Here is a 59,532-nt window from a genome sequence, read left to right as displayed (position 1 = left end):
ATGTGATATATAAAGTAAAAACATATATGAAACATATTAGAAATTGGAACAATTCCATATATTGACATATAAATGTATCCCATATATTATATATGTTTATGAATGTATAATACATATTTTGACATATAGGTCTCATATATGAAATATCCTAATATGCTCATATAGAGTAAAAACATAAATGCACATATATGCACAGCATCAGAAATTCCATATATTGACATATATCTTTAGTCAACATATGATTAAATTATATATGTGACAAATCACTATCAATGTCAAATGTCGTAGGGTCTTAAAATATATACTATGTATAAAACAAATGACATTTAAAATATAAAATATTTATAATGTTACTTATTGTCAGGTGAGGCAAGAGATGAAGGACTCAAGGGTGCAGAGGTTAATGGGCTTTTTATTAGACTTCAAAAATAAACAATCGAAACAAACAAACCCTGTCATGCTTGTAACTGGCTCGTCTTAGTTTTTTATACAACAAGAAAGCCTAAAAAAACAGGAATTCACTTTTGCCAATAGTTTGTGTTCAAACTAACTGTAAGATTCTAAATGTGGGAGTGGAAATAAATTGTATCTATTTAACCACTGAATTAGATAACATAGTAACAATTAACATTTACATTTACATTTTACATTTAATCATTTAGCAGACGCTTTTATCCAAAGCGACTTACAAAAAAGGGTAGAGCAATAGAAGCACACGTAAACTCACGTACGCAAAATACAGAACACTGGATTTTGGTAGCTATGATAACTATGTAACATACCCGCCTGAAGGCACAAATCCGGATGAGAGACGTAGATATGATCAGTAAGTGCTATTCTGTATTGGTCAAGTGCAATAGGAAAAGTGCAATTGGAAAAGATGTGTCTTAAGATGTTTTTTAAAAATGGCTACAGACTCGGCAGCACGAATTGAGATCGGCAGGTCATTCCACCAGGTGGGAACGGTCCAGGAAAATGTCCGTGAGACATGCCTCTTTGGGAAGGAACCACGAGGCGCCGCTCATTAGCAGAACGCAAGCTTCTGGAGGGTGTGTAAGTCTGAACAATTGAGTTTAGGTATAATGGTGCAGAACCAGTGGTTGTTTTGTAGGCGAGAACTAGAGCCTTGAATTTGATGCGAGCAGCCATTGGCAACCAGTGCAGTTTGATGAAGAGAGGCGTAACATGCGCTCTCTTCGGCTCATTAAAGACCACTCTCGCCGCTGCATTCTGGATCAGCTGCAAGGGTTTGATAGTGCATGCTGGAAGCCCAGCCAGAAGAGCATTACAATAATCCAGTCTGGAGAGAACAAGAGCTTGAACCAGGAGTTGTGCAGCCTGTTCTGATAGGAAGGGTCTAATCTTTCTAATGTTGTATAAAGCAAATCTGCAGGACCGGGCTGTTGCAGTAATGTGGTCAGTGAAGTTTAACTGGTCATCAATCATAACTCCAAGGTTTCTGGCTGTCCTTGATGGAGTTATGGGCGATGAACCAAGCTGAATGGAGAAATTTTGATGAAGTGCTGGGTTGGTTGAGAAAACAAGTAATTCTGTCTTTGCAAGATTGAGTTTAAGATGATGCTCTTTCATCCAGTCAGAAAATGTCTGTCAGACAGGCAGCGATACGAACACTGACTGTAGGATCATCTGGTTGAAATGAGAAGTAGAGTTGAGTGTCATCAGCATAGCAGTGATAGGAAAAGCCATGTTTCTGAATGACGGAACCTAATGATGACATGTAGATGGAGAAGAGAAGTGGTCCAAGGACTGAGCCCTGGGGAACCCCAGTAGCTAGATGATGTGACTTAGACACTACACCTCTCCATGACACCCTGTAGGACCTACCAGAGAGGTAAGACTTGAACCACTGGAGGGCAGTTCCTGAGATACCCATCGTCTTAAGTGTTGACAGGAGGATCTGGTGGTTAACTGTGTCAAAAGCAGCAAACAGATCCAGTCGAATGAGCACTGAGGATTTGGAAGCTGCTTTTGCCAGTCTCAGTGCCTCAGTTACCGAGAGCAAGGCAGTCTCAGTCGAATGGCCGCTTTTGAAGCCGGATTGGTTGTTGTCTAGGAGGTTGTCCCTTTCAAGAAACATAGAGAGTTGATTGAACACAACTCGCTCAAGGGTCTTTGCAATGAAAGGCAGAAGCTAGCAGAGGACTCTGTTATGGGGCTTGAGTGCACTGATACCTACTTCTGACCTGTGTTGGATTGTGCCAGTGCCTAATCTAGGATTTAGTATTGTATATCTTCATTGCCTGCTTGGACTGGGCCTTCTACAACACTCATATAAGAGACTTGCAATTCTGTCCAATTAACACATGGACAGAAATCCAAGACAGCATTGTGAATATCGAAGCTTAACACTATAAGTAAAAAAAACAACAACAGTACATCAATTCCAAACTCAAAATACTAGTGATACACAAACAAAAAACAGTACCAAACAATTCAAAATGCCGTAGAGGGAAAAGGATATACAGTCTGCAATGCAAGTCTCTTATATGAGTGTTGTAGAAGGCCCAGTCCAAGCAGGCAATGAAGATATACAATACTAAATCCTAGATTAGGCACTGGCACAATCCAACACAGGTCAGAAGTAGGTATCAGTGCACTCAAGCCCCATAACAGAGTCCTCTGCGAGCTTCTCTGCAAACTTCCAAACACTATGAATTAACATTTTTATGGGTACATCAAAATGTGCATTTGAATAAGTTTGTAAAGCATTAGAATGTACAATTCACTTAACTCTCAAACGCAATGTGATTCCAGGCATTTTCACCCATGCTCCATTGCCATGCCTCTCCTCTATGCTACTCGTAACCTTAAAACCCCTTCCTCCCTTTTTTGCCCTCTAGAGGACAGGATGAAAAATGTCATGAGTGTACACGCCATGGCTAATGATGAGCACAAGCCGCATGCTAAACAAACAACCCTAAACACATGGACAAAAGAGTATATACTGTCCAAGCAAAACTAGATGCTCACGAGACCAAGTGAATGCTCAAACTGTACACTCACAACGGGGAGAAAAACACACATGGAGCTTTTAATGTCCGAAGCCTGAACCAAAACTAAATTAGAATGAAATGCCAGGATTCAAACACCACTACATAAATCCTTATAAAATCCTATACAAGCATACTGAATGTTTGCATACATTATGTTTAAATAAACATATATATATATATATATATATATATATATATATATATATATATATATATATATATATATATATATATATATATATATATATAAATTCAACATATATTGCTTGCATATATGGCGTTAACATACAGTACCATATAAAAAGTCAACATATAAATAATTTTAATATATGTATATATAATAATTCTTCTATGGGTATTTCATAAATGGTATAAACCTATATCTTCATATATCATGAGAATGGATATATGTGCTAATAATGTATTGCCTTATATGAAACATATATGACATCACTACTCGGATATAGGGACATATATGTACATATATTACATTTCCGTATGGGGTGGTTGTATTTAAATAATGCTCACAACAAAGAACTTCAACAAGGATTAGTTTTAATTCAAACTTACCCAAAAGGGGTACACAGGAGCTACCACCACTCAAACGAGATCATTTATGTTGCGGCCATAACAAAACTAAACCCTGTCACAGAGTCAGATTTATTATAGTCCGACTCCTTCACAATTGTTCCTTGTCAGGCTGTACAAACAGAATCAGTGCTGTAAGTCATGTCACACTGTAAGATCAAAATTGTCATAAATGTCAGACTGTACGATAGTCGAGGTATGTTAAAAACGGACGCACGCAAGAAAACTAGTCCAGAGTTTTAAATCATCAGTCAATGACTCGTTTGGTGACTGTGTGCTGCATTACACATGGGATTAAAATGGTAAATACACTCAACTGAGGCTAATTCGACACCCTCCTCAAACAAATAAATAATGCTGCACAAAATAACCTTTAAATGACTTTGAAATGCCAAAACCTCACTTACCTGAAGATATGCATGACCAAAAACTCATGAGAGCGGATAAATGGTGCCATAGTATCAGTCAGATTCATTGCACTAATGAGATGCAACCACCTGAGATGTGAAACCTCGGATGTGTTCCTGTGTTTTTTCATATATATAATCCAAAGGTTTACCACAAGTCAGCCTTTCTCACTTTTTGCCATAGCTCAAACACATATGGCCCTCATGTGTACATTGTTATCTTGGCCATATACCTCAAAATGGGTTGTAAAGCAAGACAACAGTTCCCGCTTTATTTTAAGTTATGGCAAAACAAATATGGTCACATTCTGGCCCATATCTGTTCAGCCATGCCATATCTGGGCCATATGTGCCAGATAATACCCACATGTGGCCCAAACATGCTTGCTACCTGGGATAGATCTGAAAGAACACAGAGCTTATAAACTAGAGGTAATCAAAAGAGAATCAGAACAGGTGTGAACTAATTAACCCTTGATCAAAAACACAGGAAAACTGAAAAAGAGCTGACAAAACCAGAAAAGAATAAAATCACTTGAAGCATTTAATTTTATTTCATTAGATTAAATTGTATCTATATTATTATCCTAGAATTGTTTCCTGTCATTCACAGACCTATGACCCATTTTTGGTTCACTACTCTCCAGTTAACTTTCTCAACACTTGCTCTCACCTGCTTATGTTCTCTCTCTCTTTGATTTGTTGTTTGTATGTCTCTGCACAGACTCATATTCCTTTGCTTAAAGGCATCTGGGAATGAAAGAGTGTCTGTGTTTATGTTTATGTTCATGTTTATGTGTGCTCACATGCAATTTCTAATTGTGTTGCCAGTGGTTGTCAACTGGTGTGGTCGCAGATCTAAAATGGGTGGCAGGTTTGTTCTGATATGGTTGCGGACAGCCGGAGAAAACAATGCTAATGCAAATAAAGCAAGGCAACTAGCCATATAATTATTATATATAATAAACTAGCATAGTAAAATAAATACAACCCAGACTACATTAAAATTGTTTTGCTTTTGGGATGAACATGATTGACAACATGTGTTTTTATACAATTAGTTTTTAATTTTTTTTTAATGCAGGTTGCATAAAGCATAAAAGAAACAACCAAAGTTTAATTGTGTACAGTATTAACAATTTTGGTGGGCCTGTTGTGTTGAGATGCCAGTTGATGTCCTGTGTAAAATCTGGGTTCTGATGCAAAAAAAAACATTGATAACCACTGTCATGGGCGGTCTGACATCCCTAATGCAGCTTCAGGGGGAATTCAGGTACACTGAGCTCTCATTGTCAAAGCGTACCAATATACCCTACAGCTGGATAGTTTAGGAAGAAGAAGGGATTTGACATATATTTGTTTGTGGATGCTTGTGTGTATCTCTGTGTCATGTGACTGACATTGTTTTAATTCATTGTTTTGATTAGTCAGAGTTTAATTTATATGTCTATTCTAATTGTTTATCTTGACTGTGGGAAAATGCTAGAAGAGCCTGTCCTGAAATTGTTTTTAAGTTGCATCCTCTCTAATCCATCCAATCATCTAAACATAAAGTACACTGAACTCTATGTTGATTACTACACTTTAGCTTGCTGTTACACATTATGAGGGAAACAGAATTGCTGATCTCTGATCTGTAGCAAACAGGAAAATCTTCCTGTGAGGTGCAAATGCAAGGTGTACTGACTGAAAGTTGATATTCTGATAGTCTTCTACAGATTGTAAGGAAACAATTCAGGCATATTTTGTTATTTTAGACCTTCAACAGTTTTTTTTAGTTTCTCTAACAGCAGCTGCTAAATGACTTAAATATATAGTAAGTGTTATTTTGATGTGCCGCACTACCTTCTGAATATTGTTGTGTGATGTCTTCAGGCCAGGACTATTGTCAGATGTGAAGTTTGGGACAGATTGGACATTGTATGCCTGAGTTACAACAACTTCCTGTTTTGTGGCGTTAATTGCATACATTAACGCTTAGCCAAGTGTTGCATAATTGAATCCCTGCGTCCCAATTCGCATACTATCCATCCTAAAAATAGAATTAGTATGTCCCAAATCGTAGTATGTTGAAAAGAGTATTCCAAAGATTCCCGGATGGTTTACTATTTCCGGTCCGAATTCGAAGTATGGATCGATGGGCACTCTAACGGCTGATATCTGCCCACAACCCATTGCGAGTTGGACGAGGATTCGATTAGAACTATAAACGCGGATAAAAAGCGTTATAAACTACAAACATGATGGATGTGCGAGTCCGACGGTTAAGTAGAGAAGTTTAGATAAAGGGGTTTGAGTGACCAACTATCAATATTTAACCTGACAAAAATATATTTATTCAGTGCTGTCCACATTATATTTCACCTGCAGCAGCATTGTGAACTCTTGTAATGACACGTTTGGCCATTAACTTTTAAATGCGTCATTATATTTAAACTGCAAACACATGAGGAGAGTCTCTGCATTAAAGACCCACACATGACAGATCAACGAGCGGCTACATTTCTCTCCGATACGGCAGGAGATTAAACTGAATGTGGAGGATTTGAACTGTGACGAATCTGACGATGATTGACAGGGCAGATAAACGGTGACGGGATGCACGTAACTAAGCGACAGAGTCCCTTAAAGATGGCGAAGTAGTATGTCCCAAAGCTTGCATACTTTTCTGCTACACACTCAAAGTATATACCTTTTCTTCACAAAAAGAGTACATACTTTTAGGACGTAGTATAAGTAGGCGAATTGGGATGCAGCAAATGTGTTTCTAGCATGTTTGGTACTTTTACGCATATTTAAATGAGTTTCTGGGAGTAAATTACAGTGTAAAGCATGCCATTTCCTGTTGCCAGCAGGTGGCGCTATGACTAACTGAATATTAGCATGTAGGTGTCTTCAGGCCAGGACTATAATAAAAAAAAACGTGTAATTTGGGGCATGTAGAACATTGTATGCCTGACTTACAACAGCTTCCTGTGATGTCAGGGCGAAACATCAGACTTTGTGAGGCCACCACGGACACACCCTTCAGTGAAAACTCAAGATCTTCACAATTTAACATCAGCAAGGCCTTAAGATTAGACTGACCAAACCTCATGTTGGTCTGGTTAAATCTCAATGAGGAGTTAATTACAGTGTAAAACATTGCATTTCCTTTTGCCTGCAGGTGGCGCTATGACTGTCACTGAATATTGGCATGTAGATGTCTTCAGGTCAGGACTCTTGGCAAACATGTGAAGTGTGGGGCAGATCGGATATTGTATGCACGAGTTATAACAACTTCCTCTTTTATGGCGAAACATCAAACTTTGTGAGTCCACCACAGACACGCCCTCAAGGGAAAACTCAAGATCTTCACAATCTAACATCAGCAAAGCCTTTTGATTAAGCTGTGCAAATATGATGATGATCTGATTAAATCTGTAGGATGAGTTTGTTAAAGTACGACGTCTGGAAATGGCAAAAACTGCAAAACATTTGCAGAGAAAATTCAAAATATCTTACTTTCTGTTGGGTTTTTTTAGATTTAGCACAAAGGGTCTTTTTTTTTTGTAGGTATTGAGATGTTACATGTGTGTGTGCCGAATTTCATACTCATATGTGAAACGTAGCTCGAATGGCACTTAATTTAAATTTTGTAGGTGGCGCTATCAAGCTATTTTGCCACGCCTAATTCTGAAATCCATATCAGACGTAAATTATCACCACTTCTAAAGTGCTTAAGAGTTTTTCGAGCATGTTTAGGCTCCCAAAAATGCGATTTATTTGGGAAAAGAATAATAATGGCTGAGCAATTACAATAGGGTCCTCACACCATCGGTGCTCTGGCCCTAATTATTAGACTCAGTTATTCAGTTTTTTTTATGAATCTCAGAATACTGGCATTTTCTGATAATTAGTATGTTTCTGATGAGTGTAGCACGTTGATAATTTGCTAGTCTAGAGTTTCCCAGCCATGCAGCAACAGAGATTCACATATGGGACTGATCAAGAGTTCAGCCTAATAAACAATGCAGCAGCTGCCAACTAGTACACACACGCACACACACACACACACACACATGTCTGGTGCGCTATCTTTCTGGGGACTCACCATAGACGTAATGGTTTTTATGCTGTACAAACCATATATTCTGTCCTCTTACACTGCTCCTACCCCTAAACCTACCCATCACAGGAAACTTTCTGCATTTTTACATTTTCAAAATAACTCATTATGTATGATTTATAAGCTTTTGTACCCATGGGGACCTCAGTTTAGGTCCCCCACAGTGACACAAGTCCCCATGAGTCTGTGTGCATTCAGTTTGAAGTCCCAACCAGGCTAGAAAAACATGCACACACACACACACACACACATAGAGAAAGACAGAGAACCCTGTCTGTCTGTCTGTCTGTCTGTCTGTCTGTCTGTCTGTCTGTCTGTCTGTCTGTCTGTCTGTCTGTCTGTCTATCTATCTATCTATCTATCTATCTATCTATCTATCTATCTATCTATCTATCTATCTATCTATCTATCTCTGTCCGGCTGTCTAGCAGTCTGGCTGTTTTAAAGAGCACTATAAATCTGGCATGAAGACATCATTTTAAATACTGTCATTATAAATATTATTTTACATCACTCTAAGGAACATTTCTCTGAATGTCACCAGTGCATCTATTTATTTCTGTCATAAAAATAAGAAGGCAAGATGCTTCCCACAAATTCCTAGTTTCTCAGTACACACCCCTTTTTTTGGGTGTCAGCCACAGACTTTAATCAGCATGATTTTGTTTGGTATTTTTACAAGCTTAAATAAAGTTAAAGTAACCCTGAAGAAAGCCAAGAAGTGAAGTGTCATGGGTTAAACAGCTTTAAGATTGTTGATAATATTCACACAGAGAGAGAGTCTCTGTATATACATAAATTGAGAATTAACATACCATTGATCATAATAACTGAGTTCAGGGATTCCAAATGTCAAGTATTAAAGGGTTATTTCACCCAAAAAGGAAAATTCTGTCATTAATTCCTCACCCTAATGTTGTTCGACACCCGAAAGACCTCCGTTCATCTTCAGACACAAATGAAGATATTAGTGTTGAATCCGATGGCTCAGAAAGGCCTTCAGTGACACCAATGTCATTTCCTCTCTCAAGACCCATAAAGGCACTAAAGACGTTGTTACAAAGCCAATCTCACTACAGCTCTCTACAATCATTTTATGAAGTCACGAGAATAGTTTTTGTGCGCAAAAAAAACAACGAAATAATGACTTATATAGTGATGGCCGATTTCAAAACAAAGTTTCGAACCGTTATGAATCAGCGTATTGATTCATGATTCGGATCGCGTGTCAAAACGCCCAACTGCTGAAATCACGTGACATTAGCCATCTGAATTCTGAATTGATTTGACATGTAATTTGTCCCGCACCATTTAGCTCAAAACCTTATTACACTCAGTCTGTAATTTTCTAGTAACTTTAAATACCTTCACTGAATCTGTAATCGAATATTCCCAACTGAATAGAGTGTCCTGAAGGGCCGCTGTCATGCAGAGTTTGGCTCCAACTTGCCTCAGTAACACCTGTCTGGAAGTTTATAGTATGAGTAAGACTTAGTTTAGTTGTGTTTAATTGGGGTTGGAGCTGAACTCGGCAGGACAGTGGCCCTCCAGGAACAGGATTGGCCACCCAATATCTGAAGTTCTATTTTAGACTTAATTTAAAGGTCCCGTTCTTCGCGATTCAATCTTTCAAACTTTAGTTAGTGTGAAATATTGCTGTTGGAGCATAAATAATACCTGTAAAATTATAAAGCTCAAAGTTCAATGCCAAGCGAGATATTTTATTTAACAGAAGTTCCCTTTCAAAGCCTACAGCGAACGGCTGGTTTGGACTACAGCAGGAAGTGCAGGGATGTAATGATGTCACTAGAACGGTTTGTTGACTAACCCTCCGTCCACAAGAACACACAAAATAGGGGGCGTGGTCTTGTTGCTCTCCCACGTGGAGAAGAGCGCGCATTCAGCGCTTCATCTCCCGTTATGGTAAGAGGCGGGACCTTTCCGGGCAAAGTGTGCTAAGCTGCTGTCCAATCACAGCACGGGAAGCGCTGGTCCAATCAGAACTCGTTACGTGTTTCTGAAGGAGGGACTTCATAAAACAAGGAAATCATCAGGCCGTTTTTAGGACAGAGGAAATAGCGCTGCACAGATAAGTCAATTGTGTGAAAAATACTGTTTTTTTACACGTGAAACATGAACTCATGTTATATTGCACACCGTAAACATAATCAAAGCTTCGAAAACAAGCATAGAACGGGACCTTTAATAAAAGCATGCAAACCAACTGCCTTTAAAAGACTTAGTGAAATAGGAATAGTCCTGACAAATGCTTAGTTAGTATAGTTACATAGTCACATAAAGTTCATATTCACTTACACAAGTCAGTAAAAAATAATGTTTTAATTGTTTCTATTGTTGTGTTTTGCATGCTGAATGTTGAAGTCTGTGTGAGACATGATCCATTGCATGATATTGCCTCAAGTATAGAGGGATTATATCAACCCAATTTAACGTTTCACAAGGTGTTTATCATTATTAACCATTTCTTATTCATCCAGAAATTACCCTCGAGATATTTGTTTTGATAAAAGCATCTGCAAAATCATAAATGTAAATAATATGCAAATGTGAATTATTCAACATAAAAATTTGACTAGATAATGACTTAGTTAGGTCACCTTTTAAATTCCAACCTATTTATTTCCTTCCCAAATTCCCAAATAACTGTGATTTAGGAAAAGAAATACAATAATATAAATGATGTTCCAAGAGCTCAACCAAAGGGAACACTGATCACCATAATGGTGAGTTCAAACAAAAACATTCTAGGAAAGTCAGCTTAGTCTCACATATTTAGATTGTTGGATTGGATTTTAGATTGTTCGATAGTTAGACTGACCATTCAACATTCAAGATGGCTTTGGGAGTAAGTCAAGAGCAACTATAGAAAGATAACTGCAGAAGTGGAGGAAATGAGTGAAAACTCTGTTAAGGAATCCCCTGCCTCAAAAACAAACAAATATATATATATATATATATATATATATATATATATATATATATATATATATATATATATATATATATATATATATATATATATAGTGCCTTGCGAAAGTATTCGACCCCCTTGAACTTTGTGACCTTTTGCCACTTTTCAGGCTTCAAACATAAAGATATAAAACTGTATTTTTTTGTGAAGAATCAACAACAAGCAACAAGTGGGACACAATCATGAAGTGGAATGAAGTGGAAATGTATTGGATATTTCAAACTTATTTAACAAATCAAAAACTGAAAAATTGGGTGTGCAAAATTATTCGGCCCCCTTACTTTCAGTGCAGCAAACTCTCTCCAGAAGTTCAGTGAGGATCTCTGAATGATCCAATGTGGACCTAAATGACTAATGATGATGAATAGAATCCACCTGTGTGTAATCAAGTCTCCGTATAAATGCACCTGCACTGTGATGGTCTCAGAGGTCCGTTTACAGCACAGAGAGCATCAGGAAGAACAAGGAACACACCAGGCAGGTCCGAGATACTGTTGTGGAGAAGTTTAAAGACGGATTTGAATACAAAAAGATTTCCAAAGCTTTAAACATCCCAAGGAGCACTGTGCAAGTGATAATATTGAAATAGAAGGAGTATCAGACCACTGCAAATCTACCAAGACCTGGCCGTCCCTCTAAACTTTCAGCTCATACAAGGAGAAGACGGATCAGAGATGCAGCCAAGAGGCCCATGATCACTCTGGATGAACTGCAGAGATCTACAGCTGAGGTGGGAGACTCTGTCCATAGGACAACAATCAGTCGTATACTGCACAAATCTGGCCTTTATGGAAGAATAGCAAGAAGAAGCCATTTCTTAAAGATATCCATAAAAAGTGTTGTTTAAAGTTTGCCACAAGCCACCTGGGAGACACACCAAACATGTGGAAGAAGGTGCTCTGAACTTTTTTGGCAACAATGCAAAACGTTATGTTTGGCGTAAAAGCAACACAGCTCTTCACCCTGAACACACCATCCCGACTTCAGCAGGGACAGGGAAGATGGTTAAAATTGATGGGAAGATGGATGGAACCAAATACAGGACCATTCTGGAAGAAAACCTGATGGAGTCTGCAAAAGACCTGAGACTGGGACGGAGATTTGTCTTCCAACAAGACAATGATCCAAAACATAAAGCAAAATCTACAATGGAATGGCTCAAAAATCAACATATCCAGGTGTTAGAACGGCCAAGTCAAAGTCCAGACCTGAATCCAATCGAGAATCTGTGGAAAGAACTGAAAACTGCTGTTCACAAACGCTCTCCATCCAACCTCACTGAGCTCGAGCTGTTCTGCAAGGAGGAATGGGCAAAAATGTCAGTCTCTCGATGTGCAAAACTGATAGAGACATACCCCAAGAGACTTACAGCTGTAATCGCAGCAAAAGGTGGCACTACAAAGTATTAACTTAAAGGGGTACTTCAGCGCTGGGAAGAGGAATCTGTATTTAAACTGGGTCATCAATGTAGTAGAAATGTGAAATTATTTTTGAATTTGGTGCCTTCTAGACTGAGAAAAGACAGAAAATGTATTTTTGTCTCATGGGGATGAAAGACTAATTCCCAGAATGCTTCGCTGTCCTTCGCTGAGGCCATTCCCAAAGCCACCGCTCCTGGATTACAGTGACTGAGTTTTTTGTGACAGTGACACCACAATTAAAAACTGAACGTGTGTTCAATATAACTATCGAGTCGCCGCGTGAGTCTCACAGCACTGAGCAGTAACTGCAGGAGTCAGATAAATGAGCTGATGAGCTCTTGTGATGAGAGCTGAGGTAATCGCGATCACACTCGCGGCATACATTCACAATGCGTGTTCAGTCTGGCGCGTTTCAGTTCATGCCTTTGGAAGCGTAACTGTCATCGAAATTACTTTGAGAAGCTAAAACACTTACATTGCTCAGCATCCGTTTAAATGAATGTCTGCAGCTGAGCTCTAAGTGTGATCCCCTTTCTTCATGTGCGGGTTCAAAACATGCGGAAATGGCTCCCTCTGCTGGCTGTTGTCTTTAGCCTTTGGCCAAACATTCATAACATAGAAATAAAATGCATAAATATCTTGTCTCAGAGGGATGGGGGGGGGGGGGCAATCATTTTAATATACTCCAGGGTTTCTACTGATACAAAGCCATATGCTAATCGCTGAAGTAACCCTTTAAGGGGGCCGAATAATTTTGCACGCCCAATTTTTCAGTTTTTGATTTGTTAAAAAAGTTTGAAATATCCAATAAATTTTGTTCCAATTCATGATTGTGTCCCACTTGTTGTTGATTCTTCACAAAAAAATAGTTTCATATCTTTATGTTTGAAGCCTGAAATGTGGCAAAAGGTCGCAAAGTTCAAGGGGGTCGAATACTTTCGCAAGGCACTGTATATAGTGACGAGCGTCCCGGAATCTCGTCAGCGTCGCCCTAAAAAAGGAGGCAGAACACATGATTAATTATACATGATTAATAGATTAAGTAATCATTAAATTGTTATTAGTTAAATGTGTCGTAATGTAGGCTATTAATTTCTTAATAACATATTATATTAACTAAAAATGTAAATTAATATGTTAATTACCACAACCGGTCAAAACTATGCATTTCAACTTCCAGTGGTCTGCTTTAAATAATCATTGGCTAATGATTTATAAAGGTATCATTATGTTATGACTTTACTTGTTGAGGCACATGACTATTAACTAATTCAAAATTAATTAAAAACCCATAACCACAATTATATTACTTAATCAATTTGTTTATAGTTTATACAATACTTAGTCATTTAACTATTCATGTAACTGTATTTAAATAGGGGAAACGTGGAGGTGTTTGGTCTTCTAACTTGATCTCTGTTTGGTACCATAGTGAATGAACTGGGCTTAGTGGGCTTGTTTTAGTTAAGGGAATAACAGTTTAATATGAAAACGTGGTGGAGTATCCCTTTAAGTGAAGTTATTACACGTAATTTCAGGAGGAGTATGCCCATCTAATCTTCCAATTAATACATAGGTATAAAACCAGCAGTTACCGCTTCCCATTGTTCTTGCAGCATTCCTCCTCCTCCCCTTCTCCTCCTTTTGTACCATTTTGCCTGTTACAGGGGGGCAATCGGAGCTCGGGTGTAATATCCTCTCTGAAGCCCCTCTATAGCAGACAACAAGCCAAATCTGTTTACAACGTTCACTAAGATTATATGGGCACACAAACTCGTGAAATGACAGTACAATGTGCCATTACAGTACCTGGAGCATTATCTGTTTACAATGCTGTTATCTTAGTGGTCACCGTGATAAACAAATCTTCTCTAGCCATAAGAACAAACACAGGCTTAGAGTTTGACAATCACCACATGAAAAAGAGCAGTCATCTATTTTCACAGGACAAAAATTTTGAAGAGTTAAATTATGTCTTTGCAAGACAGTGATCACAACTACAGACTGTTGAAATGCTGGGATAGGATTCTGTCAGGGTGTTAACAGAACACAATATAATATTATACTGACTCACCGCTATAGGACACAGTTATACTTTTTTTTTTAATAGATTTTCTAATACATACAATATAGGCCTATGTAATATTTAATGGCATTATTCGAAAGCACATTGAGCATTAAAAAGGGTGAATATATCTTAACCATTTCTTAATCATACAGAAATACAAAACATAGGGTGGATTTGCAACATTTGAAAACTGATAAAACCTTTAAACAGTCAGCCTTTAGATGTTGAAGCTTAACCACGTCCACTACGATGATGTGATGCAAATGAAAACAGCTTCAGAAAACAAAGACCCTTGTGACAGAAATGTCAAACCTATTCTCTTTCACAGTTCTGCAACACTAAATAAAATTCAACCTCTATACAATTTCTCTTAAGCAATTCAACCTCATAGTCAAGTCTTGTGAGAGCGGTTTCCACAGCAGATCACATGAATGGCCCATCTGAATGATTAAACAAGTCCTTTGGCGCCCTTTAGTGGTGGTCCATTTAGTGTATTCTTTATACAGTCATTTTGGTGCATTTCTCAGATCACAAGTTAAATTCTCATACAGTTACAGTAAAGTTATTTTTGAATAATCATCTATGGGTTGGATATATTCCTTTATTTAAACAAATTCAATTTGATCTACTTATAGACGATTGCATCGTCAAGTAAATATGCAAACATTATTGTTTTGTTTTCTCCAAACCTTTAATTTAATAATTCAACCAAAATAGAATTTAGTCGTAATTAATATTTTAAACTTTGCCTAATTCTAATACTCTTTAATGTGGTATGTTATTTGTATTCTTTTTTTGCAGTTGTGTAATGAAGTAAGGCGATCAGACTCACAACTTAAGTATGTCAATGGATATTTTCATTGACATACTTAATATTGAGAGATGAATTAAAGATGTTAAGCAAGTTACAGTTTGTATGAATTGTTCGGCAAAATAAAAATAAAAAAAATTCAAGAAATGTACCAAACCGACAAACAAACCTGTAAAAACAAACCTGTAAAATCCTAGAATATTCTTCTTACATTTGTATGGTTCCCATTTCGCTATTATTTAGTTTCTAATGTAGGAATGTTCTTTTTTTTTATTGTTATGCCTATCAAGACTATAAACACGCCCACATTAGCAACTCTTGTGGCTACCACAGTATGTGCAGAGACATTGTACGTTAAAGTAATATTAATCTTAGATTTTATGATTCTTATAAGAAAATCGACAACAATATATTTTTTCATTTTTAATTAATAATTTTGATCAATTAGTTCTTCATTTTATTACTTAGTGTTATTGTTTCACTCATAAGTGTCACTCCTAGTCATAATGTAAATCCTTTGCTACCTTATATAATTTTCAACAGCATGTCCCGCCCCTGAGATGACAGTTCGCCTGCTGAAACGAGTTTTAGAACTGGAAAGTTGTGATTCTATATCCAGATAATTCTGTACTTTGACTAAACAAGCAATGTGAGACGATAAGCAGCTTCCAAGCTTGGAGGTCATTTCAAGTCGCGCCATTTGAGAGACACAGTGAGTAGTCTACAGAATGTTAAAGTTTTTTGTTTATGTGTAGAAAAACAGAATATATATTGTTAGACTTTTGAGGTTAATCTTCAACCATTTATGGATCAAGTACTTCAAAGTGCCACTGTGGTTCTACAGCACATTCTCCTGTGATTAAGGCTGTGACCGACTGTCTGCATGTATTACAGAGCAGTATGGCTGCCGAAAGAAGTCTTTTTAAGGTACATAACACGCCTGCTGTCAAGAGGTGAGAGAATTGTAACCACTTCCTACAGATTTCATGTGTTCCCTATATCAAAGGAACTCAACACTGCGTCGTCGAGTGACGACACTCTGGGAACGCCCCCAGCGTGACGGCTCTGAAGTATGAATGAAATCAGCCACCAATCCGATTGGTGCAACGTCGTGACGTAACCGGCGACGGCATACGCGGAAGCTATAAGAAGGCGCCGCCCCAAACAACAGACAGCCTTTTTGCTCTTCAGCGAGGCGCTCTGTGTGAATATTGTTTGTCTATTTACTGTTGTCTGTCTGATATCAGTCCCTCTCTAAGAAAGCATGGCAAGCGAGCAGTTTAGAAGGTGTGTTCATCCGTGCCCGCGCTTCATTACGGGCTCGGACACACACCAGCTGTGTGTGCAGTGTCTCGGAGCGCAGCACGCTCAGGCGGCGCTTGAGGGTGCCGCCTGTAGCGAGTGTGAGAGGCTGCCGCTCCGGGTGCTGCGCTCACGGTTGGCCGTCTTCACCGAAGGCGGTCAGGCTCGCGAGCCCCGTGGGTCTGGTCCTGCGTCTGTTGAGGCAGCGCGGCGGCGTAGATCCTGGGGCTCACAACTGGATCTCGCGACGGGAGGCGGGCATGCTGAGGCATCTTCCCAATCCTCGTCCGATGATTCAGACGCTCTTCCGCCTCGTGAGGAAGCCCGCGCTGCGGCTTCTTCCCACGAGGTCGATAACCCAGTGCTGATGCTGTCTGATTCCGAGGGATCAGATCAGTTCAGCCTGGAGGCGGGCGGAGTGCAGGTTAATTCACCTCTTCATTCTCCCGCTCAAGAAGAGCTGGTGGACGTGCTGACACGTGCTGTGGCCAAACTCAGTATCGACTGGCCACAGGAAGAGGTGGAAGTCCAGCCTGTGAGCAGGTTGGATGGACGCTTCTTCAAAAAGCGTGCTCAGCCGCCACGCAGGGGCTTGCCGTTTTTCCCGGATTTGCACAATGAGTTGTGCAAATCATGGGGAAAACCATACTCGTCGCGCCTATCGACACCCCCAGTTCTTGACTTCGGGTGTGTCGTGGGTGCGGCTGAGGCTGGTTATGGGACGCTGCCTCTCGTCGAGGAGGCACTAGCGAGCTACCTGTCTCCCGAGGCAGCAGCGTCCCTGAAAGCCCCTGTCCTGCCCACCAAGCCATGCAGGGACACGTCGTCCCTGGTGGGCAGGGCTTATCGAGCGGCCGGTAGAGCTGGTAGTTGCCTGCACACCATGGCGGTACTGCAGGCATACCAAGCTGAGCTCCTCAAAGAGCTCGATGAGGGAGAGGGTCCGTCTCCGGACGATATTACAGAGCTGCGGAAAGCTACCGACTTGTCTCTCCGCGTCACCAAAGAGACGGCCCGTGCTATCGGCCGCTCTATGGCTGGCATGGTGTGCGTGGAGAGGCACCTCTGGTTAAACCTGTCGGGGATGAAGGAGAAGGAGAAATCCTTCCTTCTGGATTCCCCGATAGCTCCTGTGGGTCTCTTCGGCGACGCAGTCAATAGCGTTGTCGAGAGATTCCAGGAGGTGAGGAAACAGTCGGCGGCTTTCCGGCAGTATCTCCCTCGCCGCCAGGGGCCTCCTGTAGCCAGCAGGGAGGTCGCTGGTGGCCAGTCCCGGCCCTCCACCAGCGCCCACAGACAGGCGCAAAAGGAGAGCGTCGCTTCCCGCGCCCCTCCCGAGGGAGCCTGGCAAAGGAGGCGACGTTCTCGCCAGAAGTCTTCTAAGCCGAAGGGTGACTTGAGGGAAGTCCTTCAGGCGAAGAAGGCTTCTGGCTAGCGGTCCTAGCTGCGGCGGGATCGCTCAGAGCTGGCCCTCCCGGGGGCGGACGACCGAGGTCGTTCCGAGCCCGCAGCTCTGGGGAAATCGATGTTTTCCCAGACGCTTCGGGCCTCATCGTTATCCCGCGTACGTGGGCTGTCCCAGCCGCCTCGAAATCGACCTGCGGCAGGGCAGCGAATGCGTGCGCACACCGAAAATCCTCCCCGACTAAGCTCTGCCGGGCGGCCGCTTCAGGGGGTCGGGCAGGGGGTTCGGTGGGTACCAGAGACCAGCCTCGAGAGGCTGGTTCCCCTAGTAGAATATATTGGCGCATGGATATGTCTCCCGAATATTTCTGCTTGGGTCCTGAGTACAGTGGGAAGGGGGTACAGATTGCAGTTCAGAGTTCCACCACCGAAGTTCAGCGGGGTGGTCTGGACTGTGGTCCCCCCGGCCCAGAGGCAGGTTATGGAACAAGAAGTACAGTCTCTGCTGGTCAAGGGGGCGATAGAAAAGATCCCTCCGCCAGACAGAGACTCGGGCTTTTACAGCCGTTATTTCATTGTTCCCAAAAAGGGTGGAGGCTTACGTCCAATATTAGATCTGAGGTACTTGAATCGGTCTCTGAGGAGATTCAGGTTCAAGATGCTCACAATTCAAATGATCGTGAATCTGATCCAGTTCGAGGACTGGTTCGTCATGATAGATCTAAAGGACGCATACTTTCATGTCTCCATCCTTCCTGCCCACAGGAAGTTCCTGAGGTTCGCTTTCGGGGGCGAAGCGTACCAATATCGGGTGCTTCCTTTCGGTCTAGCTCTTTCCCCTCGCACCTTCACGAAGTGCATGGATGCAGCTCTGGCCCCTATGAGGCTGCAGGGCATCCGTGTGCTGAATTACATCGACGACTGGCTCATTATGGCAAAGTCGCGCGAGATGGCGATTCGGCATCGAGATGTCGTTTTAGCCCATCTCAGGTGCTTGGGGCTGAGACTGAACACGGCCAAGAGCGTGTTGATACCCGCCCAGAGGACTACGTTCCTCGGGGTGGTATGGGACTCAACCTCAATGCGAGCGAGCATGTCTCCCGCACGGGTGGGTTCTATACTGGCGGAGGTCTCAGGGGTGAAGCTAGGCCACAGCCGCACTGTGAAGCAGTTTCAGAGACTGCTGGGACTCATGGCAGCAGCATCCAACGTAATTCCCTTGGGTCTGCTATACATGAGGCCCCTCCAGTGGTGGCTAGGAACCAAGGGGTTTTCCTCGAGGGGAAAACCTTTCCGTATGATCAGGGTAACGCGCAGATGCCTTCGTTCCCTCGTTATATGGAAGGATCCGAGGTTCCTGTCCCAGGGGCCCGTGTTAGGAGCGTTATGTTGCAGGAAGATCCTTTCAACAGATGCCTCCCTCACGGGCTGGGGCGCGGTCATGGAAGGCCGGTTCATGAGGGGTTCGTGGGGACCCCAACATTCCTCCTGGCACATAAATTGCTTGGAAATGTTGGCGGTTTACAAAGCTTTGAGGAGCTTTCTCCCAGACCTTCACGGCCACCATGTCCTGATACGATCCGACAATACGTCGGTGGTATCGTATCTCAATCACCAGGGGGGTCTGAGGTCACGCCCACTATGCAAATTGGCGCTTCAGATCCTCCTGTGGTCCCAGGGGAAACTATCGTCTCTCAGAGCGATGTATGTCCCAGGGGACCAGAACCAGGGAGCGGATGTCCTGTCGAGGCAGGGGCTGAGGCCCGGGGAGTGGCGGCTCCATCCAGAGGTGGTGGAGGCCATGTGCGAGAGGTTCGGCCCAGTGGAAGTGGATCTGTTTGCTTCCGTAGAAACGACCCACTGCCCACTGTGGTTCAGCCTCAGGCCTCCGGCCCCGTTGGGGCTGGATGCCATGACACAGACGTGGCCGAGGCGGCGTCTGTACGCATTTCCCCCGATCATTCTGCTCCCGGGAGTTCTAGAGCGGGTCCGCCGGGAGGGCATCAGCCTCCTATTAGTGGCACCCCGGTGGCCGTCCCGAGCTTGGTTCTCCGACATTGTGGCACTTCTAGACGGGACCCCGTGGCAGGTCCCTCTGAGGAGGGATTTGCTGTCTCAGGCAGGGGGTGTGATTTTCCACCCCAGGCCAGAGTTGTGGAACCTCTGGGTCTGGCCTCTGAGGGGGCACAGTACCTAGAGGAGGGTCTGCCACAGGAGGTCGTTGAGACCATTCTCAGCTCTAGGGCTCCCTCTACGAGGAAACTGTATAGCCTAAAGTGGAATGTCTTTACTAGCTGGTGTAGAGAAAGGGGGGTGGACCCAGTTGACTGCGCAATCGCTTCAGTACTGGAGTTCCTCCAGGACCGTTTCTCCGCTGGTTTGACCCCATCCACTCTGAAGGTGTATGTGGCAGCCATAGGGGCTTTCCACTCGCCTTTGGAAGGGGGCCCTTTGGGTAGACACCACTTGGTTGTGCGTTTTCTCCGTGGGGCTAGGAGATTGAGGCCTGCGGCTCATCCCAGAGTCCCGGCTTGGGACCTGGCGGTGGTTCTGGAGGGGTTGGCTGAGGCCCCCTTCGAACCATTGGAGTCGGCTGAGGCGAGAAATCTGACCCTGAAGGTAGCATTTCTCCTCGCCATCACTTCTCTGAGGAGAGTGGGGGACCTCCAGGCATTGGCGGTTACGCCTACCTGCTTGGAGTTTGCCCCAGGCGGGGTGAAAGCTATCTTGCATCCTAGACCGGGCTACGTGCCCAAGGTCCCTTCTTCAGGGATGGGGTCGGTATTTCTTCAGGCTTTTCATCCTCCGCCTCACGCGACGGTAGAGGAAGCTAGGCTGCACCTGCTCTGCCCGGTTAGGGCATTGAGGATCTATCTAGACAGGTCAGCTCAATGGAGGAAATCGGACCAGCTTCTGGTATGCTTTGGCCCCCCTAAGAGACAGACTATTAGTAACTGGATCGTGCAGGCGATAGCCACGGCTTATCGGGTGCGCAATATGCCTTCACCCATGGCCGTGAGGGCTCACTCTACGAGGGGCTTGGCCTCCTCGGTGGCCCTCCTTTCGGGAGCCTCACTTATTGAGATTTGTGAGGCGGCGGGTTGGGCTAATCCACACACCTTTATAAGATTTTATAAGCTGGACCTCCCGGCTACGCCGGGTGCTAGAGTGCTTGCGTCCTGAGTGTGCCTGGGATCCAGCTTCACACCAGGATGGGCGTGTCTCGGTGTGGCATAGTGGGTATTGACGTTCCCAGAGTGTCGTCACTCGATGACGCAGTGTTGAGTTCCCTCGATATAGGGAACGTCTCGGGTTACTATTGTAACCCTTGTTCCCTGAGAGGGAACGAGACACTGCGTCTCGTCGCCACACCTACACGTTGAGCGCTCGCTTCATCGCAAAGGCTGTCTGTTGTTTGGGGCGGCGCCTTCTTATAGCTTCCGCGTACGCCGTCGCCGGTTACGTCACGACGTTGCACCAATCGGATTGGTGGCTGATTTCATTCATACTTCAGAGCCGTCACGCTGGGGGCGTTCCCAGAGTGTCGTCACTCGACGACGCAGTGTCTCGTTCCCTCTCAGGGAACAAGGGTTACAATAGTAACCCGAGACGTTTTTTAAGTTCCAAAACAAATTAATGAATGTTAGTTACCCTTGTGAAAAAAAGTGCACTTTAGTGTACTTTTATAAAGTGTACTTATTACACAGATAATATACTTATACTAAATACACTTAATTGTGAATTAAATGCAATGTTTTCGGTGTACTTAACACACATTATATGTAATTTATTTCAAATTTATCACATATTAAGTTGAAATAAAATACAATAAGTTGCAATTAAGAGTGATTTTTTGGAACAACTTAAGTGGTACTTAAATACAACTTTATATGTACTTTCATAATCGCTTCTAGTGTATTAAAATTGTAATTAATGAATGTTAGTTAGTTCAGCTCAAAAATGTGAAAACTAACATTTTTATCAATAAATTTGCAAAACTGCACAAATAATCTTTTATTTGCATTGTGTCTCTGCTTTGTTTGTTATAATGAGAGGATTTGTGCGTGTGCAGAACTTAGCAAATTTGCGTTAAATATAAAATCATTCAGTGTTTTGAGAGTTCTGAGCATATTCTCACTGGTTACTTAAACAAACTTCTGATTGGACATTATTTTCAACAGAAATCCCTGCTATTGATTACAATACTCAACGCTGCAATATCACACTGTATTTAGTAGGGCTGTAGCCTAGAAATCTAGACTCACCCTAGTGGCAGCAAATCTAATCTGCCTCGAGTGTTGTCTAGCAACTCTCAATACACTTCTGAGATGTGCCAAACTCTGGTCGGGCCAATCACATTGTGTATAGAGTCGGTGGGCGGGGCTTAATATAATGACGGCAGAGTTGCGTTTGCGTGCTTCTAGTAAACACACAATGTTGGGGAGCTACTCTGAAACTGTAGCTTTACAAGCTACAAGCTACTTGTAAGTAAAAGTAGTTAAGTTACATTTAAGCTACCATTTTGAAAAAGTATTCAGCTACACTACAAGTTATGATCAAAAAGTAGCTTGCTTACATTGAAACTACTTTTTATTTTTTTATTTTATTTTTCCATTTTTTTACAATGACAAATAACTTTGAATAACTAATGAATAATGTTATACTATTTGGAGTTTCAAGCAACATAATGCAATGTAATTAATTTCAAAGAGTACTTTGGTTGATTGGAATGTTGTTCTAGGATCAACAAAGATGTTGATCCACGAACATGTTGCACTTGGTGAAATCAGTGTCTGTCTAATTTCTGTTGTGCTTTAGTCCAATTCAGGGAGAATCTCCTAAGCCCAGCTGTGTGTCCATAAAGAGCAATGAATCACTGGGTACACCGGTTAACTTCAGGGAATCTTCTGCTGATGAGGGGTGAGGACAGTCTTATGGTGTTTAAATCATAATTTTAATAAAAGTTTTCTACATTCCCTTACAAAAAAATAAAAAAAACAGTTTATGCAAGGCAAGTTTATTTATAACACATTTCAAAGGCAATAAAAGGCAGGAGTCAAGATTAACTCTATTAAAATGTGGAGAGGTGACTCGTTCCATGTTAATGAGTTTATGGTCACTGGATATGGTTTTTCTGAGGTAAATGTGACAGTATGTGACAATGTTTGCAAGCTGTTTTATTGACGTCTTTCCACGGAAGAAACCCTGATTCAGAAGCAATTACATGTGATGTGATAAAGATCTGATAAAGTGCGTTTTACTAATCTTTTAACATACCCAGCCCTAGTATATAGATTCTTTTAATTTCTTTTTTAAATTTTGGCAGCACCACTGAACTCATAACAACCAGATTGCTTTAATCTGTTGACTTTTCTGTTTTATTTAACAATACATGTTAAACATAGTAATATATCCCCATTAATCCTGCAATAAAAATATATTACTTGCATTGAGCTGACCAGGCCATACCCTGCCATGCCCATTTGATACCCCTCTGCGTGTAAAGCTCCTAATCCTGCTTTTAAACCTAAACTTGACATAAACGGTAAACTTTTCTCTCGAATCTGATTGGTTGATTGGAATGTTGTTCTAGGATCAACAAAGATGTTGATCCACGAACATGTTGCACTTGGTGAAATCAGTGTCTGTCTAATTTCTGTTGTGCTTTAGTCCAATTCAGGGAGAATCTCCTGAGCCCAGCTGTGTGTCCATAAAGAGCAATGAATCACTGGGTACACCGGTTAACTTCAGGGAATCTTCTGCTGATGAGGGGTGAGGACAGTCTTATGGTGGTTAAATCATAATTTTAATTAAAGTTTTGTACATTCCCTTACAAAAAAAAAAAAAAAGTTTAGGCAAGGCAAGTTTATTTATAACACATTTCAACGGCAATTCAAAGTGCTTTACATAGAGATTAATTATAATGCTGATAACATATACATAAGAAATATAGAAACAAGGATAAATAAAACAGTTGTAAAGTAAATAATAAAAAAAATAATAATAATAATAAAATGGTGATAAATAGATCCCTATCTGTCTGATTCTAAATTCGGGTACCCCTATCTGAGATGGAAGAGATGGAGCAGGTTCGCAATGTCTCCTGGACCTTACAAGTCGGTCCAAGACAGGCTCCTGTAGGTGACGTTACCTTTGCCCCGCAGTGTCACAGGGGTGTTTTGGTGTAGGTTTATGTTTTGAGTTATCATGTTCACCATAGATATCCATAATAAAGGCTAGATTTCTTGTGCGCGCTGTTGGCCAATGGAGGTCGCCGTCCGCAACTGGCCGCCATCTTGTCACAGGCAGCTCGCTCACTCGTAACAGTGTGTTTTAATGGTGCATGTACTTTTAAATAACCATAACTTGCTCAATTTTCAACCGATTTTCAAACTGTTTCATTTGTTATAAATGTCAGAGATGTAGTTATGACATTACATACTTATGAATAATTATAACCATGGACTTCAATATGAAAGTTACATTGAACGGAATAGATAGGTGCAATGAATATTCACACACACAAGGTATTTATGTTAAATCAATATATAGGCTACTAAAACTGTGTACCGAATGGCAACATAAGACACACACACACACACACACATACACATACACTTTTATAATAAGAATATCACTATTATAATAAAATAATTTGTATTTTAAACAATAATTTGTTTATTTTAACGAGACAAAAGATTGGTTGTCATAAAATCATTATTGGTGTCAATAAAACCTATATAATTGAACAGCTCGATTGTGGTCTCAGCCTTGATAACGTGCACGTAAGTTAGCAGTGATATACAAGCTGCACGATTAAGTCGTTTATCAAAACGAAAAGCTGCAATTTCAACGTGTTAAAGCATCCAGATTTGTAGCCATGTTAAAAACGTTTGCAAGTCTTTTGTTTGTTTTTGCCAAGTCTTTGTTTCATATTTTGGATGTCAATTTATGTTAATAGTCAATAAAAGAAAATGCACTTGGGTTCATCCAATCCTCGCCTCAGTGGATATATGAGGCAGGGCCTCCCCTTTCTTGAGTCCGCTACTTTACACTGTCTGCTACTACAAGCAGAATGAAGCACCAAATAATCCAAACCAAAAATAATAATCAACAGATGCATAAGAAATAGAAATATACAGTTATAAAGATAATTAAAAAGAATAAAATGATAATATAGACAGTAGATAAAATAACAACCAAAGACAAGAACAAAGGTAAACTAAAACAGTTTTAAAGAGAATAAAAAATGATGCATAGATAAGGTGCAATCAGTGGGACGTACAGTGACAGTGCTCATTCAGTTAATGCACAGCTAAACAGATGTGTTTTTGAGTCTGGATTTGAATGTGGCTACTGTTGGAGCACATCTGATCTGTACAGGAATGCAGACTCTCTTTGTTTTGAGTGAACTCTTGGTATTTCTAGCTGATTTGATCCTGCTGATCTGAGTGATTGGGTTTGTATTTAATCAGCATATCTGCGATGTATTGAGGTCCTAGGTCATTGAGTAATTTATAAACAAGTAATAGTACTTTAAAATCGATCCTAAATGTAACTGGAAGCCAGTGTAAAGACCTGAGGACTGGTGTGATATGGTCATTTTTTCTGGTTCTGCTCAGAATCCTGGCAGCAGCGTTCTGTATGAGCTGCAGCTGTCTAATGGTCTTTTTAGGAAGGCTGGTGAGAAGAGTATATAAGAGAATAGTCCACCCTACTGGTGATGAAAGCATGAACCAGTTTCTCTAAGTCTTGCATGGAAACAAAGCATCTAATTCTTGCAATATTTTTCAGATGATGAAAAATTTAGTTATTGCTTTGACATGACTACTGAAACTCAGGTCTGACTCCAATATCACTCCAAGATTCCTGACTTGATTTTTTTGTTATCAGGCCTTTAGCCTCAAGGTATGCGTTCACCTTGAGAATTTCCTCTTTGTTTCCAAATGTAGTGATTTCGGTTTTGTCTTTGTTTAACTGAAAATAGTTTTGTTACATCCAGTTGTTAACTTCATCAATGCATTTGCACAGGGAGTCAATGGGGCTGTAGTCATTAGGTGATAGTGCTAAGTAGACATGGATGTCGTCAGCATAGTTGTGGTAAGCCATTTTGTTATTTTTCATTATTTGGCTCAGTGGCAGCATATACAGGTTAAACAGGAGTGGTGCAAGAATTTACCCTTGTGGGACTCCGCATGTCACGGATGTCCACTCAGACTTATGGTCTCCTATACTCACATAATAACCTCTCCCTTCTAAGTATGACCTGAACCATTTAAGGACCATCATAGAAAGCCCGAACCTATTTTCCAGGCTGTCAAAAATTATGTTGTGGTCGAATGCAGCACTAAGGTCGGTAGTACCAGAATTGATGTTTTGATGTCCTTTATCAGTATTTAAGCGAATATCATTTATAATCTTTATGAGCACTGTCTCTGTGCTGTGATGCGATTGGAAACCAAATTGAAAATGGTCAAAGTATCCGTTTGATCTCAAGAAAGATTTTAACAGATTGAAAACAACTTTTTCAATGATCTTGCCTATGAAGAAGATTATTGGTCTGTAGTTGCTCAATATGTAGTTCTCTTTTTCAGGAGAGCTTCAACTCCTGTGGTTTTAAGGGAGTTTGGAAAAGTCCCAGAGAGAAGTGAGGAGTTTACCAATTCTAGGAGATCAGCTTCTAAACTGTTAAACACACTTTTTAAAAAAGAAGTGGGGAGTGTGTCAAGGGCATAGGTTGATGTTTTAAGGTGCTGTAACGTTTCTTCTAAAATTTGACCGTCAATTGCTTTGAAATCAGACTTTTTGAGGTTGTGGTCTGATCTGTCTGAACTCAGAGCAACTCAAGGATGTGCTGATCGCCTTTCTGATTTTATTGATTTTCTTGGAGAAGAAGGAAGCAGACTGACTGCATTTGATGTCTGAGAGCATTAAGCTGTAAATGTGACTTGGGGGTGGGGGGTGGGGGGTGTTCGTCTCTCGACAGTAACAAAAAGATTGTGTCTGTTGTTTATGTTTATGTTTATAATATTTGAGAAGAAGGTCTGTCTAGCTTTGCCTAATTCCACATTGAAAGCATGAAGGCTGTCATTATAGATGTTATAATGGACTTCAAGTTTTGTCTTCTGCCACATGCATTCAGATTTCCTGCATTGTCTTTTTTTATTTCCACTGCTGTTGAGTTTCTCCAAGTTTACTTCAAGTTCATTTTATGAAGTATACTTAAGTAATGATTTTATTAAGTATATTTTTCAGAATACTTTATGTATGCTGCATACTAATATCAATGTGTACTAATTGTGAACTTGTAAGTGTCCTATTTCAGTACTACCTGGGACTAAATTTGTTTAAGTTTAAGTGCACTATAAGTGTAACAGTAGTAAACTTTAATTGCACAAATAGGTTTCTCATTTGCACTGCATATATACTACAAGTGAACTTATAAGTATACTAGTAGCTTTATTGTAGCTTTAGGCATCCTTTTTATTAACACTATAATGTGTAAGTTTCATAAAGAAAGGCAACATTTTAAACAAAAAGTTGAGAAAATCATATTTTTGTCAAATACTACACCTGGATTTACAAGCCAAGTATAATTTGAATACTTAATTACATTTTTAAGTATATCTCGATCAAAAGACTGAGTACCAGTATAGGCCAAAGTATACTGATTAAGTATACTTAATTGCAATTTGAAGTATATTTCTGAGAAGTAAAAGTAGACTGAAAGTATACTTTCTTATTTTTAGTTTAAAAGAAGTTCACCAATAGAATTCTTGATTAAACTTCTTTTTCGTGAGGGTTATGTGAAACAAATAAAAATAATATTTTTTTTAAGAATCTGGCAATTTGTAAAACATTTATTTTCTTTATCATTGGAACTATTTTCATTGTGAAACCCTGCCATGACTACGTCCTTTTCTGATTAAAAAAATAATGCTTTTAATTTTTGACCATTGTTTATTTGAAGCATTAATTATTTGTGGAGGATTATTATTTTTATTTCAGCTGGCCTTATCGGCTGCTGTACATGTGTTTGAGAATGGGGGAAGAGTTCGAAGACTAAGAACAAACAGGTTTTCCAACTTTACTCACACTCTAAAAAAAGAATTTTGGGTGAAATTTCACAGCAATTTTTTCTTTAATAGTCTTGTTATGTGTTGGGAAACCCTCAATCCATGTGTGGCTTCATTTTTAACTTTGCATAATTATTATTGTGTTTTAGGGGAGTTGAAGGAAAATCTCCTGAACACAGCTGTTTGTCCATGAAGAGCACTGAATCACTGGGCACACCAGTTAACTTCAGGGAATATTTTGCTTCTGTGAGGTGAGGTCTTATGTTTTACATTATTTGAAATAGACGCAAATACAAAGAGTACATTATCTAGAACCTGGGGCATGTGATTTAAAGGAATCATATAATGCTATTTTTAAATATTATTTTGTGTATAAGGTATAACATATGTTACCATGCTCCAATGTTTACATTTTTTTTTCACATACTGTACATTATTGTAGCTCCTCTATGCCTAGCTTTTTTGTGTTCTTTTTTTTTTTTTTTTTTTTTTTACCAAACCCCTCCTCTAAAGTGTAGTGTGCTCTGATTGGCCAGCTGACCCAGTGCATTGTGATTGACCGTACACCTCAAGCAGGTGTTGTAAATGAAACAGCCCTTACCATAATCATGAGCTTCACCCTCCAAAGCAATTATAAACACAGTTAATAATGTCATCAGATTATCATTTTAGTTTGAGCCTGCATTTTGAGATGCCCAAGGAGGGGGGAGGGTTCCCTTTATTGGAAATCGCGTTCGCGGGCGCACTGCAATGCGATCGAAAAGGGCACTTTCACTTTTACCAAACAGAATGTGTGCGCGTGCTGCTTCAGCTCTCCTTTTTGAGAGACATAATAGCCAGCAGAAAGATAATCGTTATTGTGAGAAACTTCACAGTACCGTTTTTGATCAGCTTAAAAAGGGAGCCTCAGAAAGACCTCTTAATCCCAGGCCATCAAACTAGTGCGAACTGCAGGTCTCAACCTCCAAGGTGCCAATAAGAAAATGAGTAATCTACAGGTGTCGACCCAAAGATACACCACCCAAAGGAGTGTGGTAAGCAGCTAAGGCCACCACATAGACCTTTATTGTGGCGGGTGTTAACCCTATGGAGAACCTTTCCTGCAGGGAGTCCAGCACTGCACCCACTGGGCAGAATCTTGCACCATGAAGTGAATAACCTCTACTTCAGGTATAATGTTTACTTGTGGAGGGAGCTCTAGAGTGTAGAATGGTCTCCACTAATGAGGGTGCAGGATAGACCCATACAAGAGAGCAAGTGCCTCCCGATCAGAATCTCCATCAAAAGAGATATTATGTCCAAGATCCATACTTGGGCCAGTCAGTACAGGGCTACTAGCAACAGATGGGCCCCGTCCCATTAAACTTTCTCTAGAACTCCTGGAAGCAGGGCAATTAGGGTAAATGCATACAGGGGACGCCACTGCCACTCTTGTACCATGGTGTCCAGTCCTAGAGGAGCTGGATGAGATAGGGAGATCAACAGATGACAGTGAGATGTTTCTGATGAGGTAAACAGATATACCTCTGCACTGCCAAAATTATCCCACAGGAGCTCCACCACCTCGGGGTGGAGTCTCCATTTCCTGGGCCTTCACCTCTGCCTTGAGCGAATGTCAGCTTCCACGCTCTGCTTCTGTTGGGCCCTGTGCTAGGAGCTCCTACCCTGCTTCTGCTTCTGCTGCAACCCGCCCAGCAGCAGCTGGGACCTGGGTATTACAGGGAAGGAACTTCTGGAGCACCGCCACCTGCTTCTTAGCCTCCTGAACTCTATAGGTGGGTGACAGAGATAGCTCGAGAGCATCTCCTCCACCCTTAGCATCGGCCCATATTCCTATTTTTATAGCCCTACAATATTGCTGTAAATTGAAAATTCTGAATGACACTGGCCTTTTCCATGACCTCCACACGGTCAGGCTGAGCAATGCGTGCAGACAGAAAGCGTGCAGACAGCTTGCTTTTTTTTTTAAATAAATGCTCCTGTCTTTCTTGTGGCCAATCTAAACTCAACTTGGCCACTGCACGACTCAAAACCTCCATCAGCTCCTCACTGGCAGGAGAATTAAGCAGCGAATTTTCCTCCTGCTGCGATACTAACAACATCCAATTCCTTGGAACTAGATAATTGTAGTACCGGTGCCTCAACCTAGGTGGAAGAAACCGCAGGATGGGCTTCCGAACACTGGATAGAGGAACTGAATTTGACAGGTGAAGGCAGAGATAAGGCCCATCTCTAACCCCTACAATCCCCACGACTAAAGGGGAATGTGAGCTGAAATGCTCTCCGCCTATGATGTTATATCCCTCCATTGGACTGATTCCATATGTGGTTCACTATGCAATCACGCAGAGGCATTTCCACAGCGATTTCAGCTTGAAAGGAATAAACCTTACGTAAACAATGTAATAATCAAGTAAAATGAGATTTATACCTGTATTATATTAGCTTTGTAAAAAAATTAAAAAATAATAGGTTTGTAAAATTAATGGATGAATAATTCAGATGTGGGAATTCATTCAGTGTGTGACTCTCACGGTGCATTGGGTATTCTCTAGCCATTAAGCATACATTGGTTGGACACTCGTCATTGCAGTGCATTGGGGGATTGAATGAGCACACTCAATAACATCTACTATGGTTTCAGACACCCCTACAAATGGCTCCTCTCAAACAGTGCCCTATTTAAGGGTATAGGGGGCAATTTCGAAGTCAGCCCTGGTCTTGGAGTCTCTACTAATGAGCTGATGAGTTGAATCGTATACTCTTGGTGTGCCTCCATAAACATTGTTGGAAAACACTGAAAAATACTTATGCATCCATAGTGTCACGGGTGTCAACAGACAGACAGACAGACAGACAGACAGACAAATAGACAGGCAGGCAGGCTAGCTTTTCAGCACACACAAACAACTCTGTTTCATCTTATTAATGAATGAATGAGGCATTTATATAGCGCTTTCATATGTACTACTGTACACCCAAAGCGCTTCACACTCATGTCAGGGGTCTCTCCTCCATCACCACCAGTGTGCAGCATCCACTTGAATGATTTATCCCTGCCCACTTTAAATTTCTGACCAATCACACAATAGTTCTCGGACATCTGCAAGGAAAAAGTTCTGCTCAGGTGATGTGTCGAGAACAAGCTGAAGAACTCCCAAACCAGGGGTGTGATAACAAAATGACGTCATTTTGTTCTCGCAGCCCTGGGAGCAAGAACTTTTTTCTCTGTTCTTTCGGGGTATAGCTTGGAACATACTCTGCAAGAACAAAGAAATTTGTTCGTTTTCTCGAGGTGGCAAGAACAAGAACAAAGTTTGTTCTGGCAGTACATTCCATACTTCACGAGAAAAGCAGGTGCCGATCATCTGCGTTTCTCCACATTAACCATGCCTACTTTAAATGTCTGACCAATCACACAATAGTTCTCGAACACCCGCAAGAAAAAAGTTCTGCTCAGGTGATGTGTCGAGAACAAGCTGCGAAAACTCCCAAACCAGGGCTGGAGAACAAAATGACGTCATTTTGTTCTCCAGCCCTGGGAGCGAGAACTTTTTTCTATGTTCTTGTGGAGTATGTTACAGCCTTTAGTTGAAGCCTTTAAGTCCATGATAAAAAAACCAACAAAACACAATGGTGACACATAGATGTAGTATTGTGTATTAAATACTTGAATATGTATATGTTTTGATAAATAATTTCCAATGTTCTGATCAGTAACAAACAGGATGAAAAGTCCCTTGAAAAGAAGCAGTTGGACTCTATTTTCAAGGTAGGATTTTTTTTTTTTCTGGTTGGGACTTTTTTTTGTATATGTGTTTGTGGTGATTTCATAATACACACAATACAGGCACACACTATTGGTTTCTACTTGATGTAGGCATCCCATTGTTCTTATATTAAGCTAATAATTATTACTCCATCCTGCTCTTAAGGCCACTGTTGAAGCTTGTTTCCACCGTAGTATGGCAATAGCTTGTGAAATAAATAGTACTGTTACGGGTGAGGCTTCCTCTTCACTTCCTCTGGTTTACCAGAGGGAGTTCTCACCTGAATATTGACTGCTTCCCTTTTGGACTACATTTCCCATAGGCCCTCACACCTGGGACTGATTACACACACCAGCATCTCATCTGTTATGTCGGTGATTCTCCCCTCACCAATGGGACGACCATCTAGCGCCTCCACTGCCAGACAAGATTTTACATTGTGTTAGGGAAAACTGGTGTTCCTTAACAAACTCGTAAGACATAAAGTTGCCTGCGGCTCCTGAATCAAACAGAGCACAAGTAGAGGTAGTTCGGTCGTGATAAGTTATTTCACAGGAGTTTGAACACATGAAGAGGAGTGGTTTAACTGTACTTGTGAACTCACCATTCTGGAGCTAGACGAAGTTGGACGAACAGGGCATGATGACTTGAGATGACCAGACTGACCACAGTACATGCACAGGTGATGTTGAAAACGTCTCTCTCTCTCTCCTCAGGACTCAAATGTGTGTACCCAATCTGCATTGGCTCTGGGTTTGTGGTCGTTGGTTCAGAAAACATGGTACGAGTGGGTCTGCGTTAAATTGTCAATCTGGATCATCACATAAATTAATTAATACATTTTTGCGACATGCTAATTCAGCCTGCAGCTCCAAATTCAATCCCCTCCTGAAAAGCAGTTTCAAAGTGTCATCCACCCAGTTGGTTTGTGCTGTGAGGGTGCGTAAAAGTAGAGCATACTCTGCCGCTGTTCTCCCTCCTTGGTGTAAAGTCAGCAGCTGATCACCAGGACTTTTCCCTCCAGCTGGATGCTCAAACACCTCTCTGAAACGCTGTAGAAACACACAGAAGAATGGGAAGGTTGTTCCATCCTCCCACACGGCCGTAACCCAGTCTGACACTCTCCCAGTTAGTAGTCAGCAGACAAAGGAGATTTTGCCAGAATCTGTGGGAGACAAGGCTGGTTGTTGATTTACAAACAGAGAACATTGTAATAGAAAGCCCTTACATTTCACTGGGTCATCATTGAATTCATCAGGAAATGTCAGGCATGGGTTTAGGGTTTGAGGGCCTATGGGAAATGCAGTCCAAAAGGGAAGCAGTCAATATTCAAGTGAGATCTCCCTCTGGTGATTCGAAGGAAGTGAAGAGGAAGCCTCACCCGTAAGAAGTATATCCAAATGCATGAGTTTTATCACTGAGGTGGCATGCACATTTATGCATGAGAAACAACTGCAGTCCAAATAGGGCTTTAGACTATCTGAAGCTAAAGGCAGCATCCATCATTTGTAAGTACACACAGCAGAGATTTTTGGTATTTAGTACATATTGCTTTATGTGAGTATACTGTATGTATGCATATAAGTGTATGGTGTACTATATACAATATAACAATATATATATATATATTAGACAATATAACTATCAAGCATAAAAAGATTAGTTCACTTCAAGATGAAAATGTTATGATAATTTACTTAACCCCATCTTATCCAAGATGTTCATGTCATTCTTTCTTCAAAAGTAATTAAGTTTAAGAGGAAAACACATAATGCATTTTAATTGCAACCAACAGGCTGAAGGTCCAAATAAATACAGTTTCAAAGGACTTCGAAGGTCTTCAGAGGCTCTGCACGATCCCAGCCGAGAATAGGGTCTTATCTTGCGAAACCATTTATAAACATTTATATAGTTTTGAACCTCAAATGCTTGACTTATGTGTTGTCCTTCGTCACAGTGTATAACATCATCACGTTGAAATGGTCACGTGTCCCATATTTGATTCTCAAATTATGTTATTTTGATAGGTCACATATAATTTGATTTTCTGCAAGCTTCAAGGATCATTGGAGACTCTAAAAGGATAAAAAATAACTAAATATAGAGAGTCAATATAATTATGTTATACATTTATTGTACACATTTATTATATATATTATATTATACACACTTAAACACCTATGGAAAAAAAATGACAGAAAAAAATGACAGTGTATGGTATACAGAGCAACAACAAGGAGATAGTTTTAATTTTTAATTTAAGCCAAGCTGTGATACCGAACAGGACCACACAGAGAATTCCCCAAAAAATCCTAAATCAACCGCTTTGACTTGACTGCCTGAACATACAACGCACATGACACATCAAACATTATCCTTCCTGAGTGTGTGTGCAAACAACGCAAATGCACTTGTTACGCTATGTATTGACTGAAAATTAATTAAGGAGCAAATGAGGACGCAGGATCCAAGTGCAGTGGTATTACTAAAATCCAAACTCTCAGATACAAAATCATATAGAACAGGAACAGAAACAGCATACAGAAAAAGAAACACCCAAACATGCAATGAAACGTTAACCTGAACTAGACTATGAACTGACAAGACAGGACTGAGGATCAAATTAACAAGACACGGATGACAGTGATAATGCAATTAGAAACCACAGTAGCAAACAGGCAGGAGGGTGGAGAAAAACTGAACTGAACTAATTAACAGACAAGGACAAAAAGTATTTCCTCCTACCAGGGTTACAGGTGCTGGTAGATGCTCAGTGTGATTGTGATAAACTTAAAGGGGGGGTGAAACACTCAGTTTCAGTCAATCTCATGTCAATCTTGAGTACCTATAGAGTAGTATTGCATCCTTCATATCTCCGAAAAGTCTTTAGTTTTATTATATTTATAAAAGAAATATGGGCTGTACCGAGTCTTTCCGGAAAAAAACGAGCGGAAAAAACCTGGAGGCGTATCGTGTGGGCGGAGCTAAAGAATGACCAATGCGCAAAGTGGTGACGTCCTCAAGCGTGGAGAAACCCTTGCTATCGATTCTCAGCTAATAGATATGATCCAGAATTATTCGGAGGCTGAAATAAATTAAACAGGAGAAACAGCAACAGCAGGACGTCTGTCTCTGTGGTATGTACTGTATTTAGTGGCCTGTCAACATTTGTGTGTCTTTACTCGCAGTTTATGAAGACATGATTCGGTTTATGGAATATTGTATGGGAATATACCTTAGCAGTAGCAAGCAAAACGGTTTTGCAAGTCAGACTAGTATAACGTTATACATAGAACAGCAATGAAGTCCGTTAGCGCATTTGAATGACGAAGCACGCGATCGTGTCGTTTACTGATGTTTCCTCACGCGACGATAAGCAACAGCACAGACATTTGAAGCAGTTTTACTCACCGGCTGCTTCCAAAGCAGGACCGAACTTTTATCGCTGGGACCGCTCCGTCAAAAACACACTTCTTGGAGTGTGGAGATCCACTTTGCGATGCGATGTTGTGAAGCTTCCCGTCATTTCTGCGTTCAAATCGGTTCAAATGCAGCGCTGCCTTCCCGGAATGCTGTGCTGAAGCGTTGAAGTCGCTTGATGTCAAAGTGGAGGAATGAAGTGGAGCGCGGCGCGGACTATAACCGACATAAGTGTTCACGGATGACTGGATCTGCAGCTTGAGAGCAGTGTTTACGGGCGTGCATTTCCTCTCTCGCTCTAGTCACCCGCGCGAGCGCACCCTACCGGGAGAAGAGCCCGTACGGCCCATACAAGGACCTTCTGGTCTATTGACGTCAAGTCGAGCCATACTCGAAAAAAACTCTCCGAAACTTGTGAGAAACTGGAAGGAGTATTTTTAACAAAGAAATACTCCATCAAACGTCCAACATTAGTTTTTGAAACTTTGTCTATGTTTAGGATAGGAATCCAAGTCTTTAACAGTGTAAAAAGCTCAGTATGCATGAAACAGCATTTCACCCCCCCCTTAAGGTCATCTAACTGCGTGACAAAAATTATGTTAATGGCGCAGCTTCATGTAATTTATTTGCATTAATTGCTAATTGCGTTAAATTATTTAAACGTGTTATGAACTTTAAAATAACTGTATGCATTAACACTGACAGCACTAATTTAAACACACATGAACTTAGTGACTTGTGTACACTGATGTTTTTGTTGAGTCTTTGGCCCCATTTCCACCGAAACCCGAAACAATTTGTACCAGGAACTTTTTTTACAGGAACTTTTTTTCCCCAGACCTGCTACTGTCTGCGTTTTCACCGCGGTCTAAAGTACTGTGAAGATTAGGCAAATTAGTCCGGTGATGTAGTACTGTGCGTGACTGCTCCTTCCAGTCAGCAACAGACAGTAATTATTTTTGCGCAACACTCTCTGCAACAATAACAAGGAGATTCAAGCTGTACTGCTTTTGCTGGTTATGTATTAGTTTACTAAAGAGGTAATTAACAAAACGTCGGAAAGAGCACTGATATGTTAGTATTCTAGGGTATTCTAGGGTAAGAGTATTCTAAAAGCTTGTAAAGCTAGATTTAAAATGACAATGGGTTATTATCAGCTGTGTTCCTGAACTTTGAAAGTACTTCCTTGCGAGCATGGCCGTTTGGAGGGGAAAGTATTTACCCGGAACTTTATTTAGACCCTGGTTCCTGCGGTCATAACACACCGAGTACCACCCCAAAGTTCCTAGTTCCTGGGGAAAGTTCATGTGGTGGAAATGCGGCTTTTGCTACTGAATGGGGGATACATTTTTTTAATGTGCACTGGGATTACTGCTTTCAGGAGCTTAAGCCCAAAATTATCTCTCTGATGAAGAAAGAGCTGAAGAGGTTCAAGAGATTACTGAGCACAGATTACCCAGCATGCTCTGAGAGAGAGCAGGAGGATGATGGTGAAGGTCAGGACAGAGTCAAAGAGGGGATTCTAAAAATCACACTGCACGTGTTGAGGGAGATGAACCAGACAGACCTGGCAAACACATTACAAACCAGTAAGAGATTTCATCACATTTACTTAAGAATGCAAACTGTAATTAATGATCACTTGAGAATTATTTTTTTACATTTGGATAAAGGCATTCAATAATGTACATATGTTTGTGTTCTACCAGTAATATAATATAAGCAACTTAAATGTAATATTAGTTTAATGAGAATAGTTTTTGTTAGAAATGAGATTAAGGATTTGCACTGAGGATTTCCTACATTTATGACTTTATATTTGTGAAAAAGAACATATATTATGATTGTCATTTGGTGTTTCAGAATGTGCCCCTGTATGTCAACAAAAACTCAAATCCAGACTTAAAGAAAAATATCAGAGAATTAATGAAGGAATCTTATATCAAACAAGTTCTACACTTCTTAATGAGATCTACACAGAGCTCTACATCACAGAAGGAGGGATTGGGGAAGTCAATAGTGAGCATGAGGTGAGACAGATCGAAAAAACATCCAGGAGACCAGATACACAAGAGACACCAATAAAATGCAATGACATCTTTAAAGCCTTACCTGGGCGAAACAAACTCATCAGAACTGTGCTGACTAAAGGAATTGCAGGAATTGGAAAAACTGTCTCTGTGCAGAAGTTTATTCTGGACTGGGCGGAGGGAAACAATAATCAGGATGTTCACTACATATTCCCACTTCCTTTCAGAGAGCTCAATTTGATGAAGGAGAAAAACATCAGTCTCATGGAGCTTCTTCGTCTTTTTTTCAAAGACACAAAAGAACTGAGACCAACAGACTATGAAGATTACAAGGTTTTGTTCATATTTGATGGAATGGATGAATGTCGACTCCCTTTAGATTTCACAAAAAATCTGAACTTGTTTGATGTGACAGAATCAGCCTCAGTTGACGTGCTGCTGACCAACCTCATCAAAGGGAATCTGCTTCCTTCTGCTCTCCTCTGGATCACCTCTCGACCAGCAGCGATCAGTCAGATCCCTTCTGATTGTGTTGACCAGGTCACAGAAGTACGAGGGTTCAATGACCCTCAGAAGGATGATTATTTCAAGAAGAAAATACACAGTCAGAGTCTGGCAAACAGAATCATCTCACACGTGAAATCATCAAGAAGTCTGTACATCATGTGTCACATCCCAGTGTTCTGCTGGATTTCAGCCACTGTTCTAGAGAGAATGTTGTGTGAAGCAGAGAGTGCAGAGATTCCCAAGACTCTCACTCAAATGTTCACTCATTTCCTGATCTACCAGACCAAATTGAAGACTGAAAAGTATGATGGGAAATGTGTGGTAGATCTTCATCTGACACAGAATAATATTCTGTCACTAGGAAAGCTAGCTTTTGAGCAACTAGAAAAAGGGAACCTGATCTTCTATGAGGAGGATTTGAGAGAGTGTGGCATTGATGTCAGAGACGCGTCAGTGTACTCAGGAATTTGCACTCAGATCTTCAGAGAGGAATTTGAATTTTACATGGGGAAGGTGTACAGCTTTGTGCACTTGAGCATTCAGGAGTTTCTTGCAGCCCTGTTCAAGTTCATTTCCTTTCTTGGGAACAAAGAGCACAATTCAGAAATATCTGAGTTTCTAAAGAGTGAAGTGAACCGGGCCATGCAGAGTGAGAGTGGACACCTGGATCTTTTCCTCCGATTCCTTCTGGGTCTCTCGTCAGTGTCCAATCAGGCTCTTCTACAGGGCCTGATGGCACAGACAGAAGGCATCTCCTCCGGCCAAGAAGAAATAGTTGAGCACATTAAGATGAAGATCAGGGATAATTCCTCTCCTGAGAAATCCATAAATCTGTTCCACTGTCTGAATGAACTGAATGACCATTCACTAGTACAGGAAGTTCAGACATACCTGAGCAAAACAGGTCGACTCTCTGGAGCCCTACTCTCCCCTTCTCAGTGGTCAGCTCTGGTGTTTGTGTTGCTAAACTCAGACAAAGAGATGGAGGAGTTTGATCTAAGTAAATATGATCCGTCAGATGAAAGTCTTTTGAGGCTGCTTCCAGTACTGAAAGCATCTAGAAAAGCAGAGTATGTAAAAAAAATTGTAATATATTACAATAGGAAAACCCTTTTCAGAATACAAAACTAAATGCAGAAAAATAAAAAGAACTCACACTACATGTATATAAACAAGTTGTACATATGTAATTACCACAATAACTAGGGATGTCCCGATGTGAATGAGAGCGCGCGCGCTGATCTGTCTCTATGCATCATCCGAAAGCGCGCACTCGTCTCACAGCGCGCAAATACTGAGTTCTCTTTCAAGTCTTGCACTTAAACGGACCAACTCACACAAGAAGTATGTCAACATGTCCATCTTGATGAGTATCCAAGCAGACATAGCCTGAATATGCCTTAAGAGGACTTTATACAGTCGAGAAAGACGACGCAGAGCCTTCCATTAGGTCTTAAAGGGGCAGTAGCCTTTACTGCTGTCTGTTTAATGTCAAACAAAAGATAAGGAATCACTCACTGCTCTTGATTGAATAGCTTTTGTAAGGATTAGTCTTTAATTTAAACAGTTAAATAATTTCCATAACATTTGATTAGCCTACTTTATTCAATTTCTCTACCTAAAAACTAATGGAAGACCCATAAAAACCCTGAAAAGCATTGTTAATTACACTTCAATCAAATTACACTTCAAATATTTTTTCCCCAAAGTTAGTTTATGTCATTGTAGGCAGTTATCGTCACGATGATTTCATTTCAAGTGTTTGTTTTTTAAATAAGTTTAGTTTGAGTTAGTTATTTGATGCTATAAAAAACGTCTGTGTGATGTCATGATTGACAGCTGAGATCGATGTCTTCTCTGAGTGAAATTGTCACTGAGGCACTAAGAGACTTTTTTGGGGATTTTTGGGAGCAGATTATTTAATTTAATTTCCATAACTGTTTATTTCACACCAACTTTATTAATTGTTCTGCATCTGTGAGAGTATGGGTGTGCTTTTTATATCGCCATTGTACTTCCAGCTCTGCTCAACTCCGGCCGGACTTTTTTATATTTACTGTTGCACTAAAATCCAAAAGTGAAGAATTTGTTATTTATTACTTGATTGTTCAAGCTACCTCACAATAGTGCTCTGTTTGTTAGAGTTGTTGAATGTTAAAGGGATCCCATGGTGTTGAGACTTGTATGGCTTAATATAACATAAACAATGTCTCTTACTGAAATATGTAGTAGAAAACCCATGAAAGATCTACATTATTTAAAAAATCGATTTTATATTTGGACCATGGGCGGCGCCATTTTGTTTGCGTTCTAGGTTGATGACGTAGAGTGGTTGCACTCCTCAATCAGCTGGCATTACCCGTAGCTATTTTTACCACAACGCAACTCGAAAATTGTTTCTGAAAATTGAGTACTCAGAAAATGGACTCATCAAACACCAAGACAGGCACCACAGACAGGGAAGGCATCTTATTCCATCATTATTGAACTCGGAAGCCCACCCAAGTCACAATGGTGAACCATTGCTTTTGCACCTGGTATGTGCTGTTAAGTGAGCTTTAATTAAGGCCCTGATATAGGTATATCAAGCCAGATCGAACTTCTGTGAGATTATTTTGAGCAAATTCAAGCCAAAACTAAGTTTGTAGGAGTGCTTTAGAAGTCCCATTGGTCCATTCCAGTTACATTTAACAGCACATTACCTAATTTTATGGCATGGTCCCTCTCTGACTGCAACTTTAGAGAACGGTTTACTACATTTCATCTAGATCATGATGGACGAGCACAGTTCTCAAACCTTTTTCGACCTAGAGGATCCCAGCACTTATCATTTTGTGCATCTTCCTTATCTTTTTAAACATGGAGTGGACCACAGTGTGCTGCGGAGCTAACAGAGACTTCCACCATCAGCTCTGTTTTCTGTTCACCATCAGCTCTGTTTCTGTTCACCATCAGCTCTGTTTCTGTTCACCATCAGCTCTGTTTCTGTTCACCATCAGCTCTGTTTTCTGTTCACCATCAGCTCTGTTTCTGTTCACCATCAGCATCAGCTCTGTTTCTGTTCACCATCAGCTCTGTTTCTGTTCACCATCAGCTCTGTTTCTGTTCTGTTTTCTGTGTTGGTTGATTGTTTGTAGTATTCTATATTTTTACATTATTATTTTTTTGTTATTTTTTTCCCTTTGTTGCACTTTGAGATTCTTCGGAATGAAAAGTGCATTATAAATAAAATCTATTATTATTATCTGACACACCCAATTCACATCTTGCAGTTTCTTCTACTGAGATGATTAGTTGAATTAGATGTGTTAAATGAAGAAGAAAGGTACTCCTGGACAGGTTTGAGAACCCCTGACTTAACTAAACCTCTTTTTTTATTAGTTTGAGAAACTACAGTTTATCTTTCAATAAGATAATGTAATTCTGCGATAGCGACATCAAACTTGTATTTTATGCATCCTGTGCAATTTATTTCATCAATCGTGGTATTCATTTAGTAGTTGCTTTGATTACAATTCTTTATGATGTTGTTAATAAAATGTAGTTTTTTACACATCTTCATTCTGTTAACAATATAGTCAAAGGCTCTACAAGTTATCTGATATCTCAGAAATCCTCGGTGCCAGCTGACACAATCCCTTAAATTTGTATAATCATGTACTTTACTGTTAAGATGAAACTCTTAGCTGGCGCACCATAATTAAAAGAAGAAAGGGGTCATCTGACACTTTCACACCTTAGTCACAACCCTGGGCATGGAGTACATCAACAGCACAAATTTTGAATGTGTTGCTAATATGCCACAATTATTTCAGGTCTCTATGTATCTACTAATGAGCTGATGAGTTAAATCAGGTTAATTTGATTAGGGAGATATACAAAATGCGCAGAGTTGAGGGTAATTCATGACCAAGCTTGGGAACCACTAACTTAGATGATATGTTACCAAAATGCAAAAAAAAAAAAATGTACATGCCACATGTCACATGTATGTTCTGTTTTGCTTTAGTTATTGTCTGTGTTTTGGTTTGAATCAGTTTTCTTTGTTATCAGTTTCCCTGCCACTTGTTTATTACTATGGTTCCTGATTAGTCTTCATAATTTCATTGTTCTGTTGATTGCCATCCCTGTGTATTTATGCCTTCAGTTTTTCAGTCCATTGCATTGAGTTGATGTTATATTGACAGTGTTATGCTAGTGGTACTGTACTCTGGTCATTAAAACTCCTTTTGTTTGCTTTCAGCTTGTTTTTGGATAATCTGCACAAGTGTGACAATGTGATCGCTCAGATTATTTCTGTTTATTTTGTGTGATAGTGCTTTTTTTCCAGCATGCAGGCTAGTTGCGAATAAGCTTTAGCTCGTTCTCTAACTAATTAAAGTTTTTTTCAATTTTTCATTGCAGTCTGTCTGGGTGCCTAATTAGAGAGGAAGGTTGTTCTGCTCTGGCTTCAGCTCTTAGATTAAACCCTTCACACCTGAGAGAACTGGATCTAAACTGGAACAAACCAGGAGACACAGGAGTGAAGCTTCTTTCTGTTGCACTGAAGGATCCACTCTGTAAACTGGAGAAACTGCAGTAAGTGTTATTTTGTCATGTTGTCAATTAACAGAAAAAAAGATTACACATTTCTGTCAATGCAAACTAATTAAATGAGAAGTCATTCCTAATATTGTGTTGCTAGTGAAAGTGTGGCCCTTTAAAAGCTGCGCGTTTCCCTATTGAACTGCCGATATTTTGTGTGTGTGCGCCGAACAGTGCCACGATTCACACAAACAGTGTGAGAAACAAGGACTCTGGAGCGCTCTTGTTCAGAAAAGTAAACTGCGTGTTCGTTTTAGCCGATTGTAATGTATTTAATTCAATAAAACACAAGTACTGTAAGTGGCGATGGTGTTAATGATTTACCTCGGATATACCTCGGATATACCTCGGCTTCAGTGCATCGCGCTCGGACTGCAGAGAATGTGGTCAGTGAAAAACATACTTTTCTTTCAACCTGGAGTCAAATATGATAGCTTATGTATAGGCTATAACTGCACTTGTTTAATGTTATTGCTAACCCTTTTCTTTCCCTATTAATGTTTGCTACTGCATTACATCTATGGCTGATCTCAATTTCTCCAACTACGGGCCATGGGTCAAATAGAAAATGCGCTCTGCGTTAATAAAATTAGTGCTGTTAAAATTAGTTTGCGTTAACACGTTCATTTTGACAGCCCTACTAAAAATAAACATTGTTCACGAGTCCTGCAGCTTGAGTCCGAGTCGAGTCTGAAGTCTTTCGAGGACGAGTCTCAAGTCGAGTCTGAAGTCAATGTGTGTGCGACTTAAGTCGCACTCGAGTCTGAGGCTCAAACTCGAGTCCCCATCTCTGACACACACACACACACACACACACACACACACACACACACACACACACACACACACACACACACAATGTTAGCACCATATCCTTTAAGTCTGGTAAGTAGCGAGGTGGGACCTCCATGAATTGGACATCACCCAGATGGTAGGCCAATGGGTTGGAGGCCAAGTCAACACCTCAAACTTGTTGATGGCTCCTCAAACCATCCCTGATCCATTTGTGCTTTGTGGCAGGAGTATTATTCTGCTGTATGAGGCCACAGCCACCAGGGAATATCGTTTCCATGAAAGGTAGGTTGTACGTTAAAGTAGCATCCACATAGATTGCAGGACCCAAGGTTTCCCAGCAGAACATTGACAAAACATTACTCTGCCTCCGCCGGCTTTCCTACTTCTCATAGTGCATCCTGGTGGTATGTGTTCCCCAGGTAAGCGACACACACACATACACGGCCATCCACGTAATGTAAAAGAAAATGTGATTCGTCAGACCAGGTTACCTTCTTCCAATACCTTCTTCCAACATTGTTGGTGCTTTTGGCGGTGCACAAGTGTCAGCATGGGCACCCTGACTGGTCTGCAACTAAGCAAACTGTGATGTACTGTGTATTCTGACATCTTTCTATCAGAACCAGCATTAACTTATTGAGCAATTTGAGCTACAGTAGCTTGTCTGTTTGATTGGACCACACAGGTCAGCCTTTACACCCCACGTACATTAATGGGGACCACTTTTGATAAATACTGACCACTACAACCCACAAAAGCTAGCTGGATAGCCAGCTGAACTCAGCCCCACCCACAACATTTGAGCTCGAGCAGTTCAGTCTGGACTTGATCCATGGAGGAGTAATTATGCTCAAACAAAAACTGTTCAGACCAATCAAGTTGTCAGGGCGAGCTTTAGACGATGACGGACAGATGATAAACAGCAGCATGATTACGTTAAAAATAATTTAAGTCATCAACGTCATCAAAGGCACTTGGGTTGAATTTGTTTAAATCCGTAACGGAGAACTTGTTCATATATGCATTTACCTTCACTATTTCTCTCAGAAATTATGATAATTTTGGTAAGTACTTTGTGTATCCTTAAATTATTTTTTTTACAACACTGGCAAAAATTTATTCCAGCATGCATGTAGACAGGGTTGCCAAGTTTTTACAACTAAACCTGCGAACTTCTAGCCCAAAACAATATAGCTTCTCGGAGGGGTTCTCAGGGGAAAAAATGGCATTTGGGGGGTTAAATGTTTAGTTTTTTTTGGCTAGGTCGCCTGCTAAAATTTGCATTCCTGGGTCTATATATCAGATAATTGAGGTCGCTTCAAACCGCAGACTTGGCAACAGACTCCAGTTGAGTTATGTTGACATTTGACATTATTTGTTCCTATAAATTGAGACAAGTATTATTTTAAGTGGTAATCAACAATATCAGATCTATCAACATGCCAGATATGTAGCTGACAGATCATCGGATGTATTACATATTTTTAATTGTATACCTGAAATTCAATTTAATATAATAAAACAATGTATACACGTATATGCCATATCATTTATAGGGCACATATGAGCTGTGGATAATTATCAAATACTGTAAGTGTGTGAAACTTTTATCCTTCCTTCTACAGACTGTGGGACTGTAATATTGGAGAGGAAGGCTCTACTGCTCTGGCTTCAGCTCTAAGATCAAACCCCTCACACCTGAGAGAACTTAATCTGAACAACAATAAACCAGGATGTTCTGGAATTAAGCAACTCTCTGCTCTACTGAGGGATCAGCGTTGTAAATTGGTCAAATTAATGTTGGTGCACATGGTTAATTATATTTTCTAATAACTTTCAGGCATCCAACCATACTTTAACAACTGTATAATTATATGTATAACTTTGTTCTCAGTCATTTCTTTGGATTGATAAGGTTTGATGAGAATTGTTCAGTAGTAACAGAATGTTTTTGCAGGCTGTTTGATTGCAATATTGGAGAGGAAGATTGTGCTGATCTGATTTCTGATTTCAGCTCTAAGATCAAATCCCTCACACCTGATAAAATTGGATCTTAACTACAATGAACCAGGGGAGTCAGGAATAAAGCTACTCTCTACTCTACTGAAGGATTCACAATGTAAACTTGAGAAACTACGGTCAGTATTCATAATTTAATTTTCTTATTTACCCCATAGAACCTATAGTTTGGAAAATGTATGAATAGTTGTTTGATGCCACTAATGCCAAAATTGCATATATTATTATACAAATGTTTTTTGGCCTAACTGTAAGGATGAATTTTTGACAATTATTGTTCTATGGGGAATCTGGAAAAGTTTCATGACTTTGATAATGGCTACTTCAATGAACATATGTCAGTAAACATATTATGTGTAGTAAACTATATTACTTCAAATTTCATTATACCTTTCATTATACCTCTATACCTTCTCAATCATGCTATAGGTTGTCTAATTGCAGTATTAAAGAGAGGGGCTGTGCTGCCCTGGTTTCAGCTCTGAGATCAAACCCCTCACACCTGAGATGTTTGGATCTGAGCTGCAATAAACTGGGAGATTCAGGGGTGAAGCAGCTATCAGCTTTACTGAAAGATCCACACTGTAAACTAGAGACAATAAAGTGAGTGTAATTATTTATTAATTAATAATGTGTTTTATCAAATAGAAATTCAAATAGAAATAAATCTGCTTGTGCGATCTCTCACACTCAAAACAAAACACAGCTGAAGAGTGTAAAACTAAGAACACATCTTAATTTTACGCTCTTAGGTAATTTCATAAGTTTCATGATGCTTTGCCAGGCGGCTTGCTTTTTATGGTCTTTATTGAGGGACTTCATGAATATCTGATTATATCCAATTAACCTTTCACATTCAGTCTCCTTATCCATGTTTAAAAAATAAATTATATTTCAAACACTTGCCAGCCATTAGCATGAAGCCATGTTGATACATTATTTATGGGACAGATACATTATGGAATTATAAAGGACAGCAACATTTGTGTGCATGATACAATGTGATGACTCAGAAGCTATATCTAAAGTGGCATATATACCACTTCTGGTCACAACAACATTATTTATGCAGCACAGAGGAGGCATTACATTCACAAGAAAAATTTGAAGTTGGAATGCACTCAGCAACAATTTTTAATAAAGCGATCAAAACTGCCTGCCAACTGACAGACGAACTGACAATGGCTTTCTTATTTAGGTTTAAATTAAGGTAATGTGGTGGATAAACATTCGTAAAACATTTTCTCATAACATTTAAAAGCTGCGATTGAAATACAGAACATCACACAATATATAAAAGAAGATTTTGATCTATAAACCTAAAAAAATACCTGCCTAGAGAGGAAAAGAACCCTTTTTCTTATGCCTATTATGCCTAAAGGAGGTCACACACCGGACGCGAAGCTCAGCGCCGCGTCTCAGGTATCTCACACCAGACCCCCACATTATATACGCGCAAGCTCAATTTTGAATCGACTTCTGACAGAAGAGCTGCACGATGGATGTATCTTGTAGCACAGGGTGAAATCAGTATGTACAATGACGATTTGAGGGAAATATAATATAAATGTAATATAAAACTTTGAAATGGCGCTCTGTGGCACGGCAGGATTTTAAACAACTTCCTGAGTCACTGCGGACAGGCACCGAATGCCGCCAATGGTGTGTGTATACTTACTGAAATCAATGGGTTCAAATTTTAAAGACATGGTGCGGCAAGGTTATATTGTACAGCAGTGTACAATCATTGGAATTTTGAAAAAATATGGCTGATCTTAACATTTGTCAAGCTTCCAATGATCCATGAAAAAAAACTAAAAGAATGACTCATGGGCAAATATGGGAAAGTTATTATTAGGGGAAAAAAAAAACATTATTTATGATTCATAAGGACCAGTGTTTTAAGAGTTGCTTAGATTGTACAGAGTAGCTTCTTCTGATTAAATGGCTGTATAAAGTTATTAAAAATCTAGCAATTTCTATACATTTTATTTCTGTCAGGAATAATAACTCAAGATTCAATTGCAAGTGATCAAATCCTTTATTCAAGAAAAAACACGGATTGATATTAGATACTGTCAGAAAAATGTGGTGCAGCAAGTCCTTGGCAGCACAGGGACTACAATGGGCAGATCTGTGAACAACATTCACACGGGGAACCGAACGACAGGTACACATTCACTCTGGGAAGAGACAGGAACTCAGGAAGACGAAGGACAGAATAAAGGCAAGGAACAGAGTATGAGCACAAAGAACAATCCAAAAATGAACGAACAAACACAGAGACATAGCAGCGCTGACAAGCTGAAACTGATCGCTAATCAGTGATCGTTAGTTGTCCAGCAACATGAGACAGCCAAAGACATGCGACAAACGTACAACAAAACAAACAGAAAAATACAGACTTGCAAACCATGACAATTTCTTTTTGACAGGTTTTTTATCGCAAGTATAAAATCAAATCTTTGTTTTAAAGTAGACATAAGATACAGTATAAATGTGTTTATTCCATTTGAAGCACTGTATAACACACAGTAACCACATATAATATAATGTCTGTGCTAAAATGTAAGTGTAAAATGTTTTTTTCTCTCTCTCTCTCTCTATCGAGGCTTTGGAAATGCAGAATAGGAGAACAAGGCTGTGCTGCCCTCGCTTCAGCGCTGAGATCAAACCCATCACACCTGAGAAAAATTAATCTAAACTATAATAAACCAGGTGATTCAGCAGTGAATCTTCTTTCTGGTCTATTGCAGGATCCACACTGTAAAGTGGAGACTCTACTGTAAGTATATTTTATTATATCATTGTGGTATGGCAAGCAGCGGGGCGAGGGACCACGAGAGCGGGCCGGTGACGAGTGTTAATGAGTACCAGCTGCGTGACGCACCGGTCTCGTCTCGCGGCCAAGTGATGGGAGCATAAAAGGAGGAGCCAAGCTAGCGGAAGACGAGAGAGGACCAGGCCTGGATTTTATGTTGAGTTTTCAAGTTTTATTATGTTTGTGTGGGCAGTCGTCCGTGAGGGGCTGCCCACGTTTTATTTTGTGCGTATTTGCGGGCAGTCGTCCGTGAGGGGCTGCCCGCGGTTTTACTTTAGTTTTGTTTATTTATTTTGAATTAAAGTTTTGAACGTTAAAAAAATAATAATAATCTGGTCCGGTTCCCAGACACACTGCCGTTCGGCCCTCTGCCCGCCGAGAGGCTCTTCCTCGCGGTGCTGTGCGATGGCACTGGACGCTTGGTGGACAGCTCGATCCTCCTCCGCCCCCTGGCGGCCGGCGGTGACTCCTCCTTCTGAGGGACCCGGCAGCGAGCCCCGCGCTCCCTGCTCCTCCCCTATCCGGCGGACGGTAGCAGGCTCCGGCCAGCGGCAAGCGCGGCGACTCCTCCGCTCCCTCTCGGACGGCAGCCACCCCACCTCGACCCAGGGGCACGGCAGCGAGGTCTCTATCCCACCTTCCTCGCGGTCCTCATTCATCCGCGCTGCCCAACCTTCTCAGCACCGCAATCCCCCTCAGCAGTGAGGGCTCTTCGACAGCATGTCCCTCCTCCCTCCTTCCCCCCTGGTTTTGGCACCAGTGTAACGATGTTCGTAGATTGGAAGGAAGGAGGCGGGAACCGGCGAACATTAAAAAACTTTAATTCAAAATAAATAAACAAAACGAATGTAAAACCGTGAACACCCACAAAATAAAACGTGCGCAGCCCCTCACGGACGACTGCCCACACAAACATAATAAAACTTAAACAAAACTCAACATACAATCCAGGCCTGGTCCTCTCTCGTCTTCCGCTGCCTTGGCTCCTCCTTTTATGCTCCCGTCACTTGGCTGCGAGACGAGACCGGTGCGTCACGCAGCTGGTACTCATTACCACTCGTCACCGGCCCGCTCTCGCGGTCCCTCGGCCCGCTGCTTGCCACACCACAATCATGTATTAAAGACAAATTTTGTTACTTTTTCACATTCAATCAGTGCATTGGTTGATCATGCAAAGTTCTATGCCTTTGTTTATTTTGCATTAATTGCAATATGCAACACCAACTTTTTTATTTTTGAAACAAAAGAACAAATGTGAGGGTGACTGCTTAAAAATCTATACAGTAGATTCATAAAGTATTTAGACCCTTGATACATTAATCAGGCATCACAGTATCCTTTCAGGTCCCCCTTAAGTAGGTAGTATGTGTCAAAGTAACATCCAAATGGATGGCAGGACCCAAGGTTTCCCAGCAGAACATTGTCCAAAGTATTACACTGCCTTCACCAGCTTTCCTCCTTCCCATAGTGCATCTGGTGCCATGTGTTCCCCAGGTAACGCATAACGGCCATCTATGTGATGTAAAAGAATACATGTCATGTATCTACAGTAGCAACTTGTCTGGTTAATGTGATCACACGGGCCAGTGTTTGCTCCTCACGTGCATCAATGCGTCTTGGCCACGCATGACCCTGTCGCCAGTTCACCACTGTTCCTTTCTTAGACCACTTTTGATAGATACTGACCACTGCAGACCGGGAACACCCCACAAGAGCTGCAGTTTTGGATATGCTCTGTCGCATTTGTCTAGCCTAGTGGTTCCCTGTGTATATAATCCTTGTGTTTCCCTCACTTTTTGCACCTAGATCCTACTCTCTCCCAACTCTAAGAGGTTGTTTGCAGTACACCATTTTCACCTAAAAGCTGAAAACTTTTTATTAGCCATTCATTTACACAGCAATGTCGTTTTGGGGGTGCATGCGTATTACGTGTTCAGTCTATAGGCATGTGCACGTACAACAATGGCAGACTACAGAACTGCATTTGTGCTGCTCAAAATAATATAAATAATAATAATTAAAAAATCTATATTTATATAGTGCCTTTCCAGTGTTCAAGGACGCTTTACAATGTACATGCAACAAGGAAAGGAGAACACCAATAGGGGAGACCATGATGACAAACAATAGTTAGTAGGTTGGAGTAACAAGACTACATAACAGTAATAGAGCATTATATAGACAGGGTATCATACAGCAGAATAGAATAGAAACACAACTTAACCTGCTGAACCCTTAAGTGTGTGTATAAAAGGGTCTTAGATATAAACACATTTGATTTGCTTAACCTATTAACCTTAACCTATTAACCCCTTAACCTAGAGCTAAGCCATGTAAAAAGTGAGTAGAAACTATTTGTATTTAATACGATAAACCACTGGGAGCCAGTGGAGATTGTACAAAATTGGGGTGAGTAGAGTGCCTGATATGGGTAAGTATTCTAGCAGGAGGGTTTTAAAAGTAAACACTGTGTTCAAAAATACCTGAATGGAAACCTGGAAGTCAAGAAGTGACAAGGTGGATCGGGGCAAAAAGAATAAGAGCCAAAATAAAGCTGCTCTTGAGGTTGGAAAAGGCAACTTCAGCTGCACTGGACCAAACTAACACAGCTTTAGTGGAGGTCAATACAGTCAGAGGAGTATAACTAGATGTCACTGCCAAAAAAACTGATAGTACAAATTGGCATAGCCCATAATCCTCGGCAGGGCCTTGTGAGGGGGGTAGGACAGTCTACCACAGCCTGAACTTGGACAAGACACTGTTGTATGAGAAATGAGCTGGCAATGACATTGATTTTGGCAAAACGGATTGATTGATAGATGAAAAGAACAAATGTATTAATTAAGGATCATTACAATAGAACTGAATCACAGGGAAAGGGCTTCAGAAAGAATGTCAAAGCACCTTTTAAGTACTATTACAAATACACAAATCTCATTTGCTGTATAATGGAATTATGAAAGTGCCAGTGGAATGATGATTTGTTTCTGATTCTCTATGCAGGATGACTGAATGCAGTATTGCAGAAGAAGGTTGTATTGTTCTGGCTTCAGCTCTGATGTCAAACCCCTCACACATTAGATTCCTCAATTTGGGCAACAATGAACTAGGGCACTCAGGAGTGAAACACATCTCTGACCTACTGCAGAATCCACTCTGTAAACTGGAAAAACTATGGTGTGTGTTAACATTATTATGATATTATGGTTATATTTCTGAAGTACAAATATCATTAATATAGCATTGAGAAGCATGCATCCACTAAAAATATGCACTGTGACGAGACGAGCACTATTTTACAAACATGCCTTGCTTTGATACCTCTGTCCTTAAGTTACATCATGCGTGTATTATTTCCTTGCATCTTAAGAAGGACTACCTGTGACGCAAGGGAAGAAAGCGTGAATGCATACATTTAAGCACCCCCAGTACTGGCTAATTCATCAGTGCACTCAAGTCTCTTGAACAGAGCACAGAAAACAGAAACAGAAAACATTTTTTTTTTCTTTTACCAACAAATACACCAAAGCACATACAAAAAGAAAGAAACATGATGTAAATTCAGAAATGCATCGAATGATTATTTAACTGTTAAAGTAGGGAACACCATTATCCTGCCATGTAATACAACACAAAAAATGTGCATACATGTTTCAGTATCAATGTTGAAAAGATGAACAAATACACGCAGTTTAAAAAGAGGCTGGTAGTCAATTTAATTCACTGTCTTCATGTATGGTATCTATAGCCTAGATATTTGTATGTAATCTTTAGTCTGTAGAGTCTTTGGCAGACTGCCAATTATGAGTCCTTTACACATACTGTAAAGATGTTACTGAAACTGACTAAGTCTGTTAGTGGTAGGCTAATTAGTCTGTTAGCGGTATCTACATTCACTATCATGTTTACAGGTGAACTTGAGAAATTGTTATTTATCTAAACTCTATACAGGTTGTCTAACTGCAGTATCACGGAGGAGGATTGTGTTGCCCTCGCTTCAGCACTGAGATCAAACCCAACACATCTGAGACAACTGGATCTTAGTCAAAACAAGCCAGGGGACACTGGAGTGAAGCTGCTTAATGATCTGCGGAACAATCCACACTGTAAACTAGAGTGAGTTCATGTTTACATGGTACATGAATTTCATGTCTACGTGTTTTTTAAATATACACTTCAAAAATCACATTCTCTATTTGTGCACAATGCACAAAATCACAATTTTAACATTTCTCTACAGACAAGTCTTTCATCTATATAACTTAAAAAGTAATTGCCATTAATACTTTTCATTTTCATCAATTCTCATTAAGTTTAATACTTTTGTTTCATCCATCTTTTAATACAAATGGTTTTAATACAAAAAAAGCCTAGAATAGACATAACGTTTCATATCTGAAAAGGTCGTAAAACTAGGCATCAGACACTTGCCAAAAGCTGTACTGTAAATGGTTAATCTGGACCTCATACACTAAACCAGTATTTCTTGACCCAGTCCCAGGGAGCCACCGCTCTGCATATTTATGTCTTCTTTAATAAACACACCTGATTCAGATCATCAGCTCATTAGAAAGCTCTATGAAAATGTGAAATAATCTACATCTATATCCTCATTAACTATTCCCAACATCACTACGGTTTCTGACTCCATTACAAATTTCTGTGCCCTATTTAAGGGTATTGGGGGTGATTTTGGACACAGCCCAAAAGCTATTGGGGTAAAAGCAACCATGTCTGGGTTATTTGGCAACCCAGCACTCGTTAAATATTGGACAGAACACATGCTGGGTTATATTTTACCCAGCTTGTTAGGTTTAATACACTACCACATTTGCTGGGTTGTTTTTTTGACAGTGCTTGGTCAATCAGTTTAATATTGAAGGACTTTTTTTCTTTCATTTAAATAAAAATGCACTCTTAAACATCTGATATATATATAGAACAGGAACAGTTTATATACAATATATATTTTTTCAATGGCAAGTCAGTGAACACAAGGTTGATTTTTTTTTTTTGAAGAATGTCAGTAACCAAACAGTTAACTGGAGCCATTGACTTCCATAGTAGGAAAAAAATACTATGGAAGTCAATGGCTCCAGTTAACTGTTTGTTTACTGAGATTCTTCAAAAAAACCTTCCCTTGTGTTCAGCTGAAGAAAGAAATGCATACAGGTTTGAAACAACTTGTGGGTGAGTAAAGGATGACAGAATTTTCATTTTTCATCACAAAGTGAACTATCCCTTTAAATACATGTATTTATATACTACAGCCCCCCCCCCCCCCCCCCCCCCGTTAATGCAGCATCAACAAGACTTCGTTTAAACCCATCTCTGCCATGAAGACAATCTTTAGAATAATCTTATGAAAATCTATTGATCTAATATGACTTTGGACCTGTAATGTTGCCAGAATCATAATCATACACTATTTTTTTGTCGGCCAGAGGAGAACTGGCACCCCCATTGAGCCTGGTTTCTTTCAAGGTTTTTTTTCCATTCTGGCCCTGAATGAGTTTTGGTTCCTTGCCACTATCACCTTTGGCTTTTGGCTTGCTCTGTTGTTGACACTTAAATTTCAACTATATTACTGATCTGCCTGCATTGACACTCTATGATAATTTAAATTAGCTGGATAAAATAGTTTTCTCTGTTAACACTGTGAAGCTGCTTTGAAACAACTGGCATTGTAAAAAGTGCTATGTAAATAAAGGACTACAATGTGTTCTAAAATTAGCTCATAATGTAATATGTGTTTATTCATGTCTCAATTCCAGATGCTTCAACTGGTAAATAAACTGGAGGTATAGGCACCCTGGACTTCGATGAAATGTTGCTTTTATGCTGCTACAAAACATGCAACACTAAAAATGATTCTACAGCCATTACAGTTGTTGGATGATCCATCAATAATTGAACTTGCCATGGTTATAAAGCATATTTGAGGGATTTCAATGTTGTAAATCTAGAGCACTGCCCAGTAAGACACACTCCTCCTCTGAACTGATGCCACCGAAATCAATCAGGACAAATGAGCCAGATCTACATGTTAGGCGCTATTGGATGTATTACTGCTGAAGCTGTAATCTTTGTTCATCATTTCACTTTTTACCATGGTAAATCCTTCTAACATTTACAGCTGCAAGACTGCATACATTTTCGCTGTTTCCTATTTTGCTATTGCTACAGCTTGCTCATAGAATGCATTGCTTCATCTTGAATACAATTGTTACTATTACATTTTTGTTAGTTTTTTTTTTTTTCAACAGTCATATACATTGTATATATTTAACATTTAGTACTGTTCATTACTTACTAAAATTACTCAACACCTGTATTTTTAAATGTGTTTTTTGGTACAAATTCATACTTGAAAATGAGGAGTAAAAACACAATGTTGATAAATGTCAATAACAAACATAATTTTATATAAAACTATATAACATTTTATTGAAAAAATACAATAAAAATAGCAACAGCATACAAGAAAATGTTACATTTGTAGAAAGAAATCTGGATAACAGTGTCTAAAGTATGAAGCATAATTCCTGCCACAGATTGTTTTATTAGTGACGGAAATGTCCGTAACATGCATAAAAATGTGATAAAGATGTAATAAAAACATTTAGGGTTACACAAAATGCATTATATGAACAAAAAGAACAATGCTGATTTGCTTTAACTCAGTCAATATTTAGTCTCATGTTTAATCGTTTTTTTCTATAAATGGTATCTAATTTCTATCATCGTTTTCAAAGTTCAGAATTAAATCAATTATTGAGAAAAGTTTAAAATCTAAATAACAAAAATAAAAACAAACACTTTCCTTGTGAAAATGTGAACTCTTCCTACAACTTTAGAAGTTCACTATTGTAAAAGAATGTAGTGAATGTAATACTTGTTAATTAATGTAACAGTTCAAGTTTATGTGAGCATTTGTGTGAAATGTGTATATCTGAATAATCTCATATGTGTAGGTGAGTTAGTTGAGTATACTTGTGTTCATTCAATTAGATCAGGTCAATTTCTTTTATGAATGGGTTCTAAGAAACAACCTTACTTTTGTCTCTTATTGTTTTAATTCAAATTCAAATGTTTAATTTCATCATGTTTCTCATTTACAAATTGTCTTTATTGTTGATTAAATAAATAAATAAAACATTGGTAGCAAGCCTTTTCATCAGTAATTTCATGGTCAAGATTAACAGTGTTTGGTTGTTCAAACTTACACAAGAGACAATGAGGAATCTATACAAACCCAAAATCCAGCACAGAGGGGTTCAGTGAATGTGGAGTGAAATGTGTATATGTGTGTGAGAGTGTGTGTTTTAGAGACGGTGTAGAAGGACAGAGTGCCGTATGGGCAGTCCAGATACACTCCTCTCTTAGAGGGGTGTGCATCAGGTGTGTCTGTGCCAGGAAGTGAATATGCCACCAGAACAAACAGGGCTCCAGAACTTTTCATTGAATCCAAACCTACAATAATTTCCTGCAAACTTCCTCCTTTCCTGCTCATTTCTTTATGTGCCACTGATATAACAGCCCCCCTCCACCCACTCCATTCAGCCTCCCAGTGGCTGCGTCCTGACAGACTCGCTCTCTACACATAACCTGAGGAAAGAAATCAAATCTCTGGGTGATCAGGATATGACTGCTGCTCCTCCAAACGTGTCACCTTTCTGTTCTCCTCAGACGGACGGAGATGACCATTTACTGTGTTTGGATCTAGCGTGAGATTACAGACATCTGAAAACAATAGGAAACATTAGAGGAAAGGACATTTAGAACACAACAAAGCATTAGAAAAAGGTGTGTGTGTGCGTGCGTGCGTGCGTGCATGCGTGCGTGTTTGTGTATTTGTGTAGACTTAGATTTTTTTACGGTCTATGAGACTTACACTTGCGTAGTCCTGCTGTAATCATGACCTCTACACTGTAAAAATGAAAAATGACACTTTTTGCTTTACTAATTGAATAAGAACATAAAATGTGTGAGATATTGTTTTTATATTGTAGTGTTTTTTTGTGTAATTTTTAAAGTGTTTTATCATACTGTTTGTGAAGCACCTTGGGAAACGCCTGTTGTATTAATTGTGCTATATAAATATTTTTTTTTTTGTTTTTTGTTTTTTAATTGTTTAAAAAAAAAAAAAAAAAAAAAAACCCAGTGTTCTCAATTACAATGGACATTCAAGCTGCCATATTTGTCACTCCCGGTGTCATGACAAATCCTGTCCGCCTGTGAAATCGTGTCCGCTGGTAGTGGTTTTAAATGCCTGATCAAAAGTTGTTATACGTGGTTCTGGACAAGCAATTGTTTAAAAATAAACTGAGTTCATTGCCATACTAAGAACACACATACACACGCAACACATTTATTTGAAATATGTAATTGATTGCTATAATGGGAGCAAAAACATGTTCTGAATTATTTCGACTGACAAACTAAGTGCCAATACAAAATCATGACATAGTAATGTACCTATAATGTAAATAATAAAGAATAAAAAAATATACAGAACAGGTGCACAAAATAAATAGATTACATACGAGATATGCTTGTATACATCTTATATACTTATATAAGCACTTATAGCTTCAGTTATATAGTACTAATATATGAAACATATGATTTGTAAGACATTTAAGACTATTTTAACACAATTTAAACAGCAACAATCAAAACGCGATTTTGTTAGAATTGTAATCAGGCTCTGAACAGATTACCTATTAAAATTTCTTTCAGCCAATAGAATCGCTCGTGGGGTCCTTGCGGACACAATTTCATAGCGGACAGGATTTGTCACTGCTGGCTCAGAGCCGCAACAAATGATGGAGGCAATAAGACCAATATCAAATGAAAAAATAATTATTAATAGAAACAAACTTTACTACTCTGTAGTTGGTAAGCTGTTTGATGTCTATGTGATGGATAAATGATTCTCATCATTTTGATGCAAGGTAAATTGTAAATTTGAACACCAATTGTAGGATCATCTGGTTGAAATGAGAAGTAGAGTTGAGTGCCATCCGCATAGCAGTGATAGGAGAAGCCGTGTTTCTGGATGACAGAGCCTAATGATGACATGTAGATGGAGAAGAGAAGTGGTCCAAGGACTGAGCCCTGGGTAACCCCAGTAGCTAGATGATGTGACTTAGACACTTCACCTCTCCGTGACACCCTGTAGGACCTACCAGAGAGGTAAGACCTGAACCACTGGATGAAAAGGGGCAAAAGCTGTCTAAGAAAGATGTTAGAGTGGAGCAAAGAGTGTCAGTAGCACTGTTACACTCTAAAAATGGCTGGGTTAAAAACAACCCAATTGGCAACCCAGCGCTGGGTAAATATTGGACAGAACACATGCTGGGTTAAATTAACCCAGTGGCATTTTAACCCAGCAGGCTGGGTTGTTGAGAAAACCCAAAATGTAGTCAATTTTTTACCATTAATGGATTTGCTATTCTGGGTTATTCTTGCTGGGTTGTTCTTTAAAATTCTCCTGTGCATTAGCCTACTGTAAAACTAGACAATCATGAAAGAACAAATGAAGAATGCATGTTTAGACTGTTAAAACAATCATTTTTATTGCTTGACAAATGGCACAATACACAAACGTGTTAAAATTGGCAACAATGACAACTACAAACCTAATATATTCTGCCAATATATTCACGTTTAAATCAAACTTTTATTTTGACGGGTTGCCGTGACTTTTGAGTCTCTGTGTTCATGATATGACCATAGACTGTAAAAAAAAAAGGAAATGACGCACCCCCGTCATTCACATAGAGATGCAAAACATGGAAGAGTAATATTTAAATAGTATGTAATATACACAGAAACTCGTATATTTTCGGCTTACAGTCTGGAGCCATGCTTGACGCGACTGAACGCAGCTGCAGGACCGAATATAGTCTACTTGTGAGTCGATGCTATACAGTCACATTTTTAACATTTGGGAGCGAATTTAAACGAATCAAGGCGGGAAGCACGTGAACCAACCAAGCGCTGGGTAGAATCAACCAAGCATTGCGACCCAGCAGGTTTAACCCAAAGACTGGAAGTTTGAAATTACCCAATGGTGTTTAAAATGTGATCAAATAAACCAACAAAAATTCCAAAAGTCTTAACCCAGAATTATTTAGAGTGTATATTTTACAAAATGCTCTTCTCTAGAGTAATTTTTTTTCTAGCTAACTAATAGGTTGAAACCAAGTCAACCTCCCACGATCTCTCTTGAGGCCAATACGGCAGTAATCCCCAACTTTACAGCAGAAAAAACAGCCTGGTACAAATTTTGGTTTTGGTCTATACAGCTAATTTTGCCCTTCATGACAACTGTGAGGGGGGTGAATTTTTTATAACTCATTCGTTTACATTATATTAAGCCTTAAACTTCTGCATAATTAAGGGCATGGTTACTTTAAGTGACAGGTGGATAGCTGTTTGTCTGCTGTCTGTTAGTCATTGCATCACCTAAGCTCCGCCCACGTCCCGCCTCTCTGCCCATTGTCAGTTGTGCGGGAGTGACGTGATGACGTGCTAGCAAAATGGCAACGGCCAGCTCGTCTCTACTTTACGCTTCAGAGCGGCTTATCGGAATCCTATGGGTGATGTCAGACACTACGTCAATATTTTTTTACAGTCTATGGTTGAAACACTGATTGAGCGATTACATGAGACAATATACACTTCAGTTGTACTTTATCCTTCAACATACCCTCTCCGATGTCCGTTCATGTTCATTTGGTGCTATAACTAATAGTAAAGAGGAAGAAGGTTGATTTAACTGAAACTCAGGTATTTGTTTGAATTTTGTAATAAAAATGACAGAATTTGAAAGCTAAGAAATTTTTTTATATCAATTTGTTTTATTTGTATAGTGCAGTAAAAATTACAATATTATGTTTTGTAATGTTGTGAAGTAAAAGTTTTCAAATAAGGACACTGCGACTGTTTCTTGAGACTGTCTCGTGAGTGAGAAGGGCGTATGAGCTCCGCGATGTCAGTAATCAATCAACTTTATTTAAACAGCGCTTTTACAATCACGATTGTGTCAAAGCAGCTTCACAGTAGACAGTATTGCAACAAAATTAGATTTGGCTGTACAGTCGTTCTGGAGAAAACAGTGATGTTATCAGCTTATTTTAATTTATCATATAGCGACAATGTTGGCAGATCTGTATTATAGTTTATAGAATTAATTAAAACCTAATTCATACATTTTATATGTATAATTAGTTGAATAACTTTGATCATAATTTTAGTGTCCCCAACTGAGCAAGCCAAGCCAAAGGCGACAGTGGCAAGGAACCAAAACTCCATCAGTGTTTGATTATTATTCTGGCAACCTTACAGGTCAGAAATCATATTAGATCGGAATGTTAAAAATTTCAGT

At 40.0% G+C, this 59,532-nt stretch overlaps 1 pseudogene; it reads left to right on the top strand.

Annotated features, from left to right (window-relative positions):
• The first annotated feature begins 23,794 nt into the window (after nucleotides 1–23,794).
• On the top strand, nucleotides 23,795–52,257 carry LOC137078941 (NLR family CARD domain-containing protein 3-like; annotated as a pseudogene).
• Nucleotides 52,258–59,532: the final 7,275 nt, after the last annotated feature.

The sequence above is a fragment of the Pseudorasbora parva genome, chromosome 6 (genome assembly GCF_024679245.1).
Source record: "Pseudorasbora parva isolate DD20220531a chromosome 6, ASM2467924v1, whole genome shotgun sequence".
NCBI classification, from domain to species: domain Eukaryota; kingdom Metazoa; phylum Chordata; class Actinopteri; order Cypriniformes; family Gobionidae; genus Pseudorasbora; species Pseudorasbora parva.
This window is presented reverse-complemented; position numbering and strand designations above follow the sequence as displayed.